The sequence below is a fragment of the Pinus tabuliformis genome, chromosome J, assembly GCF_031772625.1.
Source record: "Pinus tabuliformis cultivar Carrire ecotype Pingquan chromosome J, CPIR1, whole genome shotgun sequence".
Classification (NCBI taxonomy): Eukaryota; Viridiplantae; Streptophyta; class Pinopsida; order Pinales; family Pinaceae; genus Pinus; species Pinus tabuliformis.
This window is the reverse complement of record NC_142295.1, coordinates 1,232,837,344-1,232,909,432: the sequence shown is the minus strand read 5'-3', so window position 1 is coordinate 1,232,909,432 and position 72,089 is coordinate 1,232,837,344.

Below are 72,089 nucleotides of genomic sequence, written 5' to 3'. Positions count from 1 at the left end.
ATCAAGATGAAAATCACTAATGTTTTAAAAAAAATATTCATACTTGATACATAAGAAAATTAAAAGTGCTAAAAATATGGTAAAAGAAAGTGTATTCTGACATCACCACTTTTCAAAATCGGGTGATTTATTGTTACCTCAAAAAAAGAGTACCAATTCATTTTCTTGTTTGATCCATAACTATGTTATTTGTTATTGAATTTATTGATCAATTTATCATTACAAGATTTGGTTTGCCTTCTACACTTATATTTGATAATGCATCTTGTATTTTGAGTAACATTATGATTAAATTTGCAATTAGGATATGTTTTAAACTCAAATATTTTGTTAATTACTATACCCAGGGAAATAGTTTGGTAGAATCGACTAAAAAAAATCTCCTTAGAATAATCAAAAGAATTGTAGATCAAAATCAAAGAAAGTGGCACAAAGTTTTAATATTTTCTCTATGGGCCAATATGATAACTTAGAAGGCCTCTATTGGCACTTCTCCATTCAACTTAGTATATGGAAAGGAAGCCATCATTCCATCACATTTAGCTCTTCCTTCATTAGACCTAGTTCAATTTATTGAAGAAACACCTTCTTCTTCCTTGCAATTAGGAAATTCACAAATCCTAAAACTATAAGAAGAAAGGGAAAAGGCTAAACTCACACACACCAAACATCAATAGATGGTGAAAGGTTCTTTTGATACAAGTTCAGTCACACAAAGATCCTTCCAAGTTGGAGATCTAGTTCTCAAGTGGGACAAAGCACACGATGAAAAAGGGAAACATGCCAAATTTAAAAAATTATAGCTTGGCCCATTTCAGATTGTTGAACAGATAAACCTATCTACATTTATACTTAAATATTTATCAAGAAAGAGAGATTATCTTCCTGTAAATGGGCTCATCTTAAATAAATCATTTTCTTAGGAAATAATAATAATAATATTAATAATAAAATTTGTAAAATCACTTCCATTGTACATCCTGCTGCAATTTATTTTTCTTTTACAATTTTTGTTAATAAAATGTTAAGTAGTACTTTATTGAATTTTCAAACATCTCTTGAAGTTATTTTATTTTTCTTTTAATTTGAAGGTAGGAATTTTTTAAGAAGTGGTTACGAAAATTGAAAATTAGATAAAAATTATAGAACTCTAAAAATCTTTTCCATTAAGTTGTAAAATCTTTAAAAAACCTCAAAAAATTATATCCTTTTACTCGAGTTTTAGTCAAAAGAGGTTATCCTTAAAAAGTAAAGACCGTCTTACGACTAAAATACTTTCAACTCAGATTTGTCATCCAAAACTCTTAAGGAGTCAATGATCCTCCTTGTCTATTCAAAAGATAATTTTTTAGAGTGTAACTCTAAAATATAATAAATCTACAAAGATAAGAGGTCTCATCACTATCTTGCTTACCATGTTCATAGGGAACCAATTAAACTAACATTACCACATTGAACACCAATTTAGGGTAATGGTTTATGTTTTTTAATTGTAAGACGAGGGGTCTCATTACGAGCCAACTTGTTCAATTTTAATTATTACCGGTGAATGACATTGTCGTTATCTGGCCACCAAACCGGGATAATGGATTTTTAGTATAAAATAAAATAAAATTACCTCTAATTATTGCACGACTAAATGGATGTGATACTCAATTGTTGTTGGTTAAAAGGTAACCTAATCGAGGCTATGAATGCTTGCTAGCAGCAGTGGCTCTACTTGTGACAAACGAGTATACTACAAACTATGTTGTAAAAGGCCCCCTACTTTATTTTTCTAAACCGATTAATAATTGATACAAGTAAACAAGAGTTTTTCATTCACGAAAGGATTTTAAAAGAAATTGCAATTTAATGAGTTTTATAATCAGAGTAATTTTATTTATCTATTTTTTCCAAAAAATAGTTTCCTCTTCCTCAACTATTTTTACTAAATTTTTGATGAAATTCATCATTTATCAAAGATAACTGGTTCTTCCAGTGAATCTCCGATTTGTTGTACTATTCAACAACCCCTATTTTAGTATATTATAAATTTCCAATGAAATTTATTATATTTTTTTTTCTCTGTAATGGACTAATTCTATTAATAAAAAATATGGTACAAGAAGAAACAAACAAGAGAGACAGAAAACCAGCAACCGGAAATGATAGGACTATTAATCTCGGTTCTGGAGAAGGAGTGAAACAAGCAAGAAGCTACAACAAATGGCTGGAAGCGAAAAGACTGACTTCTACCCAAAATGGGCAGAAGCCTCAACACGAAGCTTTTTCCCTTTCCTTTTTTTGACTTCGACCCAACCCTCATGGGGTGAATGAGCAATAACAACTTGAATATTGGGGATCTCCACTACGGGGCCCTCCTTTTCTGAATTAGAGGAGGAGGTCAAATGGACGTGTTTCTGGGCTGTGGCTGAATCGGAGAAATGCATCGGACCATCAGTGGAGGGGGCCACGAAACGAGGGGCTTGATACGAATCTACATCACTACCTTCATCTTCAGAGCTAGAGGATTCATAATCCACAACTGGAGGTGGAGAGCAAGAAGCCCATCATTTGGACTTAGGCTTGGAGAGGTTATCCATTTTCGTTTTTGCCAGGAGAGATGGGCAGGTGTTCTGCAGATGCCCTCAATGGTGGCAATGGCGGCAATGGAATGTAGTATTTTCGTAATCCACTGTCTGGGTCCAGACAAAGTCGTTTATCTTGAGATTGATTTGGTATGGAAGTCCTTTTTTCAAATCTAACTCCGCACATATTCTAGCCTATGTGTAGAGACCTTTGTTTTCCTGCCAGAAATCTCCCATAATGAAACTGCCCAAGGTGTATCCTATAGCTTTATAGACTGCAACATGCCATAAGTGGGCAGGTAAGTTTGGAAGCTTGATCCATACAGTTGTCCTGGTAATGACTGCAGTTGCTAGATCAAAATCTGGGAACTAGGGAGTCAGGAAGATCCCTACAGTTCCCATGAACCAAGCGCCTTCTTCTAAAGATTTTTCATAATGCTTACTGTTATCAAATAGAACAATGAAGTATCCTTTTGAACAGAAACTTATCTTACAATGACGAGTCCAGTTTGCATGGATCCATGCATAGAGATCCTGAGAATGCGGCCATAGTTCGTTAAATATGAAAATGATGGCTTTTTCTGCAAATTCTTGAAGTTGGTTTGCAAGACCTTCATGGGTGATTTCAACAGAGGGAACTTCCTCTATCGTGTCAACCAAAAAAGGCTTAGGTTTAGGGCCTTCTGGGGGTTTGGGGGTCTCAGAGTGTATTGCATCTTTGTAATAGAAAGGAGGCACAGAGGAAGACTGTCCCACTACCCCTCCTCTCAATCGAAGGGATACTACCAAAGAGATATTTCTGGTAATGCTGTAAGAAGAGAGTGGAAGAAGGTCTTCAAGTTGTTTACCTTGAAAGAGAAGTCTCTGAAGGCCTGAAGGGATCCCAATCTATCGAACTAGATCCAGTTTGAGATCCAACACCAAATCTGAAGAACTGACCCATTGCAGGATGGTTCTGCCTGTAGGTTGAGAAATTTGGATCTGAAAGTAGTTGTTGGAGGCTTCTTTCCTTTGCACATGTGAAAAACCCACAGGTCCTGTGCGAAACAGGGGAATCCTGTCAGCTGGACGAAAGGAATATTTGAAGGCGATGGACCAAGGCTTTGGTTCCTTCACAGCCATGTAAACATGCTCCCACATCTGTTCGGAGGTGTACAGGGGCGTATCCAAATACTTAAACCACGATCCGAATCTCTCGCCCCTTCCTTGTTTATCTATTTTCCTTGGAGAGAGGGTTACCCACGCGACAACGACTTCTCCATTTCTCTTCGCCCACAACAGTAGAAAAAAAACTTCCGCAACAATGGGTTTAGATATTTGTGCAACAGAAAGTATGCCCATCACGGTCTTTAGTCTGTTCAGCAAGCAAGAAGTAGCTATAAGAATGCGCTCCCTTGTTTGGTGAGGAACCTTAAAAAAAAATGCCATAAATCCAAAAGGGTCTCTGTCTGGGAAGTCTTAGAGCCCAGAAACCCCCGGCCGCCACAGTATCCAACAATGGAAAGAGCCCAGGCGAAGGGGCCGAACTGCAGAGGGGAGGGGCACGAAAACCTAACGAGAGCGAGCACCATTTTTCTTTGCATATATATATTACTTATGAAATTTATTATATTAAAATAGGGACACTTTAGTTTTAGAAAATCAACATAAAAATTGGTAATAAAGAACTATGATCAAAGTTTAATACTTAAGCTTTTTAATTAAAACCCAAGTATTAAACGTTGATTATCCAAACAAAGCAAATTTTAATAGCCCTCGAGACCAAAACTATACTTAGGCTTAAAAAACCTTAAGTATTAAAAAATATGGGTTATTTAATCAAAAACAAAATAGTCATAGTTTTTAATTCCCAAAGGTTTTAAATTTATAAAATCCGACTCATTCAAATCTCGCATTGCAAATAAACAAAGTTTCATAAGGAAATGACCCCTCTACCAAGTCCATTGTGATTGTGATATAAACACGATCCATGGGGATTATTGAATAAAATTCATAAAATCTCGCATCCGTGACTATTGTAAAAGTTCCAAAAGACTTAAGTCTTAACCTTAACTAACTGCGATTGCAATTATGCCTGCATTCGATGGGAAAATCAACTATGATTCATAAAACATCTCGTGTCCGCAGCTATCATAGTTACCAAAGGATCCTTCCTCATTCCTTAATTGATTGCAATATGCGATATAGTCAGACCCACGGGGATTGTTCCATAAAATTTGAAAAAACCCTGCATCCGCATAATCGTAAGAGTCTAAAGGTTATACCCCGCTCCACACCATCAATTGCAATTGCGATCAATGACGTTATATCCACATCACATATGATGAAAATTTTAAAATCAACTATCAAATTTCCATAATGGGATCAGGTTGTTAGATGAGCATCAACACAAACCCTATAGAAAAAAAGAAAATAAAAACCAAAATAAAAAATTAAATGTATAAAGAAATAAAAATGAAAAATACAAAAGAAAACAAAAATTCAGATATTGAATTTTTTTTAAAAAAATACAAAAAAATAATACTCTCTCTCTCTCTCTCTCTCTATATATATATATATATATATATATATATATATATATAAAGAAAAAGCAATGAAAAAAACAAAAAAGATAATAAAAAGAAAGCAAATTCTAAATATTGAAAAAAAAATTAAAACAATAAAAGAACATAAAAACAATAAAAAAGAAATCAAAAATTCAAATATTGAAAAAAAAACACAATGAAAAAAGACAAAAATACAAAATAAAAAATTTAAAAAGAACAAAAAACACAAAAAATAATACAAAAACACCAAAAATTCAAATATAGAAAAGCAACAACAATAATTTTTTAGAGTGTAACTCTAAAATATAATAAATCTAAAAAGATAAGAAGTCTCATCACTATCTTGCTTACCATGTTCATAGGGAACCAATTAAACTAACATTACCACATTGAACACCAAATCAAGGTAATGGCTTATGATTTTTAATTGTAAGACAAGGGCTCTCATCACGAGCCAACTTGTTCAATTTTAATTATTACCAGTGAATGGCATTGTCGTTATCTGGCCACCAAACCAGGATAATTGATTTTTAGTATAAAATAAAATAAAATTACCTCTAGTTATTTCACTATTAAATAGATGGGATACTCAATTGTTGTTGGTTAAAAGGTAACCCAATCAAGGCTATGAACACTTGCTAGCAGCCTTGGCTCTACCTGTGACAAATGAGTATACTACAAACTAAGTCGTAAAAGACCCCCTACTTTATTTTTCTAAACCGATTAATAACTGATACAAGTAAACGAGAGTTTTTCATCCACGAAAGGATTTTAAAAGAAATTGCAATTTAATGAGTTTTATAATCAAAGTAATTTTATTTATCTAATTTTTCCAAAAAATTGTTTCCTCTTCCTCAACTATTTTTACTAAATCTTTGATGAAATTCATCATGTATCAAAGATAACTGGTTCTTCCAGTGGATCGCCAATTTGTTGTACTATTCGACAACCCCTATTTTAATATATTATAAATTTCCTATGAATGTTATTATATTAAAATAGGGACACTTTAGTTTTAAAAATCAACATAAAAATTGTTAATAAAGAACTATGACCAAAGTTTAATACTTAGGCTTTTTAATTAAAACCCAAGTATTAAACTTTGATTATCAAAACAAACCAAATTTTAATAGCCTCCGAGACCAAAACTATACTTAGGCTTTAAAAACCTTAAGTATTAAAAAATATGGGTTATTTAATAAAAAACAAAATAGTCATAGTTTTTAGTTCCCAAAGGTTTTAAATTTATAAAATCCGACTCATTCAAATCCCGCATCGCAAATAAACAAAGTTTCATAAGGAAAATACCCCTCTACCAACTCCATTGTGATTGTGATATAAACCGGATCCATGGGGATTATTGAATACAATTCATAAAATCTCACATCCGTGGCTATCATAAAAGTTCCAAAAGGCTTAAGTCTTAACCTTAATTAACTGCGATTGCAATTACGCTTGCATTCGATGGGAAAATCAACTATGATTCAGAAAACATCTCGTGTCCGCAACTACCGTAGTTACCAAAGGATCCTTCCTCATTCCTTAATCGATTGTGATATGCAATATAGTCGGACCAGCGGGGATCAACGAAAAATAAGATTTTGGACCCCCCTACTCTCAATTTTAAGTTTCTCGAAGGGGGGCTCTGAAAAGTGGATTTTCCATCCAAGCCCCATATCTACATGTCACTCCTCCATTCTTTCAGACTCCCCTCTTCACAAACCATTTACCACTTCAAACCCCCTCTGAAAAAAAAACTACTAAGCCATGCCGCTTGTTCCAAAGATTCCTGCTCATGCCAATTTTTATATGCGATAAGACCCTTTCCACCACTATGTCATATGCCACATCACTGCAATATTTCACGATCACAAGTTTTAAATGGACAGAATTTATAACAAGCCATCCACCTTTCAGATGTTCCAATTGCGATATGTTTTAAGAAAGCCCACTTTGGATTTTGTTTAGAGTAGTCCAGGTCTTAAAGTAGTTGTGATTATTCAAAGTTATACCCTGGTCTACTCTAAAAGTGTTTGCTATTTTTGCGATAAGACTGTAACGTCTGAATTGTCTTACCATAAACCTCACTTTGCATTATTCTCCATGATGGTCATGTTCAGAGTTATTATGCTCTACAATTTTTCCTAATTTCCTGCAAAATGCGATTTGTTTCAAATAAAACTTGCTTATTAGTGTCATTAATTTTTACTTATCAATTCCTTTTTCAACAACTTAAAAATTAGCGTCTTTGAGGGGTCAACCTCGTTTACATTACACAAATGAACAATTCTTGGATGCTACAAATGACTAAACCTCCTTTCTATAATAGGAGTCTAAGAGGTCACAATATAATCAAATCCCACATAACAATAATAATTTAAGGGCACATCAATAACAATAGTGGGCTTCTATGGGGTACACTAATAACAATATGGGGACAATAGAGGCACAATAATAACAATAAAAGCTACAATGACAATAGTAATGGGGGAATCACTAGTATTATAGGGACCTAACATGCCCCTCTCCTTCAAAATAGTGTTGTCCTCAACGCTTGAGTAGTTTTGGATGCTTCTGTATAAAATTATCTTCCTCCCATGTGGAATCTTCAGCGGGTAAGTTCTTCTAGTTGTTGAGATACCCCAAAAAATTATCAATTTCGTAGCTGTCGAGTTCTTGTTTACGTGACTATTTCAGGTTCTAATATGGCTTTTGCTTTCTCGTCAAGTTCTCCAAATATTATTTGAACTCGGAGCTTATCATTTATAACCTTCTTTAAACATGAAACATGGAAAACTGGGTGCACTCGAGAAGCTGTAGGAAGATCCAATTTGTATGCCATAGTACCAATCTTTTACAACACCTTATATGGACCATCATACTTTGGTGATAATTTATTGTCCTTCTTAGCTTTCTTGAAGGACATTTGTTTATATGGTTATAGCCGTAGGAATACCCAGTCACATACATCAAAAATTCTTTTGCTACGATGTTGATATGCTTGTTGTTTCATTCTATTCTGTGCCAAAATGAGGTTATCCTTTAAGAGTTGGAGAACTTGTTGTTGATGCTTGATGTGATCTTCCTCTAGTTGAACCTTATAGTTTTCTCTTAAATATGATTTGATGGATGGTGGATGTATCCATAAAGATTCATAAATGGGGTCATTTTTGCTGCAGTATGGAAGGAAGTGTTATACCACCTTTTAGCCAGAGGCAACCATTTGACCCATTGTGTATGTTAATCAAAGACAAAGTGATGAAAATATCCTTCCAAACATTTGTTTAATATCTTGGTTTTCCCATTAGATTTAGGATTTAAGATGAGCTATGAGCTAACCGAGTATAGAGATAAGAAAATAATTATGTCCAAAAATTTCCAGTGAAATTGGGATCTCTGTCACTTACAATAATCTTTGGGTTTCCATGTAGCTTTTGAATTGTTTCTGTAAATGCAGTAGAAACTGTACTTGCTTTAAATGGATGAGATAATGAAAAAAAGTGTGCATACTTGGCAAGTCTGTCAACTACCATCATGATGACGCTCTATCCTTTGTACTTGGGTAAACCTGTGATAAAATCCATTGGAACCTCCTCCCAACGTTGGCTTGGAATGGATAAAGGTTGTAATAGACCCGAGGTCTTAATTGTTTCAAATTTATTTTGTTGGAAAACCAAACATTTCGCCACAAACTTTTGAATATTTGATTTAAGGCCATCCAAAAAAATCCTTCTTAACCCTGTAGTAAGTTTTTAAAAATCCCGAGTGCCCTCCTAAGGGAGAAGTTTGCAATTCCATAAGAATATTTTGTTTGAGTTGGGAATTCTTACATAGGTATAAGCGATCTTTGTACCATAACGAATCATTTTACAGCTAAATGTGTTAGATGTACTGGGATCTTGTTATAGCTTTTGAATGAGTGCCCACACTTCTTCATTATTCTTCCATTCATTCCTTGCTTCGTTTATCCATTATGGTTGGATAATAGAAATGACACAAAGAAATGCTTCCAAATCCTCATCCTTTCTTGAGAGTGCATCTGCCACAACATTTTGCTTCCCTTTTTTGTAGATGATTTCAAAGTCATAACCCAACATCTTTGTGACCTATTTTTTCTACTCTTCTGAAGATAGTCTTTGTTCTAAAAAGTATTTAATACTATCATGGTCCGTTTTTACCTTTAAGTGACTTCCCATTAGGTAGGGTCTCCATTTCTTAAGTTCATGTAGTATTTCCAACATTTACTTCTCATAAATAGCTTTGCGTAAATACTTTCCTTTAATTCGACGACTTTAGAAAGCAATGGGTTTTTCTTCTTTCATTAAAACAACACTAATTCCATTTGCTAAGGCATCACATTCCACAATAAAGGTTTTTGTGAAGTTTGGTGTAGCTAAGACCAGTGCTTGACACATTGCCTCTTTAAGATGTTCAAAGGCATTTCCTGCTTCTGGAATCCATGAAAATGCATCTTTCTTCAATAATGTTGTTATAGGTGTTGCTATTCTCCCATAATTCTTAACAAACTTGCGATAATACCCTGTCAACCTGAGAAATCCTCGCTGATGCTTTATGGATGTGGGGATTTTCCATTCCTTAATGGCTTTAATTTTGCTAGAGTCTACCTTAACACCTTCATGAGATACAATATGACCCATATATTCCACCTCTTTTACTCCAAAGAAACATTTGGAGATTTTTCATATAATTATTTCTCCTCAAATAGTTTGACTACCTTGGCAACATCTTGAACATGATCATTCCAAGACTTGTTGTAGATTAGTATATCATCAAAAAATACTAGCAAAAATTTTCTAAGGAAGGCTTTGAAAATTGAATTCATCAAAATTTGAAATGTAGAAGGTGCATTGGTAAGGCCAAAAGGCATGAACAAAAATTTATAATGACCCTCATGAGTTCTAAATGTTGTTTTCAGAATGTCTTCAACCTTCATTCTGATTTGATGATATCCTGAATGAAAATCTGACTTCGTGAAGTAAATTGATCCATGCAATTCATCTAATAATTCATCAATGATAGGAATGGGAAATTTATTTTTAATAATGAGCTTGTTGAGCTCCCTATAGTCCGGAAACATGTGCCACGATCCATAATTCTTGTGCACCAATACTACTGGAGCAGAGAAAGAACTTTGAATGGGTTGAATTATACCAACCTCTAGCATTTCTGCAACCATATGTTCAATTTCACTCTTTTGGGCATAGGGATATTTTTAAGGCTTAATGTTTGGAGGAACACTTCCTGGAATTAAATGAATAGCATGATCATGATCACGAATATGTGGGAGGCCTTTGGGAGTCTCAATTGCATTGGAATGGTTGCCCAAGTCCTTTTGGAGATTTGGAGAAATAGATGATTTCAATGTGGGAATCTCCAGCGAACAAAATTGTGCAATTACGCCTCGTTGTTATTTTTTTAGAAGCTTCGTCATTCCATTAGAACTTATTATCTTTCCCGGTTTCCTTGTGATACCCCTTAATTCAACTTCCTTTCCTCCCAAACAAAATTTCATGAAAATTTCTTGAAAATTAAAATCTATTGTACCCAAGCATTGTAGCCATCGGAATTCTAGTACAACATCAACATCACCCATTGGAATAGAAAGCATTGGGCTATTTAATACATATTCTCCCATGGATAGCTTGATATTATGGAACTTTCCAGAGAGATTTATGGTTCCTCCACTTGCAACCATCACTTTACATCCTGGTGCTAGATATACGAAGCAATTCAATTCCTTGGCTATATTACAATGAATAAAATTGTGGATACTACCCGAATCAATCAACACTATTACCTTTTTTTTCTTGATATGTCTTTCTATCTTGATAGTTTGAGGAGTGGTAATTCCAGATAATTCATTAAAAGATATGGTTAGATTCATTTCTTCTTTCTCTAGGGTTGTTCCTGATGTATATCCTCTTCTTTTGATGTTTCTTGTTCCTTTTCTTCCTCTTGTTCACAATCTATGTAAACTAGTTTTTTCTCAGCACACTTATGACCTTTACTGTATTTTCTATCACAACTATAACAAAGCCCTTTTGCTCTTTTTTCTTCCAATTTTTGTGGTGTCAACCCTTAGGTTGTGGAAGGCTAGGAACAACAACACTTCCATCTTTATAGTTGTGAGTGGTAGGCTTCCTTGTTGCCATACTTTTTCTTTCCATTTTTCTTGCCAATCCTATGCTCCTTTGGAATATCTTTTATCCTAATATTCAATTTTTGGAAGTTCTCAATGTGCTCCATCATTGAACCCTTTTGTTTGAGATTTATCAATTGGCTAAAAAAGGTGTTTCTTTTTGTATCCTCATAATGTGCTATCATTACTTCCGTAAAAATTTCAGAAGTGAAATTTTTTTTACAAGAGAAAAGCCATCGATACCATACACACTGATTTGGTTCCAAATATAAAGTTGAAATGCATACCTTTTGTGTGTTTTGCACATTATGGGGATTGAAATATTGCTCCATTTGTAGTATCCATGTTACGGGATCCTTTCCATCAAACTTCCTCATCTTGATCTTTGTAACATGGTGGGTCTTCAGTCCAATGTTAGAGTCTATGAAATCATGATTAATGATTTTTTTTTTCTCGTCATGAGTTTCCTTTACTACCCTTTCCCCATTAGTAAACATTTCTTGTAGCAACTTTGTCAAATAAGTCTTCAAATCTTCCATTTTAGCTTCCACGTAATTCATCTTAGCTTCCACGCATTTCTTTAAACCATACATCTTAGATTCCACGTCATTCATCTTAGCTTCCATGCCTTTATTTAAACCATCCATCTTAGCTTCCATGTCTTTCCTTAAACCATCCATCTTAGCTTCTGTTACTTTTTGTGAGAGTGAATTTTGTTTCATTTGGTCTCGTAATTTTGATATATCATGTTGCATTTCTTCTTCTTATTCATGAGTCATGCTAGAGTTTTTAGGTTGCTTACTAAGTGTTTCCATTTTCTTTCTTTGGGGCATAAATTGATGATAATTATGATTCACTATGCCGTTTGAATTTATTCAAACTAATTTTTCAAACTAAACTTGTGTAAAATCAAAAGAAAAAACTACACACCTTTTTTCACTTTGTAGGAGCTCGATATTGAATTTGATGTATCTATGAAATTTCGGATCTCCAAGGTCTTAAATTGTGCACTGTGGTAGCCCTTTGAGTCCTCTTTCCAATGCCACCAGTCTGATCGAAATTGGATTCTCCAAGAATGCATTATGCCCAATCTCCCAAGATGACCTGATTATTTAGTTTTTTAGTAGAGTGAACTTGTACGAAGTGCCATGTCACTATTTCAACCTTTGGACCTGAAAATGATGCATATAAAACTACCATATGTCATCTTTCTGAAACTTGTTATGAAATTTCAATCTGATACACAGAGATAAGGTTATGACGATTTTCCCAAGGTCACCTGTTTGGGATTTAACTCAAGAGCCCACAAAAACCCTGAATTCATTATATCATGTCTTTGAAAATATAGAGAGACAAGATTTGAAATTTGGATCCGAGGATCATAGAAATTGTGGCTCAAATGGGTTTTGTTTTTAGCTTCTAAAACATCATAGTAAAAAAATTATAGCGAAAATTCCAAGATGACTTGTTTGGAGCAACAAAACCCTAGAATCCAAACCTTTGATACCAAAAGTTATGAAACCAGCTCACAAAAATATAGAAAATATAGATCAATGACTTAATCAACCTCTTCGATAGGGAAACCTCCTTTATATTACACAAATGAAAAATTCTTGGATGCTACAAATGACTAAACCTCCTTTCTATATGTAGGAGTCTAAGGGGTCACAATATAATCAAAGTCGACATAAAAATGATAATATAAGGGCACACCAATAACAATAGTGGGTTTCTATGGGGAACACTAATAACAATATGGGGACAATAGGGGCACAATAATAACAATAAGGGATACAATGACAATAATAATGGGGGAATCACTAGTATTATAAGGACCTAACATCAGATACGTGACAGAAGAGGACAATTGTGTTGATAAGTGGTAGTTTAGTTCAATCAGACAAAAAAATCCAGGTAATCCGATGGAACAAACAAATCCTATGAAGACAACAAATCACTTTCAGAAAATTGCTACCATTTTTTTTTCTTTAAGCATATTGAAAGGATCTGTTTAATTGACCCCAACGCTCTGCACAATAGATTTAGTTTCTTTTATTCTATTTAAGCTTACCTATTGTACAAAATTAAGGTCCTGAATTTTATGAAGAAAGGCTTACAAAAGCTCACCTTATTGTACTTTCATACTTTTCTCAATAGAACAACTGGAACATTGTTGAGGAATTTTCATAATTTTTTTTGAGAAGTTGCATTACTATACTTCTGGAATCATCTTTATGGGAATGAATAAACTACAACTATTTCTTTTATGAGCTAAGAAACGTACATATGGTATTTATATCTTTGTACCTATGTTTTGTTCATAAATAAATAGTGAATTTATATTTCTAGATTGCTTATTACATGTCATTTAAAGAACAATGTTACATGTATTCATTTCTGATCATGTTGCCATTGATATTTTTAAATACATGTTAAGCAAGTTTCTTTGATATTCTAAATGTGATATGAGTTATACACATTATTTTGATTAACTATTTAATCAAAATAATCATCTTGGAATATATTCATTTCCATTGGTGTTTGAGCAATCTATATTTTCATTTACTAAGGAAAATCATTGTAGATCACATCTAGATAAATGTTAAACAATCCCCATTTATAGATTAAATTAATGCATATGTTTTCCATTTGATTCGTTGCTACAAATCCATATATTCCATTCCACTATAAGCATTAAACATTCACTCAATCATCTTTCATTGGGAAACTAGTCCCATTATCCCCAGTCGGAGTCACTACCTAAACGAAAAAGGATATGTCTTAAGGTCCAGACTTAGTGGTCTCTCTCGTGTTGAAGCAATGATTTTCAAGGCCTCAATACCTCCCAATTTAGCTCTTCCCTCATTGGCCCTAGTTCAATTCATTGAAGAAAAAGCTTCTTCTGCTCTACAATTGCGAATGTCTGAAATCCTTTAATGTGAAGAAGGAAAAAATAGCCAAATAGGTCCATGCCCACCATCAACAATTGGTCAAAGCTTCATTTGATATAAATTTGGTCAAATATAACAATTTTGAAATTGGAGACTTGGTTTTGAAATGGGATAAAATGCATGAGGATAAATGAAAACATACTAAATTTCAAAAAAATTGGCTTAGTCCCTTTCAGCTTTTTGAGAAGATAGGTCAATCAAATTTTATATTGCAATATTTACAAGGGAAGAAGGAAACTACCCGGATGCGGGTGCCATGCAGGAGAAGGACGGCGCGCCACCTGGTAAGCATGGGCGGCCTCAAGCTTGAACGGGTCATTAACTGCCCTCCGCCGCCCTGGATGGCAAGCGTGAGAGCAAAGGAGCGAGAGGACGGCAATTCATTGCCGAGGCTGTGCTCCATTAACTGTTGCAGAGGGGAGTTATGGCTTACCAGGATCGAGGCAAGCCAGAGCAGCATAAGTATGCCAAGAATTGGGAATGTTATGCATCGGATCAGGTTCGAATTGTGGAATTGGGTTTCTGGGCGTCAGGTCTCAGAGCACAAGCTCAAGAACTACCTCTGGCAATTGGAGGTGGATACAGGGCATCAAGAGTGGGTGAAGGCGGTCTCACACCCTCATCGGACTTCAAGGAAAACATGGTGCCGCCGAGACAGAGGCTCATTAGCCGTCGAGGCACGGGACGAGGCGGAACTTCACGCCCCCCGGTTGCCAATCCATCTTCAAATTGCTGCCGTTGTCTGTGCCACAGGGTGGCTGAAGCAAACCCCATTCAGTCGCAACAATTCATGGACGCCAGGACGCCGGATTCGAGCGCTGCCCCGCTACCTGCGTTTGGTACAACGGTGTTGTCCTTCAGCAGCGCCCAGGGCAATTCCAACATTCAAGCTCACGTCTCAGTCCTATTCTTGGAGGAACCGAAAGAGGAGGTTGGGGAGCAACCCAGTGCCCAAATTCATCTTGCTGAAAGCTCCAGAGCAGCTGAGGAAAAGGCAGAGGCACAACCTGAGCCAGGGGTCGCTCCACCATCATCTCAACCAGCGCCCGCTTCAGGCAAGGCCAAGTATGATTGGGGACCTCCCCCGGAAGGCGAGTACTGGATTTATCCGGAAGACTCGGATGAATAGACGCCGGCTCAACCAAGCTCCTGCCCTCAGACAATGCTCAAGTTTTTTTGTGAATTGTTACTCTTATCACAAGTGCTCAATGTATGTCGTGAATGTCTATGTTTGGCTTGATAATTACGTAGTTCTGTGCATGACCATGCCCTCGCGAGGGATTTTGATGAAAAACTTCCTTTTCTCTCTCTTGCCCCTGCGTGGGATAGATAATTTTGCTTTTTCTGGTCTCCAAAGCTCTACAGCCCCTGCGTGGGTTACCAGTCTCAGTCACGGTGCCCTTGCATGGGTATTTGGTCTCAATGGTGTTGCCCCTGCGTGGGTGTTCAGTAACGATGAGGATGCCCCTGCGCGGGTAGTTTTTTGTGAATACCATCAATCCAGAGCGCCACCCCTGGCCTCCGGCGACATGTACTCCTGGCTGTAATTGTTCTCTCCTGTTAATGTAAATAATAGAAATAGCATAGTTTTAACGATAAAAAAAAAAAAGGGAAGAAGGAAACTCTTCCTATTAATGGACTTATTCTCAAAAAACATTTTATTTAAAAAAATAAAATAAAAAAATTCTCTTATAAAATATGTAAATAATCTTACATGTAAAATAATGTTTTTTTTATATAGTGTTAAGTAGTACACTTTTGAAGTATACATTGGAAGTTTCTCTTCATTATTAAGATATTAACTTACTTAAGAAAGAATTAAGAATCAAAAACTATAAATTGAAATCTAGTATTGTATCTATTTCGAAACTTTGAAATGTGATAACCATTTAATTGTGAAATATTTTGGCTTGAAACTCTTAAAAAATCTATTTGTTTTTAAATTAGTTTTGAAAAGTTATTTTTATGAAAGCATAAATTATTATGAAGCTTTAGCATATTTTACTTAAATAGTCATCCAAAAATTCTTAAGGAGTAAATGAAACCTCCCCATCCACTAATTTTAATTTTTTTATAGTGTAATTCAAAAATATAAAAAATGTTAAAAGTTAAGAGGTCTCATAATGAGTCTTTTTATCATTATCATAAGAAACTAATGACATTGACATTATCACTATTGGAAACCAAACCAAGATAATGGCTTATAGTCACAAGAATATAAGACAGTAGGTCTCATTACAAGCCAACTTGTTCAATTTTATTATAACTTGTGAATGAAATTATCATCATCTCGCCACCAAACCAAGATAATGACTTTTAAGTAAAATAAAATAAAATAAAAATATAAAAGAAGAAAAAGAGATTCATTACCTCTAAAAATATTATTAGGACATGGATGGGACACTGGTTCATTTTAGTTAAATGGTAACCCCGTCGAGGCTATGAACGCCTTCTGGCAGAAATGACTCTACCAATCACGAACAGGTTTATTCAGTACACTGAGCTTGTAATAGTTTTTACTTTACTTTTTCAACCTATTAATAACTGATTTGCACAATGAAGATTTTCATGTTTACGAGATATTTTTCATCGTAAATCACACGATATTTCATTTGTCGACGTGTTTCGAACCAACCAGTGTGATTCATTGTCAAGACAAGTTGAAGAATCAAATCAAGCTTTGCATGTTAAATAGTCAGAGCAGAACCTCCAACGGCTATAATTCTTGACCAGGCAACCGCTATATTGACCAATGGCTAAATTTGACTGGGGATCAGTTAGCAAGACTAGGGGCAAAAAAATAAGATAATTTAATATATAAAATTGGAAGAGGGACACATGACTTCACCTTAAAAATATATATATATATATATATATATATATATATATATATATATATAAAAGATAAAGTAGATTTTAAATGGTTATTAAGTTAATAGTTAGTTATAAAAGGCATTAACTATTTAAAAATATAAATAATAGAATAAGTCAAGAGATAGAAAGAATAAGATTATAATATTTTAAATATTCATATTAAATTAATTGTTAAATAGATTATCCAGATTTAATTAATTGTTTATATGAATATACCTAAAGGTTTTAACTACTTTATAAAATTTTATTTATATATATAATAAATTAATTCTATTGAGATAAAAGTTAGTTATAAAAGGTATTAATAGTTTAAAAATAATAATATTAGAATAAGTCAAGGGTTGGAAAGAATAAAAATAATAAAAATATTCAGATATAATTAACCGTATATCTAATTGTTAAACTAACTTATTATTATACAAGTAATTATATTTTCTATCAGTTAAATTATTAGCATAAGCCAAAAAATGAGGGAGGGGGGAAAAGGAAAGAAAACGACTAGGAAGAGAGTGTTGGGACCCAACAACTACTGATCTTCCAGCCATCCTCTCTATTGAGATTGCTCGACCTCTTTTCAATCTCAAGGGCTTCCCTAAATTTTCGATGATGGAACTGCGAAACTCTAGCAATAACATTAGCCTCCTCAATACAAACATGATGTTTGGTTTTTTCTGCATGCTCTGCTAAAGTAGAAGACTTGGTTCTCCTATGCTTAAGGTCAGCTGCATGCTCACTAATCCTTTGATTAATGGAGCGACCAGTCTCACCAATATAGGGGGTCCCACAGGAACAAGAGATAATATAAACTCCGTTCATAGCCTTAGGGTCGATAGGATCCTTCAATGATCTGAGGGACTTACGAATGGTGTTAAGGGGCCTAAAGGTCACGGGGACATTATGTGTCTTAAGAATCCTTGCAATCTTATCAGTGGTCCCCTAAACAAATGAAAGATGGGCACCTGGAATCCGCACCTTCAGTTCTTTTTTAGTTAGAGAATTCTTGGCAACTTTGAGGAAAGCTTTCTGACCCATGAATCTACTATAACCATTCTCAACAAAGACATCAAGGAGATGGGATTTTTCCTTCTCAAAGATCTTTTTATCTGAGATCCTTAGGGCATGAGTAGCAAGGGTATTGAGAACACCCATCTTTTGAGCTGGGAAATGGTGGGAAATAGCATGAAGATACTGCTCCATATGTGTTTTCTTTCGAAACACCTGGTGGGAGAGGGAACCATCACTATTATTAGAAATAAGAATATCAAGGAAAGGGAGGAAACCATCGACTTCTTGTTCCTTAGTGAACTCAATGGCCTAGGATTGATTGTTGAGATGATCGAAGAAGAGATCTAACTCCTCTTGGCCATGAGATCAGATGACATTGGTGTCATCTAAATACCTTTTCCAAAGCTTGGGTAGGAGGCGGGCTGAGTTTAGAGCCTTGGATTCAAAATCTTCCATAAAAATATTAGCAATGACAGGGGATAGGGGTGAGCCCATGGCAACCCCACAGGTTTTCTCAAAGAATTCACCCTCAAAATTGAAAAAGGTGGAAGTAAGGCAGATCTCAACTAACCGAGCGGTGTCAGGATCTGTTAGGCAGTTGATTACCTCCATGGCCTCATTTATAGGGATGCAAGTGTACAGGGAAACTACATCAAAACTAACAAGAATGTCCCAGAGTCAAGCTTAATGTCCTTGAGCTCATTAATAAAGGAAGTAGTCTTTTACGAAGGACTCCGTACGACCAACTAAGGGCTTAAGCCTTAACGCAAGGAACTTTGCAAGAAGGTAGGTAGGACCTCTAATAATGTTGACAATGGGCCTTAAGGGAGCTCCTCCCTTATGAATTTTAGGGAGTCCATAGATCCTAGGAGTGATAGGGTTGCTCTCAATGAGTTTATGGTGCAGGGAACTCACTAAGCTACTAGATTTAATGGCAAGAGCCAAATTCCTAGAAATATTCTTTAACGCGTTTTTGGGAAGTTTTTTATAACTTCCACTATTATGAAGATGATCCAACAACTTATTGCAATAATCTACCTTATTAAGAATGACGGAAACGCCACCTTTGTCAGCGTTTATAACAACTATATCTTTGTTCTGGTTTAAGGATCTGAGGGCTACCGATTCTTCCTTGCTAAGGTTGCTCTTAGGGGGCTTTGCCCTTCTCAAGACAACAACACAATCTTGCCTAATAGTGTTCTTAACTCTATCAGGTAAACCTCTGATCCCAAACTCTATATCACAAATGATATCATCTACAGGGATCTTCTTGGGGGCTAAGGAAAAATTTAATCCTTTACCCAAAACTTTAAAAACTGAAGGGGGGAAGGAGAAACTAGATAAATTGATAACTTTGTTATTAATATGAGATGGAGGGGGAAGATTACTAATATTATTGGTACTATGAATTAAATTATTATTATCAATATTCTTATTCTCATTAATAAAGTTATTTTTCATAGAACTATAATTGTTTGTATTAATAAATAATGCATCCTTTTTATTATTATCATCATTATTCTTATTATTATTAATATCAACCTTAATATTATTACTATTAATTCTATTAATAATAATAATAATAATATTATTATTATTAATATTGTTATAATTAATAATAATAATATTATTATTATTATAATTATTAATATTAATAATATTATCATTATTATTAATATAATTATTAAAGAAATTATTCTTAATGTTATTATTATTAGTACACGTTACATTATTATCATAAAACTCCAAGCGCTGAGTAAGGTTGGTATCTGCATTGTCTACGCGACTTCGGCCGGATAAACACGCTAACAACATGGGGTCACTGCTCTGCATTGAAGAGGTGGAGCTTTCCTCACTCGTTAGCATCGATGAAACCACCGAACTTGAAACAATACGGGCTGGACCAGAACCAGAAGCTGGTAACCCATCTTCCTGCAATGAGAGAGAGCCACCCACAGCAAAGGTTCTATCTTGCAAATCATTAAGCTGATCCACGTAAATATTAGCTTCGTGTCCTGGTACAACGATAATAGGAGAAGAACACACCTTATTGCTGGGCTCCAGGGCAGCATGATCACCCTCTACAAGGAAGATTAGCTCTGTGATCTGGTACAACAAGAAAGGGAGAAGCACATGTCATATTGTAGGGCACAAGCCCTTAGAAGCTTCACGATAAAATAAGTTGTTTCACTTCAAAATTGATCTATATCGATCTAAATTTCAATCATTCTTAGCTTTCTAAAAAATTTTCTTGATAAAGATTAAGATCTTATTTATTATTTTAGAGATTAATTGTTTCATCCAGTGTATCACCAATTGTTGTAGTACTCAACAAACCCCATTGTTATTAGACTTAAAATAAGAAATAATGGGGACCCTTTAAATTTATAGGAATAAATCCTTTCCTATTTTAATAAAATAGGACAAGTTTTATATTTTTCCCTTTTTTATAAATAAAACAAGAAAATCCTTAAAAAAGGTATATTGCAAAATAAAAGCCTTTTTAGGCTTAGGATCCTTTCCATAGTTCTTAGGAAATAAAATGCAAATCTAAGAAATCTCGTTAAAATATGTTTCCATTAAAAAACCTTAAGAAAAACTTAAAAAAACATCACCAAAGTTTCTTTTAGAAAATAAATGGAAATATCATAAAGGTTGTTCCCAGTAAAAAACTGCACATGAAGCGTTAATCGGCTTATCGACATCAACAAGTTCAAACTGAGTACCGATAGAAAATCACCAATAAAGAATTCTCCAATAGCGATATTGTTGATAGCGAAACAATGATTGTAAATTTCCGATTGTGATATCGCATTCCATCAATTACTGGTATCGTGTTTTGTCAATTAAGAAGTGTTGATATCACATTCTGGTAACTCCTGACATTCTGATAATGGACATCCCGCATCCTGATTCACGATCAATCAACGTGTAATATCGGAAATCGCATGTCGCAAGGTTGTGATCATATCATCTGATACCAAAATGCTCATAAAATAATTTCCCGATATAATGTCAGATGTCAACATCACATGAACAAACATTCTAAAATTAAATGGCCACTCTGTGTGTTTATAGTTTCTAGGTTTTTAAATGATTTGTAATAATTTGATGTAATGTAGAAGGATTTCTCATCAAAACTCCCATTCAATTGGTAAGACCCTTTGCATTTTATGAATTCTTGCCACTCATCTCGGTTTATTTCTTATAGGTGAATTCTGATAAACAACAGTTAAAGGAAATGTCAAGGATAATAAAAGCGAAGAGAAAGTTAGTAATTCAGCCACAACAAGTTTTTCCTCCTAAAGAAGTTCTCGAAATGTCTCCAGTTTATGAATACTACATGCACTACATGCGAAAGTTCCTCCTCCTAGGAGGTCATGTAAAAACTGTTCAAGGATGAAAGCCCAAGGGTAATTGAGAATCAAAGTGCTACTGATGATGCTCCAACTTTCGATGTTAGCACTGAATGGAATGATGTGGCTAATTCATTTCTGCATAGAATTTCTACCCGTCCCAAAATTCTACCCTACGCAGATATGGTAAGATGGGTCATTAACCATTTGGATGTTACAGATAGAGTTTTTTGATTTCGAAGAAGACAATTAATTGATCATTCAAGGTTGAGGATTTAAGGAAAATGTACCAGTTTCCACTACCACAAAAAAGTATGATACTCAATCTTCCAGAATTTCATGTAGGAGAATTTGAACCCAGTAGAGATTATTAGATAATGGAGAAGAGACCCAAGCAAACACAAGTGTGAAGACAAGGGTATGTATTCATTAGCCTCTATTGTTGGCCCTTTCTCTCATATTGTTGCTATAACGTGTCATCTCTACGGTTACCCCAATACATAGAAATTCTCAAAGAAATGGGTGTTGCTAATAGAGGTCACTTTTGATGGTTATATCATCGATTGGCAAATATTTTGTGCAATAATTTATCTACTCAAATCCGCTATTACAGATAGAAGCACAATTTTATTAAAAGAGCTACCCACCATTTCTTTATGAGTGCCTATATCATGGATGTTATTTTTGTTGTTGTTGATGATTTCACATCTATAGGATGGAAGTGGAAAATTCAATAACCGAGCTCTATTCATGTTTACCTTGATATCCTGTGGGAAACCAAGTATCATCCTCACTTTTATAAAACCTGTCATGAAATTATACTCCCCATTCACCAAGAGGTCTTTGGTAGCAAAACACCTAGACTCTCCACTGAAGAAAATAGAGACTTAAAACCATTAAGAAAGTGGTTTGGGGAAGAATCAATTACTTTTATTCAAGTTTTTGGCAGCCTTCCCATCCTCATGTTTTTCCACTTTTTGTCTCGGATAAATTATTGGCCAAAGAAATTGCCTACCAAACAATTGGTAATGGTTTAACTAAAGTGCTCAAGGATGCCAAGAAAACTGCTTGGCCTCCTTTCCTTATTTCTTGTGGTACCTATATGTTGGACAATTTCAAGCATGCTTAACTTGAAATTAACCAAATAAAAGTGTTTAGTTTTAAAAGCATTCCAAACAGGCAATATGATCCCAATGGGGTCTCGAAAGATGTCACAACACAAGCCAGAATCAGGCAACTTTCAAGTGAGCCTGAAAATTTTGATAATTTATTTGATATGCTTCCAGAGTATTCTTTGGTTGAAAAGTTAGTGGCAGAGCGACTAACTCCTGAAGAATTGATTAAATTCAATCAATATCAAAATCAGAGAATAGCCCATCTGCCAAATTTTTGTTAAGACAATCTCGACAGAATCCTAAAGTTTCAAATACATCAACCTCCTCTTTGAAGAATCCAATTATATCCCAGGTTTCAAAAATATCTACTATAGTTGTTGAGAAAATGATCAAAGTCAAAGAAGAAAACAAATTGGATGAAGTGTGGGAGGAGTTTAATAGTGTCTTATCAACTAAAGAAACTGAGGATGTGAATACTACAGTCAACAAAGAAATAGAGAAAGATCTAGAAACTTAAGGGACAACCTCGTTCGGTGCTGAGGCTCCCAAAAATATTAGTGTTCCTGAGACTCCAGAAAAGACTATAGTTATTGAGGTTTCTGATAACACTATTATTGACGAGGATATGGAAATTATCTTGACATTTCCTACTTCAGAGATAGTAATAAAAATTGAAGAAATCCCTCCTTTGGATGCATTTTATAGTCCAAAACATGAAGAAATAATGAGCAGGTTAAGAAAGAAGATAAATCTAGAACAAGCACAAAAATTAGTTTCAAATGATACTCCTTTTCAAGATCTCTCGAAAGGAGCCCAAACAACCCCTGAAGAAGAGTTAAACAGACTTTCACAATTTGTAGGAGCTTATGCTATTGCTACTATTGATAAAGTTATGAAAATTCAACTACTTCTGAAGGGAAAATACCAGAGGATTATTCAGTTAGAACAAGATCTCCAAAATGAAAGGCACATGATTGAGAAAAAATGGCAAGCAAACCTTGCCAAATTATAGAAAAATTTTAATGACTTAAAAATAAAATTTGAATTTGAAATTAAAAAAGATGTATAGGTACAACAATTGCAACAAAAGATTAACCAGTTGAAGGAAAATAAAGAAGTAAATGAAGTCTAAAAGGGAGCAGGTGAACTGGATACACTCCTTACAAAGCAACAGGTTGTCTTTTGTCACAAATTACCTTTAATTCATGATTTATGTAAGACTAGTGATTCTTTAGTTAACCAGTATTCTGATTTGCGGACATTCTATGAAGAAATTGATAAGAAAATCTCTTAGCATATAGATTGGAAAGAAAATACTGAAGGAATATCAACTGGTCTTCCTCGAATTGCAGAATATCAAAGGATATAATTTTCAGTGACTGGGACATCAAAATGTGACAAGAAGAAATGGCTATTATCAGAGCTAGAAATCTTGCTTCAAACTTCACTAAATATATTAGCAATACCTTATTGCAAGAAAATCTAATACAGGAATGCCCAAAGGACACCTTGCCAGATATCAAAGCCTTGAAATAGTCATGGCAGGAAACGTCCAAGAACAAGGTTGAAGACATCCAATTTTTTTCAAAAGTAAACCTTGAAGGTTATTGGCATTTCTTGGTGAAGCCACATAGTCAATGGCTAGTGTTGAGGTGTCTCTCCAACATAATGACTCAACTTCTTTGAGCACTTAGTGATGCGCATGCAACCGATTCATCCCCCCAATTGAATCCAATGATGAACATATGTGGAGTTGGATAATGAATGAAGAATCAACTTGAAGCACAGTCATGAATTTCTTGTTGCAACATGTTGTTATCTTTATCTTTACTTTATTGGTTGAAGCTTTTTTGAAGATTTTTATTTAGTTTACTATTTTTGTAATATTAATAGGCTATTTAAACCCGTTTCATGCATTTAGAAAGGGGATCTGAATTTTTTATAGAGAACCTTGAACTTGCACTATTGTTTAAATACAAAGTTATTTAATTTAGAATTTGAACCGAAAGCTATCTTTTCTATAAGCAGACTACTGGTGTATCAGGTACTATTATATTTATATTGTTGCTATGTTTCATTGAGATAGATAGTGAATTCCTTAAATGTTATTTCATTATGTGAATGCTTTAAGAATAATTAGATATTTTGATCCAAAATGGATTTTGGATATACTTCTAAGTCTAAGTGTTCCTCACAGAGGAAAATGAAAGTCCTAGGGCTACTCATGGAAATAGTCCCATTGCATAGATCTGTTCATTCTGAATCTGACACAATTTGAATGGACCAAAATAGACTCCAGATGGAGTTACTGTAAGATGAAAATTTCTTAATGTCCTTAGAAAAGGAGGCAATTTCATTAAATTTTGAACTATATTAAAAATTTTGATTTTTAGTATAGGATCATGGGCCAATCCACAACTGACACATGGCAGGTCGGGATTGGGCCATGTGATCCTGTTTGATTGGTCAAAGAGGAAATATCACATCGCAAATGTGCCAAAGGGAAGGACTTAACCATAGGCCTTAAATCATTGCGATATGCGATTATCGCTTTATCGCAATGCAAAAAGCCAAAGGGAGGACTTACCAAAAGTTTGAGGCCAATGTGACATGCAATCGTCAGTGGATCGGCGTCAGCGTATGCCATAAGGGATGACCCCAAGGCCGTTGCAACAATGATATTGCGATATGCGATAAAGTGATGGGCTGATGTGTGATTACGCATGGATCGTTGGATCGGGTGCGGAGATCAACGGTTAGGATTTGATCGGGGTGATCGATGATCGATGATTGAAGAACCCCTGATATAGAGAGCCATATGCACAAGCAACTTGCAACCTGCCGATAAAGCGACTTGCCAATGTTGCGAAGAGCGATAATGTGATCGCATCTGGACTATTAGATCGTGAGTCTGATCGGATGGTGGAGATTTAACGGGGAATATCGCATCACTATTTGCGTTAAGACCATGGATTGGGGCTCCTGCCTATTGCGATTGCGATATACAATCAAAGGCAGACCTGTTAAGTTTATAGGTGCAATTGTATGTATTTTGAAGTCCAGCTGAACAACTCATGATGTGTTTTTCACGTGTTTGCCTGTATATTGCTGTTATATGGCTATTTTTAGACTTTATGCAAAGGGAGGCCAAACGACTAGGTTTCCTGTGCCCGTCGGTTCATTTTCATTTGTGAACTAATTCTTGACATGAAACAGTCAATTCCACGCTTATGAGGAACTGTAACTACTATGTATTAAATACACAGAGAACAGAATTGATAGGGGATTTTTTTTTTCTTGGAGGTTGAGCGAAACATAGATGAGAGAATGACTGAGCAAAATAGAGAAAGCATAGAGAGCATTGGATTCTCAAAGGCCGAGACATGGGAAGGCTTAGGGGAAGCTACAAAAGCTTAGAGAGGCTTGGATCCTAAGAATCTTCTAGGAGGGTAGTCCACAGCGTGAAGTGAATGTGTGGGTAGAGTTGGAGTGCTGAGGAACCCATTGGGAAGCTTGGTGTGCCAGAGCGCTTAATAGAGCGAAGCCACCAGAGGTTGGAGGCAGTGCATAAATGCTTTAGTTAAGTATCAGACAATCAAACTATTGCTGGTGTTGTTTGAGTTGAAGAGAAAAGAAGGAGTCTAGAGATAGTAAACAATTCTGCGGGAGTTAGAGAAGCCAGAAGCTCAAAGGAGCTCAGAGCACTGACTAAAAGAATTAGTCCAGAGAAGCCTAGATCTATTTACAGCTAAAGGATAGCTAGGGGTAAGATGGCATTCTAAGCCCGTTGGTTCGGTTGTAGACCAATGGAGTTGAGTGTAAACTTGTAAAAGAATTCAGCCATAATTCCAGAGAGCCTAGCCGAGTTGACTAGAGCTCAAGGAGACGTAGCCCAAGAGTTTTGGGTGAACTCAAAATTAATATTGCTATGCATGTATTGCTTATTGTTGCTTTACTTACTGTCATTTGTATTTAAAGATCTGTTTAAGCAATAGAATTTACAACACTAAACAGTTTTAAAACAACCATAAGCATACACCTATATTTTCAAGCATATTATTAATTCCGCAATTGGTTAATCACTAGATCATGGGAATATTTAAGCTTTGGAATTTGGAGAGGTTCTTGTAAGTTTGACAAGAAGCCTTTAGTGCCCCATTTGTATATCAGGTGGTATCGGAGCCTGAGATTGGTTAACAACACCTTCGAATAAGGTTATGTCAGAATGCTTGATTGAAAAAGCAAAAACTGTTTGTCTGAAAGGTGTTTGAATAAGAGGCTGATTGTATGCTTGTTTTCCAGACTAACTATTTGCTGAGTTTGCAGAGGTAAAGGGAAAGCTATTGATAGCTCAGTCTAGGAAGGGCAAGAAGGAAGAAGGGCTGAAGGCATTCTTCTATCCCAAAAGACCTCAAAGCAATCCTTGGAGAACCAGAGGTTTTTTGCAAAAGGTTGCTGAATAAGATCTTTATTAATCTTGTTTGAAGTTCTTTGTTCATTTGCATAATGACAACTTCTACAAGTGAGCCCTCAGATCCCCCCTTCATCACAAGATCCTTTGATGAAGAAATGAAGGAATATTTGTTCACCATGATGGATATGGTGAGGGAAATGTATGGGGATGGAAGGAAGAGCACCATACTTAGGAGAGCAGTTGAATTCCGTGGAGGAAGAGAAGCAATTGCTTTTTGAAAAATTGCAGGAAATGGAGAGGCAACTTCATATTTCAGATATGAACATGAAAAGGATGCATGAGTTGGAGTCACAACTCTTTGTTGCCAAAGAAGCCTTGGTTAAGTATCAGCTTGAAGAAGTGGTAAACCATTACAGTCTGTCTTCAAATTCTTCTAAGAATGCTTATATTGATTCTTTTGAAAAACATACCAAAGGCATATGATCCAAGCTAATGTCCAAGATGGGTTATGAAGGAAAAGGGTTGGGTAAGCATGCACAAGGTATTGTTGAACCAATAATGGTTTAGGAAAGGCCTAAGTATTTGGGTCTTGGCTATGGACAGTCTTGTGGAGAGAGTTCCAAAGCTGCCGTGAAGGCCATTGAAACAATCCCAAGAAGGAGTTTGATTGCAAGTCATCTACCTCAGAAGTGTGAGGATTGTATTCGTGGAGAATGCAATTGCTTGAAACATCATTTGTAGGATGCAGGTGTACAAAAGCACACACTTGAACCAGAGAGTTGTGGAAACTCTAGCAGCCTTGAAGAGATTGATGGTGTTCCAAAGGGAGCCACTCTTGCACTTACTTCACCTCCGCATGAAGGCAATAAAGGTGAAAGAGGCAGGTATAAATCTAGTTCTAATCATATTCCTTTTGATTTTGCAAAGCATGGTAAATTTCCACATAGATATGGGAAAAGAATTGCTTGTCCCTTTTGTGGTTTGGATAACCATAATGTTTCTAGATGTTGGAAGAGAATGGCCACATACAAGAAACTTTTGAAGGAAGAGAATCAAGCAACCAAAGGTCCATTGGACAAGGCAAATCATGTTGTCAAGAGGATGCACATGTGTTGCACTTACTGCCATAAGCAAGGGCATCTTGTTGAAAGGTGTTGGACTTTCAATCCAGCAATTCTTCCACAAAAGATGAAGAAGAAGGTGGAAAGAGAAGATGACAGAAAGGGAAGGGAAGATTCCATGAATGATGTGTCTCAAGATGATTGACATGTTGATGCTGATGTGTAGACAAAGGAAAGACCTTTGAAATGGATTGTTAAGAAATGGTTAGAATTCTTATCCAATTAAAAATTGCATGTCTATTGATGCATCTGTTTGCATTTGTTTGTTAATGAGATGCAAGTTGTAGGTTTTTACCAAGAAGTTGAATGGAAAAAGTTTAGTAGGGGACTCACTTTGTTGCTGCAACAATGTATTTCATTTCAGTTTCAAAAGTACAGTGTGCTTAAGCGAAAGTTGAAGGATGAAATGCATGCATGAGCATGATATGCATGAACACAGGGATGTTGATGATTTCCTTGTAGTTGAACATATATGTGTAATTAACTTGCAGGGTTGATTTCTTTAACATGCATGTGATGTTGAATTGGGAGAAGTTAACTTGGTCTCCAAGATGGAGATAATGATGAAGTGTTTCATCTTTTGAAAAAGAGTCCTAATGATCTTTTTCTACATGTTTGACTTGAAGGGTCATTTGTTTTAAAGGCATGTTTTGTTGGCTTGCTATCTAGTTAATCATTTGTATGCAGATGTAAGGGCATGGAGGTGTTCACAAGATGTGAAATCTGTTTCTTTTGTTGAAACAACTGTGTAGGCCATCCAGTTGTTGTCTATATTTCTATTGTTGTTAACATTTATTATTGACATATTTTCAAATAGGTACAAATGAAAATTTTGTGGAGCAGGTGTACTTCACATTGGTTTGAGCCACCTTGGATCAATGATAAAGGAGGAGAAGTTCAAACTACCTTCTATGACTATTTTAGCAAGAGTTCTGCAGGAAGGCAAGGAGGAAAGCAGTTCTTCCTAGGAATACTAGCACATTTAGAAAGGAGAGTGATCAAAGGCTTTGGTTCGGAGGCACTATGCAAAGCAAGTGTAGGGAGGCTGAAAGAAGAGGGTGTTGTTACTCTTATTTACTGTTCAGATTAGTATATCAGTATTTTGGAGACCCAAAGTTCTTTTATTGGAAAGGCGTGATTCAAAATGGATTTTGGATATACTTCTAAGTCTAAGTGTTCCTCACAGAGGAAAATGAAAGTCATAGGGCTGCTCCTAGAAATAGTCCCATTGCATAGATCTGTTCATTCTGACTTTGACGCAATTTGAATGGACCAAAACAAACTCTGGATGAAGGAGTTATTGTAAAATGAAAATTGCCTAATGTCCTTAGAAAAGGAGGCAATTTCATTAAATTTTGAACTATATTGAAAATTTTGATTTTTAGTATAGGCTCACAGGCCAATCCACAACTAACACATGGCAGGCTAGGATTGGGCCACGTGGCCCTGTTTGATTGGTCAAAGAGGAAATATCGCATCGCAAATGTGCCAAAGGGAAGGACTTAACCATAGGCCTTAAAGCATTGTGATATGCGATTACCACTTTATCGCATCACAAAAAGCCAAAGGGAGGACTCAACAAAAGGCCGAGGCCAATGCAACATGCGATCATCGGCAGATTGGCATTGGCTTATGCCATAAGGGAAGACCCCAGGGCTGTTGTGACAACGACATTGCAATATGCAATAAAGTGATGGGCCAATGTGCGATTGCGCATGGATCGCTGGATCAGGTGTGATGATCAACGGTTAGGATTCGATCGGGGTGATCAGCGATCGGTGATTGGAGAACGCTGATCGGTGATTGGAGAATCCCCGATACAGAGAGCCATATGCATAAGCAACTCGCGACCTGCTGATAAAGCAACTTTCCGATGTTGCAATGATCGATAATGCGATCGCATCTGGACTGTTGGATTGCGAGTCTGATCGGACGATGGAGATTTAATGGGGAATATTGCATCACTACTTGCGTTAAGACCATGGATTGGGGCTCTTGCTTGTTGTGATTGTGATATGTGATCAAAGGCAGACTCAATAAGTTTGTAGGTGCGATTGTATATATTTTGAAGTCTGGTTGAATGGCTCACAATGTGTTTTTCGCGCATTTGCCTGTGTATTTCCGTTATATGGCTATTTTCGGATTTTATGCAGAGGGAGGCCAAATGACTGGGTTTCCTATGCCCGCCAGTTCATTTTCATTTGTGAACTGATTCTTGACATGAAACAGTCGATTCCACACTTCAAAGGAACTATAACTGTTGTGTATTAAATACACAGAGAACATAATTGACAGGGGCTTTTTTTTTGCTTGGAGGTTTAGCGAAACACAGATGAGAAAATCACTGAGCAAAACACAGAAATCATAGAGAGCAGTGCATTCTCGAAGGCCGAGATGGAGGAAGGTGCAGGGGAAGCTCCAAAAGCTCATAGAGGCTTGGACGCTCAGAATTTTCCAGGAGGGTAGTGCACAATGTGAAGTGAATGCGTGGGCTAAGTTGGAGTGCTGAGGAACCCATTGAGAAGCTTGGTGTGCCAGAGCACATAATAGAGTGAAGCCACCAAAGGTTGGAGGCAGTGCATAAATGCTTCAGTGAAGTATCAGAGAACAAAGAGACCAAATGATTTATCTATTTTTGGTGTTGTTTGAGTTGAAGACAGAAAAAGGAGTCCAGAGACAGTAAACAATTCTGAGTGAGTTAGAGAAGCCAGAAGTTCAAAGGAATTAGTCCAGAGAAGAATAGATTTTTTTGCAGCTAAAGGACAGCCAGGGGTAAGATAGCATTCTGAGCCCGTTGGTTTGGTTGTAGACCAATGGAGTTGAGTGTAAACTTGTAAAAGAATTCAGCCATAGTTCCAGAGAGCCTAGTCGAGTTGACTAGAGCTTAAGGAGATGTAGCCCAAGAGTTTTGGGTGAACTCCAAATTAATATTGCTATGCGTGTATTGCTTATTGTTGCTTTAATTACTGTCATGTGTATTTAAATATCAGTATAAGCAATAGAATTTACAACACTAAATAATTTTAAAACAAACATAAGCATAAACCTATATTTTCAAGCATATTATTAATTCCGCAATTGGTTAATCACTAGATCATGGGAATATTTAAGCTTTGGAAGTGGGAGAGGTTCTTGTAAATTTGAGAAGAAGCCTTTAGTGCCCCATTTTTAGATCACATTGTCACTATTGACGTGTAGGGTTGTATCATTTGTGATTGTATACGAGATAACGAGATCTTATATGTGATTATGTTTTAATCAACTAAATTGATTAACTATTTAATTAATTTAGTTTATCTTCCTTTCATAAAGTGTTTAATGATGTATATTGTTGCATGCTTTGTGAAATATTTTTATAAATCACATATAAAGAGATATATATATTTTTTCTTTTTTTCTAAAGCAAGAGACGGTCCTTCTATTATCTTAGGAAAAAGAATGATTTACACATGATACATCAAATGCCCAGAGGCGCAGACTCCCACAAAGGGAGAGAGAAAATACTCAAAGTACCCAAACAAACCTCCAAAAAAAACAGAAACAATGACAAGACAACCCTGGAACCGAAAGCGGGCAATGGAATCAAAGTCTACTTCCCGAACCCACCATTGATTTGACTCCTAACAAACTGGTAGTCAAAAATCAACCCACGTGGAGGCGAAGCTACACGAACAACGCTGACCGTCAATCTCTTCATTTTGATCCAATGGCTGGTGTCCATATCGCATGGCTTAAAAGCCCGCTGTTTACTGCTTGATGAAGGCGGTTTGCTTTTCCGTTCCTCTGCCATGTGGTGGCTTTTAATAAAAACCGCCTTTGGTTTGGATGGCGCCCGATAAAGGTGGTAAACCATTAGTGGTTTTATCCTTTTGGACCCACCAACTAACACGTCAAATGTTGGCCGTTGATCTTCCTCCTCCGGATCTGACAGCCACAGAACCAATCGGACCACACATCTGCTCACTGCTTACCCAACGATGAAGGTGGTTATCCTTGTTCATCCCCTTCCCCGCACCACTAGCTGAATGACATCTCTTGTCATCCGAGGACATCTCGAGCAGTGTTTGCCTCCGGTAATTTCTTCCTATGGCCTTCCTCACATTGCATGAGGAAGACATAGATGGAAGGGTGGCCTCCTGCCTGGAATGCATTATGAGTGGAGTTTGTGTGCATGTAATCCCTTCTCCTGTGTAAAAAATTCTATTGTCTCGATTGCTACCTTTGTTTCTAGAAGCACCCTTAGAGAACCATCCGTGTCTTTCCTCTAATAAACTTCCTGAGGTGAACTTATTCATCGTTGACATGAAGTAAGATTATGATACTGCTGTCTATCACTGAGGGCCCAGGAAGAGCATTCCTCCTTCATCCTTCCATCTGTTACCTCCTCCCACATGCAGCATAAGTCAATATGCTTGTTTCGAACTCCCTCATTAGCAAGCGAGTCCGCCACTTTGTTGGCTTCCCTACAAACATGCACCAACCTAAGAGTTCTCAGAACTCTTAGGTGTGATTGGATTCTTTGGTAGACTTGTAGAAGTCGCCAGTGTCCTGAGATTTTCTCAGGTGCAGCACCAGCATTTATCCTCTCCACCGAATTAATGACTAATTTCGAGTCGGCCTCAATGATGACATTGTGAGTGTTTTACTTGAGCAGTATTTCCAAGCCCAATTCCATTGCCATGAGCTCAGCCATATTGTTGGTTGCTTTTCCTAGATAACTGTGGAAGATGACCTGTATATTTCCTTCCTCATCCCTACCGACGCCTCCATAACCTGCTTCTCCCTGGTTTCCTTTTGAAGTCCCACGATATTAAATTTTAAAAAACCATGAGGAGGGGGTTGCTAGAAAGCCTTATCTATTGAGTTCTTCTTGTTGATCTGCTTAGAACACTGAGGGAGACGAATCTTGAGCTCTAACTTTTCCAGGGTTCTGCCCTCTCTTTGTCCAATGGGTTTTTTGGTATCAACACCTCCGATGATATGAACAATCTCTTTGAGTTACTTAAAGATTAGCTTTAGGATGCTGCTCATGAGGCTCCCCTTGTCCTTAAAAATCCCGTTGTTGCGCTCCTTCCAGACATCTAGATTAAGAACCCTAGGGTCAGCTCCCAGGCGGAGGTTATTGTCTCATTATTCAAAAATATTTTCCGCCAGTTTTTCAATGTAGCAATGATGTCATTTACCTATCTGTCTGTCTGCTTGAAGACATCTCCAACCCAGTTCCAAAGTGTTGTAGTGAAAGAGCAGTTATTCAGTAGATGATTAGAGGTTTCTTCCTGTTGCCCACATAGGTGACATATTGAGGGGCCAACAAAGCCTCTTTTTCTTAGGTTATCCCATGTCAGAATCTTGCCCTATTGAACCAGCCACTTGAACAGTTTGACTTTCAACCAATGAGGATTATCCCAGAGTTCTTTCCACATCTTATCAATGTTTGGAAAGTTAAACCCTGTGTCTATCCTTTTGGCCTCCTTAAGGGTGAAGATACCAGCCTTGTTCTTTCACCATCTTAATTGGTCTTCCAAGGCTGAGGTTAAGATTTGCCTCTTTTCCAAAAGACCATTAAGGGCTATAGCTTGAGTATGCATCATGCCCCTTTCACTGTAATATTGAAGTTTCTGAATTATCCATTTCCCATTGTTCCTTGTTTGATCCCAATAGTCACTTACCCTTCTTAATCCGTTGTTGATGGTGTCTGTGTGAATGTCTGCTAATTCTTCACTATGGAGATTGTCCTCATGCTACGAATTATCCTCCCAAAACCAGGCTAGTTTTCCATTTCTTATCTCCCAGAAACTATGATTTTGGACTAGGGCCCTGTTCTCCCAAGCCCTATTCCAAATTGAAGATCCTTTTACTTGTCCTGTCATTCTTATGAGGTTCTTTTCCTACTAATCTTTTGCATACTTTTGCTTCCAAAGCTTTGCCCAGGGGGCTTGAATTTCCTTTATCCATCTCCACCAGTTTTTGGCTCCTAGAACTCTGTTAAGTACTCCTGGGTCATGGAGACCTAAGCCATCATGGGCTTTAGGTTTGCATACCCTCTCCCATGCCACTAGGGCTCATTTCTTCTTTTCTTCACCTTTCCCCCAGAGAAAGTCTCTTTGAATGTTTCTTATAGTGGTAATTACATAATTTTGTGCCTAAATGGCTGGCAACATATAGATAGGGATACTTTGGAGGATAGCCTTAGTTAGGATTAGTCCCCCTACGATATTTAGAGCTCTATTTGTCCATTTTCTAATCGTATCTTTTAGCTTATTTAGAACAGGCTCCCAAATTTCTTTGTGTAATGGTTTGTTAGTAAGGGGAACTCCCAGGTACTTTGCAAGCAAAGACTCTCTTTGAAAGCCCAAAATTATGGACAGATTTCTTTGTATCAAAATATCCATATTGAAAAAGAAAATCTTTGATTTAGTAAGACTTACCTCTGTGCCTGCTGCCATGGCAAAGTCCCTCAGAATCTGCTTAAATGCTTTGGCTTCCTTGACTGTGGGTGTACCTTGCAGCATAGTATCATCCACAAATTGTTGATGTGTCACCGTGTCCCCATCTTGAGTGAGTCTCAAACCCTAAATTCTCCCTTCCTCCTTAGCAGCCCTGATTTCTCTCCCTAACCCTTCCATCATTAGAATGAAAAGGAAAGGAGAAACAGGATCACCTTTGCTTGAGACCTCTAGTAGGCTTGAAGGTTTTGGAGGGAGAGACATTGAGAAGAATTGAACAGATGGCAGTGGTAACTAGTGCCATGACCCACTTAATCCAAATGTAATCAAAGCCATAGGCTTTTAGAACTGCTCTTATGTATGACTAGATGAGTTTGTCATAGGCCTTAGCTATGTCCAGCTGAATTATCATCCCTGCCTATTTATTGGTACTGAGTGAGTGAACCATTTCATGTGCTTGAATTATGTTATTAAGAATCTGTATTCCTTCCACATAGCTCGTTTGATCCTCTCACACTAGGGTAGGGAGGAGTGGTTTGAGACGATTGGCAATTACTTTGGATATTATTTTGTATACGACATTGCATAATGCTATATGTCTAAATCTGTCTGGAGAGGTAGCCTTTTCCTGTTTGGGGATTAAGGCTATGAAGGATTCATTAATCACCCTCAAGATTATCTTAAATCTTGGAGAGTCTTCCACTACCTCCAGAATAGCCTGTTTTACTATCCTCCAACATGTTTTGAAAAAGTCCACATCAAAGCCATCCGGGCCTGGTGCTTTCCCATTCTGCATGTCTGTAATGAATTCCTCAATTCCTTCCTTTGTTACTGGTCTATTGAGATTGTGATTGTCTTCTCTAGAAACCAATTTTGGAATGTATTGAGTAAATATTTTCATAAAATGATATCTATCTTCCGAGGTTTCCTCAGCAATTCTCTAAAAATGTTGGACGAGAACCTCTTCCATCTCTTCATGAGTGTTTCTTTCTATTCCATGATGATCTGTAAGTTTCATAATTTTGTTGTTGTTTCTGTGAGCTATGGTGGATCTGTGAAAGAATTTGGTATTTCTCTCCCCTTCCTTAATCCATTGTACTCTAGATTTCTGTCTACAGAATATTTCCTCTTGTAGACATCTGTTTTCCCATTCATACTGGAGTGACTTTGCCATCACTTTCCTTTCATCTGTAAAGCCTTCCATGATAAGAATTTGGTTTATCTCCTTAAGTTTCTTTTCCACATTTCCTTTAGCTTTGAATATATTTCCAAATTCCTTTTTTTTCCACTCTTTGAGTTTGCCTTTAATGTGTTTGAGCCAGCTATGTAGAAGGAACATCTTTGTACCTTGAAGGTGTAGCTCTTCCTTCCACCATTTTTCAATGTTAGTGAGGAACTCTGAATGTGTGAGCCAAGCATTCTCAAACCTGAAGGGGGAGTTCCTCGGCTTACCAAAAAGAGAATCTTCCAATTGAATGGGCCAGTGATATGAACCTCCAAAAGGTAGGATGAGCGCATTCAGGCTACTTCCCATGAGAAGAAGTTCCTCTGAAATAAGAAACCTGTCTAATTTTGAGGCTACTTGGGTAGGGCCACCCCTTTTGTTATTCCAAGTGAAGATTCCATTGCTGGTTTCCATATCAACCAATTTCATATTGGTGATGAAGTTCTAGAAGGCTACTAAATCCTTGCCAAGTGTTCTAGTTCCTCCTTTCTTCTCCATGAGTGATTTAGTCATGTTAAAATCACCTCCTAGAATCTAGGGTAGAGCTGGGTATCTCTTCTTCATATCCTCCAGTGTTGTGAGTAGTCAAAATTTGTCCTCCATTGACTGACCATAGAAATTTTTGATCATGTAACACTGCCTATCCTCCACTGGTTGGAAAATCAAAGAGAGGTGATGTCTGGATGCCTCCACATCAATCACACCAAATTTCTGTGGATCCTATATCGTGAGAATTCCACCAGTAGATTTGTTTGCCTTAACTTCAAGGTATTCATATCTATTTAACCATATACTATGTTTTTATTTGATCTTCTCCACTGAGTATTTTGTTTCTTGTATGAATACTATGGTAGGTTTTTCCTCTTTGATCCTGTTACCTAGATTCCTCCATTTTCTTCTACTCCCTGGTCCTCTAATGTTCCAGGTTGTGATCTTCATTAAGGTGGGGTTTTAAAGGAGTAAATGGATAGGTTTTTCATCCTTCCTGAGTCAATCATGAGTTTTCCACACTCCAACAATAGTTATTTCTGTCTTTTTCTTCCCCTCCTTTTGCCTGGGTCTTTTGTTAAATTTCCTGTTATTAATCTTATTAAGGAAATCCCTTTAGTATCCTGGTTATCATGTCCTCTTTTGACTCTTGCAGCTGTTTGATATGACCTGTAAAGGAATATTTTTTGTACCTTGTCAACATCCTCCTGAGGCATGGAGTTTATTCGTAGGTTTCCTCCTTGTTCTAGAAACTTTTCCAGCTCTAGGTTCTCCCTTTCCAGTATCTCCTGTAAGTCTTGGTCCTCTGTGCCACTTTCACCTTGAGTCATTTCCTGGTATTTTTATATTTCCATGTTACTCAAAGGGTCTTTCGCTTGATCATTCTGTTCATGTGTGAACTCCATGTTGGTCTCTTTTTCTTTCCCCCTTGCTGTTTGATTTTTTGTTCTCTTTTGATCACCTCCCTAGACATCTTCTTCTTCTAAAATCTCAAAACTATTGTGACTTCTTGTTCTGTTATCTTTCTCAGTAGGGTTATTTTTTTTCTTCCTTCCCCCTCCTTTTCCTTTTCCTCCTACTTTGGCGAAACCTGTCTGATCTCTCCCTTTGCTGGTGTTTAGGTGTTCTTCCCTTCTATTAAGAGGACAATCTTTAGATAGATGCCCATGATCATGACATTTGTGACATCTGAACGGGATATGTTCATAGTCAAATGTTTGAACCCATTCCTCGTCATAGACTTCTAGAATGACCTCATCTGGAAGGGCTCCTGATAGGTCCATCTCTACACAGATACGAGCATAGGAGGTATATTTTCCTTGTAGAGTTGCCTTTGAAATCTTTAAGAAATGACCTAATTTATTGCCTATAGCTTATAAAGAATCTGACATCCAATAATCTAAAGGTAAGGTGTAGAGTCTAATCCATTCCGGAACCGAAGTGAAGGTTTCACATTTTAGAACAAAGTTCATCGTCCATGGCTGCATATAGAGGCTGGTAGTTGGAAAGAAGTATGGTCCTCCTCCAAAAATCCTGTCTCTATCCTCCATATTCGTGAATACCACTGTAAAAAACCTTTGGATCCAAGATGTATTTTTAACTCCCTTTTTGGCTTCTAGTTGTATTTTATCCAGGTGTACAACACTTTCTCTAACGACAAGATTCCCATAAATTTACATATAATCGCATAGTTTTCCATGTGATCCATGTGCTCTTGCAGAGCTGGATCATTCAAAATAACTTGCGGTTTAGTAATGGTCTTAGGCTTATAGGGTACCATCTTGTTTCTGTTCTCTGTTCCCTGACCCCTGTCTTCCTCTATCTTCTCGTATCGGTATTCTTCGTGGGTGCCTTGTTCTGCATGGGTTTTTCTGCCTTCCGCCTTCTGAGTTTTAGTGTTTTTTGTCTTGACCTCCAAGGGTTGTGGAGTCTGATTTTTATTCCCTTCTCTTCCTCTATTTGAAACCACATTGCTATGGGAGGGAGTGGAGCTCCCTCCTCCCTGTTCCTCCATGGGTTCCTGTTACCCTCTGTTGATCTCTATGTTGAATCCTAAACCTTGATCACTAGTCCCGCCTCACAACATCGCCTTCAAGTGCACACTTCAATCAAGGATAGTACATATAAAGAGATATTACTCCCGAGAAGTAAGTAGAATAAGTTTATCTAGTAATATCATCTTTAGCTTTTAAATCATTCCATTAGTGTCGTTTTTTTTTATTATTATATTATATTTCTTTAAACAGGAAACTAGTCATTTTATCCCTAGTTAGACCCACCAATTCCAACTAAAAAGGCGTTGCCTTAAGTTATCGACCAGGTTGTATTCCCCAATGTTGGAGCAAGTATTTTTCATCCTTTAACATGAATATGGCCTATAACATGCCAATATTTTGGATATTGGCCCATCTATAACACTAAATATCAACCCCTCTCCTTTTGCTGAGTAGGAAGAACATTTATGTAATGTGTTGAGGCAACACCTGAATTATTTTGCTTAGGATTATAAGGAAATGAAAGCTGTTAATCCGTCAATCTATACTAATCATATTTACATCAAAGAGGATGAAAGACTATGCGCCAACACTAGAGAAGGATGAACCCAACTCTTAAGGGATTTTTGAAAGAAGAATTGCATAAGTTACTAGATGCACGATTTATATACCCCATTTCATATAGTGAGTGGGTTTCACCTCTTGTTTTAGTCCACAAGAATAATGGGAAGTAAAGGATCTATATTGATTACCGATAACTTAACAAGGCTACAAAGAAGGACCATTTTCCTTTGCCATTCATTGACCAAGTCCTAGATGGCCTTGTAGGAAACAAATGTTTCTCCTTCCTGGATGGATTTAGTGGATACAACCAAATACATATCATCCCTAAATACCAAGATAAGACCACATTTACATGTTGGTGGGGTACCTTTTCCTATAAAGTCCTTCCATTAGATCTGTGGAATGCCCCTGCTACTTTCCAAAGGGATGCTCTAAGTATATTTTCCGAACTTGTTCATGACTCTGTTGAGATATACATGGATGATTTCACTCCTTATCTATGTGACTTACAGGAAGCTCTTTCAAATCTGTCCAATTCTTAAATAAATCTGTTAAAATGAATCTTTCATTGAGTCCTGAGAAATGTGATTTTTTTATGAATGCAGGGATTGTCCTTGGCCATTCTATATCCAAGAAGGAATACAGGTTGTCCCAAAAAAAAATTCCATCATCAAAAGGATCCCTATCACTAAAAATCAAAGAGATGTGAGGAGTTCCTTGGGTTAGCTAGGTATTATAGAAGGTTCATTAGATATTTTAGTAAACTAGCTTCACCCTCACTTAGATTTCTAGATAAAGATTCAATTTTTTTTGGACAAACAACTATCAAGAAGCCTTTAAAGTATTGAAAGAAAATTTGACCACTGCACCCATCCTTAGGGGTCCCAACTAGGCATTAAATTTCCATATACACACAGATGCCTCAAACAAAGTTGTAGGGGATGCCTTAGGACACATGGAAGATAAATTTCCTTATGCTATCTATTTAATCAGTAAGAACCTTTCTAAAGCTAAGTTAAATTATACTGTCACTGTAAAGGAACTCTTGGTTGTGGTACATCTTTGAACAAGTTTAGGAATTATATCACTAGTTATCAAACTTTTGTTCACACTGATGATGTTGCATTAGATGGTTGTTCTTATTGCAGAAAATTGATTTTACTATTATTGATAAACTGGGGAAAGAGAATGTGGTTGTAGATTTATTTTCAAGACTAAACCTTCCTTTAGAAAAGGAAGAAATGATATATGATCAACTTCCAAATGAACATCTCTTTTCCATCTTAGTGCTTTCTCCTTGGTTCCCTGATATAGCCAAATACTTTGTTATTGGGAGGTTTCCTCCTAACCTATCCTCCAAGGAGAAATGAAATATTATCAGGAAGAGTGCCCCATTCACTTGGATTGGGGGAATATTTTAATATTGGGGAAAAATCAGATCCTGAGGAGATGTGTGAGGGAATATGAGATCTTTGAAATCCTCTCAGCATGCCATGATGGAACTTGTGGGGGAACTTTGTTGCTAAGACGACAACCTTCAAGTTTCTATAAGCAGGTTACTATTGGCCCACTTTACATCAAGATGCAAGAAGGTACACCAGCAGGTGTGATTAGTGCCAAAGGATGGGTAAGTCAACACCCATGGATGAAAGGGCCTTACAACCTCAAGTGACTATAGAGACATTTGAAAAGTAGGGCATGTATTTCATTGGACCTATTGATCCCCCATCAGGAAAGAAAAACTATATCATTGTGTGCATTGGTTACTTGACTAAATGGGTTGAAACAAAGGTAGTAAAGGAAACAATTGAGAAAACGGTGGCTAAATTTATGAGGGAGAGCATCTTCTACAAGTTTTTTTTTTCTAAGGGAGTTAGTTACATCAATTATAATTGAAGATCTCATGAAGTTGCACCACATCAAGCATAGGACATCCACTGCCTATCACCCTCAAGAAAATGGGTAGGTGGAAGTCACAAATAGAGCCCTGGAGAACATTCTATCCAAGGTTGTTAGCAACAACAAAAGAGATTGCGTAGACAAACTCGTGGAAGCCACTTGGTCCTACAACACCACTTGGAAGACCACCACTCGATTCACTCCATTTAAACTAGTCTATGGGAAGAAGAATCTGTTGTCTATTGAATTTGAATATAAAATATTGAGGATGTGTTGTAGCCACTACAACAACACCTAAAAAATTTGGCATATTCAATTTTTTTGGTCCCCCTTTCTACTTGCCTAGTCCATTAGGGTTTTGATTAGGGTTTCAAATTGTTACTCTCCCCGTGACCCTTCCTATCAAACCCTTTTGATGCACCCACTCACGCATTTCATATTACATAGACATGTCACGTTTTATCCCAACGATCTTGACTTCGTGACTTCATTAAGGTTTTACGAAATTTGTTATTTTAGCAATGCATTAGAAGCACTATGCACCCTCACAAATTTATCCCTCTACCATTCTCATCATAACTAGGAAGGAGAATTTTGTATTACTAGCGATGGCATCACCCCATTACATTAGGGGTTTATAAAGACATTATGTTCTTGATGCATCCTTGAAACCCTGGGTGGCTAGAATGAGAATCACCTTCATGTTTTAACTTCATCCATATGTTGCCATGTGTGCACTCTTATTATCATCACATTCTAGTATATTTGCATCATTACATGAATCCCTTGACATGTTAACACCACCTCAGAAATTAGGTTAATACGTGTGTTTGGAACTAAACAAACTTGTATAAAAGGACATAAAGCTAGAGCATGACAATTTCGAAAGAGCATTGAGCACTTATGCACACATTGATGCACGCTAGGCTTTGGTTTTTGTCAAGTTGTAAAGATATATATATATCTATATATATATATATATATATATATATATATATATATATATATATATCTATATATATATATATATATATATATATATATATATCATGTATATATCATGCAACTAAAACATGTATTATTGTGGTATGTAGGGAAAGTGAGGCAACACCTTCTATTTTGTACCAAATCATAGTCAAAGCGTCACAACTCCTATATGCACTAAGATTATATCTTAATGACCGATATATGAAGAAATCATTTGATAGTCAAAACTAATGTCTTCCATTATAGATATGTTAGAGATGTTATGAGAATAAAGAAATTTATTTAAGAATATCTATAAAAGAGTACAAAGGAGTGGTACCCTTTGGCAATCACACTATGGAGACATGACCTTTTATTTTTTATTGAAGTCTCATGCTGAAGACATTACCTTTATCCAAATCCCTCTTAAAACACATATGGTTCCATCGTAATGACCAACCCACACTCAAATTATGCACAACACATGAATGGCACCATGAAGGGTTTAATGTCGGAATGATATGAGGTCACATCAATATTTAAACAAGGCTTCCTTGGATACATAATGGTGAATCATGTAAGGCCTATATAATACAAATAGCGAATTCATGAAGTCCTTTCACAAATAGTGGCGCTATATATACACCATTTAATCTTGTAAAAGAAAGTGCCATACAAAGAGCTTTGTAAATGTGTATGTCCACATCACAAAAACGATGTGGAAAACCAATTCACCAATGGTCATATAATAAGTTTGTGGAGCCCATTGAATTGATTCACATTCATTCCATCCTAGTGGTATAGTATAATTTTATGCAATTGTCATGGATGCAAAACGTCGAGACATAAAGCCTTTTGCTACACTAATTTTAAAAGGAAGAACTCTTGTGACAATATCAAACTATTTATAGCACTAGAAACATCATTGAAGTGTATGCTAATCCAACCAACGCATCCTACACAAGTATCATTTCTTGCATTTGTCAAGAAGACAAGATAAGGTAATTGTTTAAGCTTGTTGGAAATCCAAAAGGCTATATGTAATCACATCAAATCAAGGAGTGTCAGAACTTCACCCATGTGGAACAACTTAGACAACACATTGCACCAACACAGATTGTGACTAAGATCATTAAAGGAGAAACAAATAAAATGTTTAAATGCCTCTTAGTCATGAATCGACGTTGCAAAGGTTGTTGGTAGAATCCTAGTCACAAAAATAACACAATCATCACTCCTCAGGCCGCATTCATGATCCCTAAGTCACATTGCTGGTAAGCAGTTGTTTTGGTCGCATTACAAAGTAGTGAATTCCCATCCTTTTTCCTGTAGGATGGATAATATAGAAAGCCACCTGTAGAATCGGAAGTAAGTGGACATTTCTACCAACTTGGTTCTCATGAAGGGGATATATTGGTTCATCAAATAATGAGGAGGAATGGTGGCTTCTATTTGAATATTGAGATCGTTGGAGGCTCTCTTGTTGTGCTAGTTCAAGCACAATGCCAGGAAGTGGTGAGCAAGGTTGTGGACTAGTTCATGGTTAGAATGAAAGGGTTGTGGTCTACAAAACACCCACACCTCTATATGATTGTAGTTATGCTAAAGATACATCTGGAGATGTTGCATATTGTGAGGTTTACAAGGTTAGAATATTGAAAATATGTGGGACGCAAAAGGAGCTCCCTGGAAATAGAAATCCTATCCTCATATATGGGGTCAGCGGCCAAGATCATCATCCACGCGAGGGGTAGACAAGACAAGATGAATAATTTCAAAGTCACATCGATGGTTTCAATTTACACATGGGAAGTGCAACCATCATTAGGATGTGATCATGCAACCTCTCTTAAGATCGCACCATCGTGTTACAAAGATTTATAAAATCTCTAGGATACAACCCTCCTTCGATTGTGACTTTGTGACTTGCCCGGTGACTAATAGAAAGCACGACTCTCACCTCTCAAGTTTGTGGTAGTGGTGGGTGTCGAGTTTCATTACATACTATGGTGGGAATATTTGTAAGAGCACATGTTCCCATGCAATAACACCTTGAAACAACACCATGCGTTATGGACCATGGGAGTGCATTGAACATCCAACTAATTTGGCAAGGCATGCAAATATGGGCCAAGTGCACCAGAAATAAAGATTTGACACACGTAGGTTCTAAAGGAGTTATAACCAAATGTAAAAGTGCATGAAGCCAAATAATGTTGGGCTATGCGAGTGTTGGGTTGTTAGGTAACAATTGGAGAATGAGCAAAATTGACATTAACACATACATGGAGTAGTACTCGATAGAGTCAAGTCGCAATTTTCGCAAATCAAGACCCACAAACTTTGAAATCAGTGCAATCTAGCCTCCTTTGTGATTATGTGACTCTTCTGAGGGTTGCTAAGTCACAAAATATCTCTCGGAAGAGTTAGTGGCTAGTGTAACCTGTCATCTTTTGCTACTCTGTGATCCCTACAAATTACGCTCCTCGTGGAGGTCCCCATGCGACACGTTTTCTTCCATGAGACTGTGTTTAAAAGGTGTCGATCACATGAACATGAGGTGGAAGGTCATATGGAGGGATGCCAAATTAGGTTCCTAGAAAGTGAAATTTTCTTTTAATTTTCTTCATGATCTTTATTGATGTGATGCTTCCCAAGAGCTTGAAAGCAGAAAGACAATGCATAATACACATATTTCCTTTAGTTTCCTTTCCAAGCCTTGATTTGTATATCCATCTTGTAATTGCCATAAGGAACATTTTCTACTGTGTACTAGCCAAGGGGACATGAAGCATTGGAATGCAATACTGATTTTGGAAGAGAGATGAATCCAAGGACAACTAATCATGTTCTCCTAAGACCCTTGTCTATAACATCAATTGTGAGAAGTTGATCTGTGAAAGCAAGAAGTTAGGGTTTGGATTCAACATGATTAAACTCATGAAGAATGCTATGGAAGACAAGATACCATTGAAAGAATTACGACACAGAGGAGTGGGCTATTCCATTATGGATCTCCTAGAGAAAACTACATCAATGCATTCCTTTGAATCAAATATGTCGGTGCAAGTTAGGGAAACGAAACTACATTTAACACTTGCCCTATAGATGAGAACAAGCCCATAGATGAAAACATTCTTGAATAAGCTTAAGGGGACCCTACGAAATCCACTCTCTTTGACAACACAATTTCACCAAAGGGGACCGTATAAGGGGTTCAAGTAATGCTTTATATTTCATTTGATTGTATTTTAATGTTTGCTTTGTTGGAAACTAGGCATAACTATTGACATTTTCTTATAGGTGGAAGAAAAGGAACAATGATGGTTAGCTAGGTGAAGGGATTAGGACTTCCCATAGAAGCTGAAACTAGGGTTTTGAAAAGAAGGAAACTAGATCCACTCAATCTCCTAAAATTTGTTAGCAACAACAAAGGATGATTGGGTGCAAACAGGGCACAGTAGCAAAAAAATCAACATCCAACAGAGAAATGCATCGCAACCCTGTGTAGTAGCTTATCATGAATACACCACAGTATTGGGGTTTCTGGCAAATGTTTTTTCACTCTCCTCACCTTTTATCTTCTATCTATATGTAAATGTTCTCATCATGGTGTCAATAATTGTGTTAAGATCATTTGGGCATTTATTACGTAGTATGCAAGAGAGAGCGGTGAGGAAACTTAAGAGTCATGAGGGTAGGTCAAAGGTCATGGTAGGTGAATAGTTACCTCATCTCTATAAGTATACCCTCATAACTAATTGCAATGGACCTTTTGATGCAGGAGCATCCAAGTGCTCATAATTAAAGGAGGAATCCAAAGCGGAGAAAGGAGGACAAGGTGGACCATCAGAGCAAAACAGGGGAAATTCTGGTATAAACAGAGGTAGTTTGATGGAATGAATAAGTCTCTCGAAGACTTAATTTAATGTAATCTGCCACATGTATGCATCTAGAATGATTAAGAAGTTGTTAGTGATTTGTTAGAGGGGTATATATATCTATATATATATATATATATATATATATATATATATATATATATATATATATATATATATATATATATATATATATATATATATATATATATATATATATATATATATATATATATATATGAGCCTGCATGTTCAAGATACAGAAGGACAGAGAGCGAATAGATAGAATTTGTGTAACCAGAGTGTGGGATATAATGTAGTCGAAGGAGAGCTTGTCCTAAGGCTGAAATGCCTTAGCTTGTAATCGTACTGTGTATAATATAATACATGTGTGTGATGTGGAAATTGTGTAATTATGCCTTTCTTCAGTTATGTTGTATATATGCATGAATATCTTAAATCCAGTCTTAAAGTGTGCTTATCGTCCATCGATCACTGTAATATTGATGACAATCCAAATATGTTGAGTCGATTGTAATATGGGCGTCGTAACAAAGTATGGCATAGAATTGTGTTCTAATGTAGAAATCCATCAAAAGGCAAGTGAGATTAAGTTGAGGAAGTGGGCGAAAATGTACAACGATTGTTGTATCTCAGAGATCAATGGTTGAGATTATATCACCGTGGCTGAAGATCTCATATCGCGTCGGCAGAAACCTTTTGGTGAGATCAGAACCAACCCTTTTAAAATTCTAGTTTACACTAAGAAGCAGCGGAAAACATAGAACATATTCGAAATTTGGACTTGAAATCTTTTAAAGGGTGGCTTGTATCCATATTGGGTCTGTAAGACTGATTGGAATGGGACTTTGAATCAGTGTGATTGCGATCACGTGATTAAGTGTGGACCATCAGATTGAGATTGGGATCGATGGTCATGATCTTAATCGCTGATTGCTAATCACATAGGTCAAGCACAAAGGTAGTGGATATGTGATATGCCGATACGCCGACAGTGATAAAGCGCCGATCGACGATCAGAGATCAGAGCGATCTCTTATCAGAGATCGGAGGAGCGTAGCGATAAATCTTTGAAGTGAGAACCGACTCGACGATAATTATAGTGCGGGTTTTAATAGTATTTGAGATCCATCTTATGTGTTTGGCCACATTATTTCCTGTGTATTGCGTTAAAGTAATGTGTTTCCGGGTTATTAAAGGGAAACCTGATAAATGTGTGGTCCATTGTTTTCAAAGGCTTAAATCCTAAATAAATGCTTTCGATAGACTTTGTGGGCCATAACCCACAGGCCTCAGGAGCGATTATTTATAAAGAAAAGGGAAACTGGTTGTACCCCTATTTCTCTTTTCATCACCTTTACCACTTGAGTTGAAGCTAGGATTAGATAGCGGATTTGTTCTTGAGAGCTAGAGGCACTCAGCTCTTGGAAGCTAGTAGAGGGAGCTATGGTGAGGCTAGGGTTTTGTATTAGGCAATGGTCCGAGTAAACCATGTTCCACTATTAGGATTTAAAAAATTACAATATATGTACTTGTATTTTCAGCAACGATAACAAGATTTTCATTATTTATGGCATTGATTCCCATGCTTATTCATAGTGGTTGTATTGGTTGTCTAGTATTTTCGTTGCATTTGTATGTGTGCATTCATATATAAAATACGGTAAGGATTGCTTCATAGTTGTTGCATGCATGTTTGTTTTTGAATCTATGCTTACCTATTTCTTGACATGGCGGTGATCTATTGTGAACTAATTTGCAATTAACATATGCCATATTCTTGTTTATGTATGTCTAATTTAGTTTTGGATCACCAATCCTTCTCTTGAACACAATGACGACATTGAATGGAGTTGGCAGAATTGACCCAAAATCGAAAGAAGAGGCTTTGATATGGTATGATGAACCAAAAAGGAAAGCAAATTTCCCAAAAAAACAGCCACAGAGATGAAGTGGAAGAGTGTCATGTTCAAGAGTAACTCACTGCCATTAATAGGTGGAATATCCCATTTTCCCAATTTCCCCAACCATTGCTGGTCAATACCTCTTTATTTTTTGACAAGCTTAAGGAGGATAACATATGCTTGATTTATATGTTCATTCTTAGGATGAATCCCTCTTAGTACTTTTAACAAACCATAAGAAGAAGTGGTTTGTTCATGTCATGTTCGATGACTCCATCGTTGTTTGATGTGTTTTACATGTCCAACAAAGTTTTAACTCGACTCCTTTTTCATGTTTAGAGAGTTTTAAAAAGAGTGAAAAAGAAAAATCCAAAGGTTCCTTTTCATAAATAGCCTCTTGAGTCTGAAAAGACAGAAAATAATACTTCAGAGAACCTCTTTGTCATGTTCGACTAAGGTATTCCTTTTTCGTAGATAGTGTAGCTCAGTCCAGCGTTAAACTTATATTGAGTAGGCATATTTTAATTTACCTTAATTGGTTCAAAAATACAAGTGTTATACAATATTTTCATATTTAGGGAGTCTGAAAAGAGCTGAAAGATGACTCTTCTTGGTGGAATGAGTGGTATAAAGGGTAGAAACTAGTTCTGATCATGATGGAACTACTCAAAACACGTAAATATCAAGAGGTTGGCTAATAAAATGACTCATCACAGTGGTTCCTCAAGAAAGGGTAAAACAACCATTGGAAGTGTATGAACAACCAAGTAGATGGGGACGATGGAATGAGAAAACCAAGGCTCATTTGATAGAAATAGGCTGATAAAAATTGCAATCACGATAGACAAGATGATAATGGTTTCATTTTTACACAAGCTTGAAATATGGGAAATTATGCTTGAAATTGGTTTCATCTTTATATAATATTGAAACATAGAAAAACTATGCTTGAAATAAGTTTTCATTCCCCCAACATAATGACTCAATTCTAGGCACATGCCCCCCAAGCATCATTTTACTCACCCAAGCACACTACTAGTTACTAACAGGTGTATGGAATGAAGGTTTATTTACGAGATCAAGTGAAAGAATCGACTGGGAATTTATGAGATATAATAAAGACTCAAATTGGAAGGGATTTGTTGCATTTTTTAATGGGCTTGACATAGGAAAATAACTATACTCATGACCTGTTGTTTCATTTTTTAATGAGTTTGACACAAGAAAATGAACTCTACTCATGGGACCTTGTTTCATTTTTTTAATGACCTTGACACAAGTAAAAAAACTCTTGTTATGATACGTTGATCATGACCTCCAAAGGGCCATGGATTCCAAGAGGTTCTCATTAGATGGAAGAACAATGCTTTGGAAAGTATCATAGGATCCAATGAAAATATTAGACTCCATTGCCCCTAGTAAATGATGTACTACATCACCAACTAGATCATGAGTAGATGTAGACATGGAACAGGTTTCCACATAATTAATATATGGAGAGGGAGATACAACTTGCATATAAGGATCATTTATGGATGTTGGTTGATTTGGAGTCAAATTAGGACTAACTAATGAAAGCTGGTCAATGGTCATGATTCTTCCTTCATGCGGGAAAAACATCACATGAAAGAGTGAAGAGACAAGAGATCCCATGTCATAAAAATAGTCATGCCTAGTAAATAAAAATCCAAAGGGTATTGGAATACCATTACATCTTTATAGATAGTATTTCCTCCCAAATTAATAGGAAATTAAGGAAGGATCCCTAATGGTTGACTAGTTCGTCTATTCAAAATCAATAGATTCTGGGTAATAGGCATAAGATGCAGAGAACCTAAATCTTTCCAAGCAATTGAGGATATAATACTAATAGATGAACCTTCATTTATGACTATGCTAGGTACGGGCATATTATAAGCCTATATATACTATGATCGGGAAAGGAACATAAGGAGGAAGACGATATCTTTCTAGTCAACTCCAATCAAAGATGACCATACTACTTGGAAGGGGTGTTGTGGGAACGGGAGAACTACCTACTTGAACCATTGGAACGCGAGAAATTCTCCACTCTACTATGCAAATAGGAGGATTACCTCCCTGCGCCATGGGAGGATTGTCCCCAAGTTCACTAGAACCTCAAGAAAGGAGAAGAACTTGAGCGATATGAATTCCACTCTCTACGGGAAAGGTACAATCAACTAAAGGTGGAGTCAAGTAAACCATTTTATCAATTGATGGTTGGTTGGGAAAGGACTCATTGGATTCACGTTCAAAGAGATTAGGATTGACTAGAGACAAATTTTTATCAATCACATCATCAACTAGTGGAGGACTAGGGGAAAAATTTCATTAACTAGTTGGATGACAGGGTCGAGAAGATGTAAGGATTTCAAACACATTTGAGGCTTCATCTATATAAGGACAAAGGTGAATATGATGATTCCCTTCACATATATTACAAGGAAACTTAACTTTACCCTTCTTTCTGTGAACCTTATAAATGTTAGTCAATGGTTTTTCACCAACATGATCTCCAAAAGTTGATGGAAAAGGTTAACGTGAGCCTATGGATCACACTTCTAATATCTTGGGAATACCAGGACAATATCTAAGAAGGTGGTCACCCTTACATAACATGCAAGGAAATTTCACTTTGCGGCGCTAATTAGAAGGTTTCTCAACATTAGTTGCATCGGTAGCAATGGTTGCTTGGTTTCGCCTTGCTTATTTTTCTTCTTCTTAATCTTCCTTTTCTTATTCTTCTTATCCACCTCGTTACTAAATTTTAGCCTTTCAACAGACGAAGAGGAAGAAGATCGAAAAGGAAAAGAAGACAAACAATCATTGTTAGGATCAACTTGTTTAGGTGGAGGACTACTTCGCTGAGAAGCAATTTGGACATTTAGAACCAAAGAGGTCAAAAACAACCAAACTGGAAAACAATTGGTAAATTCAGGAAGGGAAAACGTTGCCATATAAGGAGCACCAATATTTCCAAAAGGAGGAAAAGGACTAGGATTCTTTTCATAGGGGTTTCCTTGGTTGGTGGACTTGGGAATTGTTGTCATTAGTTTTAGCCTAAGATACATGAAGGAGTTGTCCCATGGGGATGATGCTATTCTATGGTGAATTAATTGATTTTATAAATTAAAGACAAAAAATAAAGATAAAAAGAGGTAAACTAGGCAAAATGGATTACTAGGTCACAGTGAACTGCAATATACCACCTTGGTAAACCAAGTATTTACATATGCGCAGTAAATATCCCCAAATATTGTGCTCAGTGTATCATAGTATACACTATGTCCGACATGGTTAGCTAAGGTGGGATAACAACCTAGTGGGGACTTCCATAATATACCCGGAGGTATGTGGAAGAATAATCCGTAGTAGTGTTGTCTAATGCGTAACCGCATGATGAGAGTGTTCCCATCTAATTTTCATGCAAAGAGAATCATCCAATATACCCACAGGTACATGGAGTACAGTTTGATACACTTACGTATGTGAAATTAGATATCACCCCCAGAATGCAACGCCAGAAAAAAATGATTTCTCCTATGTTTATAGACGTCGAAACATGTTTCTAGCCTAGACTTCTAGATGTTTGCGTTAATGTTACAAATTCTCCTTTGGTTGATTCAATAAATTTTAAAGCTATCTTGAGTTAGGTTTCGGTTTTGAAGGGTCACCACGAATTTAACCTGAATATCCTAAAATGCAAGCTAACATGATAAAAAAAAGCTTTTCTTTTCAATGAAAATCTATATATGGGGGGGAAGAGAATAAATAATATGCAACACATAAGATGAAACAAACAAGATTGTTAAGAAATTCCCCTAATGCAATTGTTTCTAATTACAATTTCACTCACAAAATCCTAAATGCAATGCATTATGGATAAGATTTTTCCTTTCAATTCCACTTACTTTTCAGATGAAAACCAAGCTATTTACTTAATCACTGATAAAAAACACTTTTCAGAACGATGACTGAAATACCAATTCCTTCAAGCAACCCAATGATCAAGCAATCAATTTTCCAATAACCTAATGATAAGAACAAATAAAAATCTAAACACATTCTTATCAAATGCACTCAAAACCAAAATAAAATAAGATGAAGGCTTCTAAGAGAGCTAAACACACTCAAGGACATAAGAAGGACCAATTGGAATCAAGTTAATTAGAGAGAAAAACATGAAAATGATTTTTTCTGAATGAAACAGGGGTCAGTGCAGGTGAAAAGATGCTACTAGTGCTCTGCAATGTAAGTACAAAGAAGGGAAAGTTGCTTTGCAACGATTTTTCAGCAAATCAAAGGGTTTGCTGATTAGGGGAAATGGTGTTTCCTACATAAAAAATTAAATGCAGCTCAATGAATGGTCTTCCTAGGGTCAATTCAAACCGAGTGAGGCACTAGAGGTATGTTCAAGAGGTGTAATTAGGGATAAAGTAAAGGAAAACACTAAGGGAATCAACCAATCACCAATGGAGTCACCAATTTGTAATACAAAATGTACGTTTGTGGACATAAGTATCTTCCCTAGACCTAGTGGGCTAGTCTAGAAAAACATAAATTAAAGACTATAAAGTTTTCCTTAGAGAAATTGGATAATGGAAAGATGCTTGCTTGTGATCTGTCATAAGATCTTCTCCGCTATTGGCTTGTAAGATCCAACCATAGCTTTGATTGCTATAATTAAAGCTTACACAAACAATCAACACAATCCAAATATCTACGACATCTTTGTAGCATTATCTAATAACTCTATTTAATGGATCAACATAACATTGAAATATATAAAATTAAACATAACATAACACATATAGGAAAACAATATATTCTTTGTATTAATATGAAAGGGAGAAAGTTTACAGCCAAAAGTGGAATTTTATATTCCAGAGATCTCCCAAGTTGACTTTTCCTTCATTGCCACAATGTACACCTCAAGGTCACCATAATGCATGGGAATGATAACTCTCTTATGATCAAAGCAACAACTTAAGGGTATGATTAGTCTCCCAAAAGCCAACTCTTAGCTTGTGAATGAAAATATATATATAGGAGAGGATGGCAGTTTAGGAATTCTTATCGATTTACCAATGTAGGCTTGAGATCCACTCTTGATGGGAGGACGAACTCAAGGGATAAGAGGTGAAATGTATAAGGTAGGATGAGATAGGATTCAAAGTTCTTATCCAAGGTAAATGGTTGTAACAACTCCTAGAAGCTTTTGGAAGAGGAAGCTTCAGGATCCTTTTTATTTTTCCCGAATTTCTAGAATCAACATGCCCCCAACAAGGGAAAACCTGCTCTGATCAAAGCAGGTGCAGAACTGAGCAATATGTTTTTGAACGTAGGTCCCTAAATGGGTAGGGTGTGCTCAACCTTAAAATCACTACGATGAAGTAGTCGAGGTAAAGGACTCAAGGATTTGAGAGAATCATGCTTAAGGCTTTGTATGGGGATGATGACAACATGTTCATGGACGTTGACTGATCCAATTTGTAAGCCTATTGACCAAATGTGACAAAATGGCCTATGAAAAATGTTCATATAATGTTCCTCGGATGGGGTGACAAACGTAGAAGAGGAGGGGTGGGAGGAGGAGGGAGTAGGAAACTACCACCACACCTGGCAAATGTGTTGGGGCATGTGGCACCCACCCCCATTGGAGTTTAATGCACACACTACATGTTATTAGTGGACATTGTGCAAGACTTAATGTTATCATTAACGACGAGAAGACAACAAGTCACAGGTAGAGATAAATGACAATGCATTCATGTGATGTAAGGATGGAAAATAATGGAAACCAATTTGATCAATTTGTAGCATGGGAGTGTTGGAGGTATGGTTTTAGAAAGAAGGAAATCTGTGGTGGAGTTCATGCCTTCCTTACCAGTGTTCAGAGTTAGTGTACTAGGTAAAGGAATATAAGAAGTTTGCAAGGTGAAACTACCTTTCCCCTAGCTATCTTTCATTCTACATGGTTTTGGTATTCTCGTCCAGCCAATCAAACACAACTTTGTTGGTTACCTACCAACCATTTCTCCAACATAAATGGAAAATTTTTTGCCTCCATAATTAGAAAAAAGAAATAATATGAGGGTAAATTTCACATATTTCTAGAATTTGGTATTAGTATTCCATTTTTCCCAAATTGCAAGATCGTTAGTGACTAAATCATGTAATGATGGATAATAGTATTTCCCTTGTTTCAAGGTGTGGGTTGTATCTAGTTACAGGCCTTTTACTCTAGCATTGAGGGTGAAGTTGTTGGCCTTCGAGGTTGTTTCTACTCTTATGCTTGCAATTCTCAATTGTTTCCCCTTCGTGTGAATTTGGTTTTCTTGGCCTTTGGCTTGGATAGTTATTTGGATAGAATTTGTGTAATATTATTATGGTCTTGTGCTACAGGATCTCTGGAAGATTGGGAAGGAATGATTGTTGGGTTCTTTTGTCCCTTTCTTCCACGGTCTAGTCTATGCAGTTTCTTGTTTGAGATGTCCCTCTCTTCCACTCTCTTCTAAATATATTTACCATTTTCCTAATATACTCTAATGAAAAAATCCTTATGGGAACAAACTTAGGAAATGTATATGGGGGAAACTCATATCCATACACTCTCGTCATAGTGTAGTTTTGATATAGGTACTAGTCACCTGCCGTTGTCTATTCATTAAGGTGTAGAATTCTCTTAATCTCAGGTCTAATTCTAGCTTCAGCATCACTGTTAAGTAGGAAAAAAACTCTTTATAAAAACTAATCCATATAATCATTGAATGTGAATTCATTAGTATTCTTCCTTACCTAGGATGTCCAATGGAACACAGACTATGCATTTCCCTATTCGTCTAGTTTCTGTAGTGGAAATTGAAATTTATATGCTTGATGAAAAGACTGAAGCATGCTTGAGAACTCCTTCAGTACGAAATTTAAGAAATTGTTCATGGATGATCTCTGCCAAGAACTCACTATAATGAAAAATAACTAAAGGCTTTTCTCCTGCTGAGAACACTGATAGAAAACTTATAATTTCTTCATCAATCCATTGATCGGTTTGATAGACCAACAAGCAAGAAACTATAGAAATAATTTGTTTTGTCATTTCTGGAAACATTGAGGATGGGTAAGGTGGGTTTTTTTTTGAAATTGGACATTTTCAGGAAGAAATGTCTCAGGATTTTTGGCTTTGTGGGGAAAAGTTAGGTTTTTGAAGAGTTCTATGAGAGAGTCTATAGAGAAGGGGTGTAGAGAGGATGATTTTTTAATTTGGAGCATTTGACATGTGGATTCAAGGGTAATTTTGAAGAGGATGTCATTGTTTGGGAAACAATAGCTCTTTGATTGGGTATGTACCTAAAATGGCACCATGAGACAAATTCTGGGAAATGATGGGTTCGCGGAAAAACAAATTGATTTAGGAACGAGTCCCACAAACTCAATTCATCACTGAGATTGACAAATTTTTGTTTTAACCAATTGTGGAGTTTGTAAAGATAAAACTCACAATTGGTTTCAGATATTTTATAACATTGATCTACCAAGGGCTGGTGATCTAGGTCAATTACAAGGAAGGGTTTTCCACTACAACTTTAAATTTAACCTTTGAAGACATTTTGAAAATAAATGAAAAAGATGGTTGAAAACGTTTTGGCTTGATTCTTGGTTGCAGTAACAGACTCAGTCACTTAGCATCGTAGAACAGTAGAGAAAAGGATATTTGAACAATATTTTATTTTATTTTATGGGCGAGAGCACTGACTGTTAAAAAATGTCCATTAATGGAGCGAGTTCATTAATTTTGGAAAAGATTATATCATTGGAACATATATTTAACATAATATAATAGTTGAAATAGGAACATGACACTTGGCAAAGGAGGATTGGATTGGTGGGAACAAGATTGAGAGTTGTTATTTACGCAAGAATGAGGAAAGGTGGATTTCGGAGGGGGGTGAGCAGTAAATGGTTTAGGCAGAGGAGGGTCCAAAATCTATGAGGGAGTGACACATACACAAAGAGGGATGGGAAAAATATGCTTTTAGGACCACCCCCCCACCCCCCCTTTGATTAACTGTTGAGCCGCAAAGGGGGTCCGAAGTTGTTGAGGGCCATCAATATTGGTGGATTAGATCATGGAACTTTATTTTAGCATGATTGATATCACATATGGAAAACAAGTCATGTCAACCAAAAATTTATTAAAAATTAACTAATCGTGGTTACATTTGCGATTTAAACTAATTAAATTAAATTTATTTAATATCTAATGTGACATTTGAGGTAGCTCACACATTTCGATTTTCTAAGGGTTTTCATCACTCTCTTTTTTGTTTGTTTGTTTTTTTTAATATATATCTATTTTTTATTTAAATACCTTTTCATTTTTTCTTTTCTTTTTGTTTATATATATCTTTTATTTTTTCAGTTTTTGATAATAAAAGTAAAATGTAGAATAATGTTACAAAATCGGCTCCATCTGGGTACTGTGTTTCCTTGTGAGATGCAAATAACTTGCAGATCCATGTGCCTTCTCCTCGGGATATGGAGTTTTTGCAGTGAAAATAACACTTGCCATGAAAAGTATATAAAACTAGAAATGTACAATGATTTGTGGTTGTAACATCTTTCAGTACTGAATATAGTGCTTGAGATACTGTCCATTGACAGGCAATGTAGAGTACCTTCCTTCCAAGTTCTATAAAATGAAAATATTATTTCCTTTGACCTCTGCAATGTTGAATGGCCCAAGCCAAAGGTTATCAAACTTTCCATGTTTACCCTTTTGTTCTCTTGGGGCATCCCATTTCAAAACCAGATCTCCTTCCTTGAAATATCCTTCTCTAGATTTCCTATCAAACAAAAGTTTTCATCTTGTTTTGATATTGACAAAGATTATACTAAACTTCATCTCTATTTTCATTCAATTCTATAATATGATTAATTCTCCTAGAAAAATCATCAAGCTATTCATTTAATTCTTGTAAAAAAATCATAATAAGAAAAGCTATCTATAAAGGGAGAATGGCCTCAGTGCCATATACAAGTTGAAAAGGGGATTGACCTATTGACCTTTTGGGTGAAACTTGGTTGGCCCAAACTACATATTTAAGATGTATGTCCCAATTTATCTTATAGTATGAAATTACCCTTTTGATTACCTTTACCGAGATTTATTTGATGATTCATCTAGTCCATTCCTTTGAGGGTAGTATGGAGTAGAATGATGCAATAGAATTTGATATTTTTGGAAAATTTCTATCATTTTAATACTACTAAATACCTGTGCATTATTTCTAACTATTTTCTGAGGACAACCAGATCTAGATAATATATTTTTCTCAATAAATTTATTGACAACAATATTCGTAGCGTTTTTGACTGGGATAGCTTCTACCCATTTTGTAAAATAATCTGTGGTAGTTAAACTCCATCTGTGCTGATTACTGGATGCTGGATGTATCTGTCAAATGAAATCAAGTCCCCACTTTAAAAAAGGTTCTTGAATCAAAACTGAAACAAGGAGTGATGGAAATCTTTACTTACCAGCAAAAATATGACATGGAATGTAGCTTCTAACTTTTACTCCAACCTATGAAAACAACTTTGGGGAGTAGAATCCTTCTCTCAAAATCTTATGTGTTGTTGGTTTCCAAGCATAATGACCTCCACATATTCCTTCATGAAACTGATCAATAACACCTTATATTTCACTCTTAGTCAAGAATAAAAGTAGGATATTTAATGGATCTTTCCAATAAAGGTGGGTATTGATAATACAATACTTCATAGCTTTCAATTTAAGAGTTCTGCATTGATTTTTGGTCAAATCAAAAGGGTATTCAAAATCACGAAGAAAATTACAATATTAGAAAATAATGTAAACTTTGAAACGATAACTATAAACTCAAAACAGGAACTCCAGCAAAAAAACCCCCAAAAAACATGAAAAACAGTGCTAAAAATGAAAAGTGTTGATGCTGAAATAACATTTTTTTTCTAGGGTAAATTTTCAACATGATTTAAAAATGGTAGTGAAAACCAATTTTTTGTGTAAAAGTTGTGCAAAACACACCTTGAAAATGAAAAGTATAAATGGTGGAATAACACTTTTTTTTCTAGGGTAAATTTTCAAGATGTGTACCCTGAAAATGAAAAGTGTTGACGCTGGAATAACACCTTTTTTTCTATGGTAAATTTTCAACATGTGTTGATGAAATAAAGTCTATTTTTATTTTATTTTATTTATTTATTTTTTCAGGATAAATTTTCAAAAAACATTAAAATTTCAAAAGAATAATGAAAACATAAATTTGAAAATACAAACAAAAATTAAAACAATGAAAAAAAAATAAAAAATAACAAACCGTAAGTGAAAATGTATATTACAAACAAAACATAGATAAAAACCGACAAAAAGATCAAATATATAAAAAAGACAAAAAAAAAATCAATCGTACAAATGTTGAAAAAGAAAAAAAAAATTAACCTATAAAAGATGATAATTAAAAAACTATATATATATATATCAAAACATATTTAAAAAAAAACATAAAAAATGTAACAAAAAAAAATTATTTGGTCAACGATAAAAAAAATTGGAAAAAAAACTAAAAAAAATAAATTTAAAAATCTATAAAATTAAGTAAATAAGAATACAAAAATTTAAAAACCATTAACAAAAACTAAAAAAAAATAAAAAACAAAAAACAAATTAGATTTAAAAAAAATTATGCTTCTTAAATAGTTTATAAACAAAATAAAAAAGAAAACAAAAGTTTAAAAAAACTACTAAAATAAATTAAAAACATTTTAGAAAACACAAAAAAGTCTTAAAAACACTGAAAAAACAATTAAATTCCAAAAAAAAAAGAAAAAAAAAAGAAAAATGGTGCCCCAACGGGCCCCAGGCGGCTAAGGGCCGATTCTGAGAATCAGCCCTCAACCGCCCTGGGCCTGTGGGGTGCCAAATTACTTTTTTTTAATAGTATTTTATGATTTTATGATTTTTTTTTTTGTGCTTTTAAAAATGTTTTTAATTTATTTTAGTAGTTCTTTTATTTCGTATTTATTTATTTTTAATAAATTATTTAAGAAGTTTAATTTTTTTTTAATCTAGTTTGCTTTTCATTTTTTTTTTTTTTTGGTTAATGGTTTTTAAATTTTTTGTATTTTTATTTAATTTAATTTATAGATTTTTTAAAATTTTGTTTTTTTTTCTTTCCATTTTTTTTATTGTTTACAAGATAATATTTATTTATTTATTTATTTTTTATTTTTGATTTGTCTTTTTTTTTAATATATATTTTTATATTCGCTTTTTAAGTAATCAACATTTAGAAAACGAGAAATAAAACAACTAAAAAATCTCTTAAGTAATCATGATTAAAAAAAAAAAATTGGACATAAAAAAATTAAAGTGTCAAAAAATGTAACCTTGAAAAAAAATATCCACAGTTAATACATTAGAAAATTTAAAGTGTAAAAAATAAGGCCTCTAAAAAAAAGGTTTGATGCTGCATCAACACGTTTCAAAATCAACATGAAAATCAGTAACATTTAAAAACAAATATTTATATTTGATACATAGGAAAATTTAAAGTGTCAAAAATATGCTTCGAAAAAAAGGGTGTAATTTGCATCACCACTTTTCAAAATTGGTCGACTTTTTTGCTACCTCAAAGAAACAGTTAATCGTACCAGTTCCCGTTTCAAACTTTACATTATTAGCATACCATTTGGATAACAAGAAATTTTCCTCAATGTGAAGTGGAAGAGGAGCTTAATCTATAGAAGAGGAAGGTTCTTGTGGATTCTTCTCTACTGAACTAGAGGAAGGTTCTTGTGGATTCTTCTATGGTGAAATATAGGAAGGTTCTTATGGATTCTTATCTCATGATCTGCATAATAGTGTTTATTCCGAGAACTCTGTAGTTAGATTCAACCAAGAGCTTGGCTAAACCCTGTCCTTTTACCAGCGTAGTAGATTTGATGTATAGGTCAAATTTAGGAACTTTAGCTATCCATCTCCCTCTTCTACCATCTGTATCAGGTTTGGTCAAAATGGTTTTGACAAAATTGTTTGGGACATAGGCAGTAATAGGGGAATGAAGAGCATAAGTTGTGAAAGCTTTAGGGCTTGTACAAGTGCATAAGATTGTTTTCCAATGATATCATATTTAATCTCTGCATCTCTCATAACTTTAATAAAGAATGAAATTGGTTTTTCATCTTGGTTATCATTATTTTGTAATAAAACAACAACTAAAGTGGTGCCAGAGGAAAAATATAAAATGTTGAAGGGATTTGAGTAATTAGGGTTGGCTAGTACTGGGGTTTTAGAAATAACCTTTTTGATTTGTGTAAATGCATATCTAGCCCACACTGTCCATTCAAAATTATGATCTTTCCTGAACATGTCAGTAATATCTTTAACAATTTCACCATAGTTTGGTATAAATCTCCTTAGATTTTTGTTTTTCCTAAAAAGGCTTGAACTTCCTTTTTATTTCTAGGAAGACCAATTACCTCAATAGTTGAAACTCGTTTTGGATCAATTACCACTCCTTCTTTTGAGATGATGTGGCCTAGTAACTTTCCTCCTTTATGGAGAACAAATATTTCTTTGGGTTGGGGGAAATTCTAGATTTTCTGCACCTATCAAAGACCTTTCTCAAGTAATTTAAGTGCTTTTCATGAGAACTGAAAACTCTGTCAGATAATCCAGATAAATAACAATGAACTTATTAATCTTTATAGTAAAAGTTAGATCCATAACTCTTTTAAATGTTGCCCCTGCATTGGTTAAACCGAGTGGCATTTTGTCATACATAAAAGTACCCCAGGGAGTTGTAAATGTTGTTTTCTCTCTGTCTTCTGGAGCTAACAAAATTTGGTTATATCTAGAGAAACCATCTAGCATGGAAACTCTATTAGAACTTGAAACTATTTGTAATAATTGGTCCATTTTAGGTAATGGATAATTATCCCTTAAGGATTATTTGTTCAGATTCCTAAAATCCACACACAATCTAATTTCACCATTATTTTTTCTTATGGGAACTAAATTTGCAATCAATTCAGAAAATCTAAGAGGAACAATAATTTTGGCATCCAAAATTTTCTTTAATTCTTTCTCTATGGTTGGAAGCAAAATTGGATTAATTCTTCTTAATTTCTGCTAAAATGGTTTGGCTTCTAGTTTTAAATGGATCTTATGCTCAATAAGATTTGTATCATATGTTTTGAGCTCATCATAAGACCAAAAAAATACATCTTTATAATTTTTCAAGAGATTGATATATACTTGTCTTTTACATCCTTTAGTAAGGATGCTGAAATTTTCACATTCTTAATGTCTTGATCAGTTCGAATGTTACAGTGTTCTACATCCTTTTGTGGTGTGTTTAATAATGAGGTTCTAAAAACATCATTATGATAAAAAACCTTTCAAGAGGGATTAGACCCTTGGGAATAAAATTACTTGGTAATTGAAGGATATTATGATCAACTACCTTGTTATGTAATTGTGAGGATTCATCTTTGTGAGTTGATTTTTGATCAAGAATTTTTTCTTCATCAATTTGCAAGGTTAAGAAATTATCAATTACATGTAGGAAACTCTTCAAATGTTTATCATCTTCAAACACCTGCCAGTGTTTAATATTATCAGGGATTGAAGCCCTATACTTTACCTAAATTTGTTATTGGAGTTGCATTGGATCAGTAATTTTAAAGGAGCTTGCAGAAACTGCTAAAGAATTTGCATATATGTTTTCATTTCTTGAGATTGTTGTGATGTTAAAAGATTGGAAATAGTTTTCTATGGAATCCCATACCTCATTTTGGTAAGGTCTAAGCCTAGGATGATTTTCTTGGCACATATTTCTTACTTGATTGACAATTAATTCTGAGTCACTGAAAACACGTAAGTTTTGAACTTTCAGAGTTTTAGCAAACTCAAGGCTGAAAAGTAGGGCTCCATATTCTACTACATTATTAGTAACATTGAAGTATAACTTAAAGGATTGAGTTATGTTTTCTCTATTTGAAGAAATTAATATAATTCCTACTCCATCTTCATCTTTAGAACATATTTGATGACAATGTGAAGCATCCAAAATCCTGATCAACAACATAAATTGAGTGATTTATTTCTTGATCAACTCTACAAACAATGTTAATGAGTCTTATCTCTCTGTATAACCTAAGGTGTTCACCCCCATATATAGGAATAGTAGCATAGGACATGTCCATATGCAGATTTCCCCCTAATTTGGAACAACATGATCTTGATAAAAAAATTCCAAATTTGGGAGGGATATATGTGACTACAATGTCTAGTACTACACTTTTTATAGGGATTTGTGCTAAAGTTACAACTAAGTCTTTCATGAGTCAAAGACAAGGAGCTTTCTTGGAGTCAAAGTTGTACAAATCATGGTAAGGTTTAGTAATTTCAAATTGTAATTAATCAATGATCTTACTTTGGGCATAAAATTTTGAGAGGCTCCAGAGCCTAACATGAAATTATACAGAAGAAAATCATGAATTTTTAGAGTAAGATAGAAGGGAGGAACGTTCTCATCAATCATGTCAGAACTAGGACAAAAAACCATTGTAGGTTTTTCATCTTGTAAATTGATCATATCCCCCTCAACATCTATACTTGAAGGTTGGATCCACTTTGATAGTTGGTTTTTATATCCTAGATTTTTGGAGAGTTCAGATAGTGGAATAGTGATTTTTACTTTCTCTAAGTCTTTTTCTACATTGAAAACTATTGAAACATTTTTTCAAAAGTATTATTTTCATTGGGTTGAGCTAATGGATGAATTACAGTTTTTTGAGTTTGAGAAAATGGAGGCTCACTGACTGTAACATTCTTGTCTAGCCTACCAGGGCCTGGTCTAGGCCTTAAGTCACATCTTCTATTTATTTCAGCTATTAGAAATTATGAGAAGGCTTGATATTTAAAAACATGTGAATTTTATTGATTTTGAATTAAAGTTGGATCATTGGAAACTAGAATAACAACATTTTACTGTGATTCATCATCGAAATAATTTATGTCATTAGAAACTAGTGGTGCATCTTCTTCGGGTTGCTGATCATCAATCATCAATGGTGGTTGATTTTTTTTTTATCAAGGTTGCGTCTTTGTAAGATTTGGGGTTGGAAAGGTATTTCGAACTAGGCTTGAGGTATATTTGATTCTTTATGAAAATTTCTAGGTTGAGTTTCAATCTTTGAAATCATATTTGAAAGATTTCTTTGTAAGGAAGTGATTTCATCGATTTTGTAATCCTCATTTTTTCTTTTAGAAAAAGAACCCCCTTCTTCCCTAGCTTTCATTTTTCTTTCAGCTTTCTCAGCCTTTTCTTTGAGTTAAGCTAAGGCTGGTATATTTGCCTCAACCTCAATAACATTAGTCTGCATGTATCCTAGGGTTACAAAAGTTCTTTCTCGAAGAATAACTTCAAAGTCATCATCAAATCCTTTAGAGAACCTAACTTTGGTAGCAGCTACTGGTGGCTTACAATGTGGTGGCATTTTATTATAAATTTTATTAAATCGTTTTATAAAGTCAGCCACAGGTTCACTAGGATTTCTTTTAAGGTCATCAAATTCAGTCAAATAGTATACTGGATCGTTTTTAACCCCCATTGGTTTTTAAAAATAGTAACTAGTTCATTCCAGAAAGGGATTGAATTAGCTATTAATTTTCTAAACCAAGCCCTAACATTTCCTTCAAGAGATTGAACAAATGATCTCATGTAGATATCTTCATGATCTATATTCATGTTATCAATAAAGTCTAAGAAAATTGCCAGATGATCTTCAATGGAAAAAATAGTTTCACCACTGGATCTAGGTAAGTGCTTCAGATATCCATCTGGGAAATCATTTAGTTGATTGGGAAGAACTAAGGATGCATAACGAGCCTAAATGATGGGTCGAATACTAGCCATTATATTTGATGAAGATGAATATGAAGATGAAGAGGATGAGGATGAAATTTTAAGATTTGTAGGGGGTGAATATGAACTGGAAGGGTTTCTAGAAGTTTTTTTATTTTTCTAGGTGTTTGTATGACTAATTTCTATTCCTATGGACTAAACTTTCCTTGATCATCAAACAAAGGATTTTTGTAAATAGAAAAGTTGTTCGCAAATATAACAAAAGTATATGGATAAGTGTGAACTATTAAAGAAATAAAATCACTAGGCTTTAATTATGGTAAATCTAGACCTAGTTTTGTTTCTAATTTAGGAGATTCTGAAATAGGTTCACAACATATAACTTTGAAAATCAATGCACTAAAATATAGAGATATCTAATTACATGTATCTAAGCCACTCATAATAACGACATTGCATAAACATGTAAACTAATTACAATACCAACGCCATGGAGTGGACAACACAATTACAGTTCTATATTAATGATAGAAAAGGGTGATTACAACCATTGGTTGTATCAGCCTGCCCTTACTCCTCGAGCTCCTTTCTCTCTCTCCCCTCGTAACCTCTTGCAGTGCCTTTGTTGAATACTAGCTTCGACAGTCAAATAGGAAATTCTTTCAAATGTTTCAACCTCTTCCACAATGGCCCTAGCCTCACATATATAGCATGAGAGGATAAGCCTTATCAAATCCTTCATGAGTTCCTTTGGGTAAAAGTAGAGTTGTTTCCATGCTTTTGTGCTCTTTCCCTATTTGTAGACTTCGTTAGGAATAGTAATTCCTCCAAACAGGTCGAATCTTGATGTTTCCTTGCTTTTATGAGCTGACATAGGAGTGAATATCAGGATATTTCTCAGTCAACTTGTTCCTTTGACCCATGGAAACTCACTTATGTTGATTAACGCTCTTCCTGAGGAAACAAACAAAGTTACCCTAGGCACTAACGCACCTGATGCATTGCTAGGAAGCTTTATAAAGCAGGTTGCTAGTTCCTAGAGAGTGTTAGCTTGAAAAATAGGCCTGTGAACTTGGTCAGTCTTTTAGTCATCCTTCCTTTCTCCTCCAAGCTGGTGAGGAGGTCATTTTCCTATGTAATAGATGCCCCCTAAAGTGTGATATCAGAGGTAGAGATGATGGTAGAAATACTTTATATAACTGTCGCTTGATTTTTGGAAAAAAGAGGGAGAGGATCGAAGCTTCAGGAATAAGGGAAACTTGATACAATGCACGCACGCACACACACACACACACACACACATATAAAATCTAAAATTATGTCCTGAGTCAGGCATTCCCACGCTCAGTAGCTATGTTAGAGTGATTTCTCAACAAAGATATATGACGATCGTGTCCGCCGATAAGCACAATGCGGAACTTGTGTCATAATAAGATCATTCTGATGAGTTGTCTCCAAAAAATAATATACACAACTTGGGAGAGGAAACAAGGCTGAGTGATGTAAGCCTCTACCCAAGGTCTTGATTTCCGCTTCACCTTAACAACATAGTTTGATACATGTGAATAAAGGCGTTGAGATCGAACATGTATGAAATTGTCTGATTACCAGTCAATAATTGAGAATGTTAATAGCCATGGGGATGGCCACCGATAATGGTGATGGTCTCCAAGATGCACAATACAATCTAGCAAGTGTGAATAATGTTTTTGTCATCGAACACTCGTAGAATCATTTAACTAAGAGACAATAATGAAAACCCTTGACCAAACACAAGGTAACCTTCAACTGATGTCTGCAAGTTCCAAGGCACTAAAGTGTTTCTAGGTCCGCTTCCTATATAGAGTGTTGAAGTCGATAGGAAGAGACCTGTCGAAAGGTAGGCAATAATGTGTCCTACATCAATCAACATGAAATAGGACAAGAATGATTGTTTTTGAATATAAGTTTGAGCATTAGGTCAAAACGAAAGAGGACATGATGGAAGAATACAATTTATGGTTTGATGGAGGATAGGAGATAAAGGTTTTACCTTGAACAATAGAAGGCATGACACAAAGGTTTTAACCACGGAGCACTAGAATCATGAACACCAAAGAGTGTTAGGATACAAAGATGCAAGAACATCGGGGTATATAGGCTAAACTCATAGGATGGTAAGGTTCATATTGAGAGGCTGTCACAAGGAAGGTTTTTTCTGAGGGAGTGCCATGTTTAAGGGAGCGACTGCTGCCAAAAATCTCTTTTCAAATCACTGACATAAAGCATTTGTATTTTCCTCTTTCCCCATCTGATTAATTTACTAAGTCCAGACGGGTAAACTCATTGGTCTTTTCATATTTCAAGACTCTGAAAAGATCATAAAGAGCGGCTCCATTCCTCATCTGTTTAATTTAATGAGTTTAGACGGGTAAACTCGGTGGTATTTTGATATTTTGAGAGTCTAGAAAGATTGTAATTAATGACTCTTGGGTGGTCCCTTTGTCATAGTTTTTAACCAGGTGCGACAAAGGTTTAATAGTATACCGAAACAGGTTCCTTTTTCGTAAGTTAATCTACTGAGTATGGATAAATAGATAAACCTACGCTCAATAGATGTTTTCCTCATTTTGTTAGGAGTACGAGGAGATGGATTAAATTCGATATTCGTCATGAAATTTTAATGAGTCACGCGACGACAAACTCAATTGATCTTCATCAAATTTTAACGAGTCAAATGAAGAAAAATCGAAGTATCTTTTTCAGTTTAATGAGTGAGGAAAAAGAGGTAAAATAACTTCTCATTCCTTCTTCGTAGATTTAACGAGCCTGAAGAAGGGAAAAACTTGGGTATTTTTCAATTTAAGAGCAAGAAAGAGTCCCAAAAAAGAAAGTGCTCATATTGTTGTTGTAAGAGTTCAATGAGCCCGACGACGATAAACTTGGGGTTTTTTCAATTTTACGAGCAAGAAAAAGTTTTAAAAAGGAATGCTTGGAGCTTCTTCATAAGTTTTTAATGAGCCTGAAAAAGTAATTCAAGTTTTTTTCGATTTTACGAGTGAGAAAAAGTCCCTAAAAAGAATGCTCATACCATATTTTTCAGTTTAATGAGCTACAAAAAGAGAGAAAAAGAGTTGCTCAGGTCTTCTTCATAATATTTTAATGAGCCAAAAGAAGTATCTAGGGGACTTTTTAGTTCAAGAGCAAGAAAAAGTCCCAAAAAAGAACAAGCTCATATCTTATTTGTAGTATTTTAAAAAGCCCAAAGAATTAGACTCAAGTTTTTTTAGGTTAACGAGAAAGAAGAATACCATAAAAAGAACGCTCAACTTTCTTCACGGTAGTTTAACGAGCCCTAAGAAGGAGACTCAAGGATTTTTCAGATTAACAAGAAATAAAAATATTATAAAAGGAATGCTCGATACTTCTTGATCTCATGCTTTACAATAGAAGGGTCTGTGCCATGTATTTCCTCATAAGGCCAAGGGAAAACATCGTGGAAATCCTTAAAAGGGTAGGTGAAGTTTACAATTTCCTCGGGATTGTAGTTGGCTCCAATCTGAATATTTTTCATGATGTCTGTCTTGACTGAGATATCAATGAGTATTATCTTTGAAATATTTCACATGTTCCCTTCCAAATCCAAAGTTTGGACAGTTGTGTAACTCGAGGGAATGATATCATGTGGATCAAAGAACAGGGTTTGAATAGGCATCGCGTTTGAATCAGATATCAAAACACAACGGTGAGAATCCTCCCAAGGTCGCTTCTGTAAACACATGATCTCTCGAATAACTTCATCCAAAGGTAGGTGTTACACTAAAACTTGTCACCATGACTATTTGCAGTCAGTATGGCTCCATCAATAACCATACTGTCCTCCTTGGTAAGTCTTATACGTCTGCTCCTCATGTCAAACTCCAAAAAAGAGAGAAAGCCTTTAAAACATCAATATAACTCTGGTTCCGCACTTTCTCTTACTCTTACCTGTGGGCCAGCACCTCAAGTACATAATACCTGCGTACTTGTACGCTCTTTCTGTAAAGGGGTGGGTGCGTACCCCTGTAAAAGTAAAAAGGCGCAAGTTTTACTTCAAAAAACTTACTTGCGGTCGATTCTAGAGCATTCTAGAAGATGGTTTGACGTGGATTGAGCGCCTCCAGATGGTTCATGCATCCCAATGAAAGAGGAACTTATCCCATGAAGAGGGGAGCTATCCCTTTTAAAGAGGGGCTTATCCCATTGATAGTGGACCTGTTTAACTTCCTCCAAAGTATTATAAATACAGGCATTGGGCCAGAGGCAAGAGAGGTTGAAAGCTGAACATTCCTAAGGGTAGATGTTGCTGAAATTAGGACTCCCTTATAGAGCTTGAGAGGAGAGATCACATTCCTTTCTTAGCTTCATTTGGAAGTGGCCTGAGCTGATCAAAGTAGAGGAGAACTCTTGCTGGACCCTGGGAGGGACCTGCACAACACCAAGGCATTGGTTGTAAGGTTTCCTTTGTTTCCAATTAATACAATTAAGTTCATTTTTCTCAACAAGTTGTTATATATAATTTGTTTCATAAACTCCTTGGTCTTTATGATGAATATTTTTTATTATATGAGTTATTCAGGTGCTATGTAATCGTTTGCTTGTTTGTGTATGCAGGCTTCAAGGAGAGGAGCTCATCTGGATCGAAGAGGCTTGGCCGCTACAAACAGCGTTGGACTAAAGGTAAGCCTTAAACACCTGGTTGCTCTTATTTTAAATACATATTTAGGGAAAGATAGTGCTTGATTGTTTTGTTTGTCACTAGAAAAGCCTTAGTTTCTACGGAGGTCGGTTTTGTCCGCAAAATTGACTCTTTCCGCATGACAGTAGGAATTGATTGAGGAGATTGTTAGAGGGAGCAGTTATGGGAGAGGAGGTGGTACTGTTGGTCAAGACCAAAGTGACTGGAGACTCAAATGCATATTAAATGGCTTGACAGGCCAATTTAGCTGGTGACAACGACATTTATTCTCCGTAAGTGTCAATGTATGAAGGGGCTGGGAGGATCCAAGGATTGGTCATTCATGAGGAATAGATGAGACCATAGAGACCGTCTATGGAACTGCAGGAAGCAAGAGAGGAACACAACCCATTAGGGAAGAAGCCTTCAAGAGACTGGTATCGATACTGACATAAGAGTCAGGTATGCCACCCACTCAGTTACAATGTTGCTAGGCAATGGGGAGTAATCTATGGTGTAGAAGGACAACTGGTCCACTGTGACAATTATCCTATCCAATGGAAAGAGGATGAGGCAAAATACCAAAGACACAATAGAATTCATGGCATAAGTCCAACTATGGCCCAAAAGTAGATTATAGTCAAGTTTACGATATATGACTTCAATGTCTACTATTACCATCTTCCCACTCAGAGTGATGGGGTAGTTAGCAAGGTAACCTTTTGGGATGGATTTATGGCCATCGAATGCATCAAGGGAATTTGATGGTGGAGAGAGGGTTGGAGAACCCAAGGTGAGCCAACATGAAGCTGACATGACGCAGGTTGAAGCACCTTCGTCAATGACAGTTCTATGTACCCCTCACCCTTTCAAAAAAATTTGCACCTCAAATGCAAGATGGTGTGAAAGGGGAGGTTTACATTTGTCCATGTCAGAAATTGCAAGAGTGGAATCCTAAGGGTTGACCCCACTAATTGCTAAAAGCAGATCTTTCCTTTGCGCTAGACAAGTTTGTAATACTTCAAACATCAACATAGATGATGGTGCTTGCACCAAATGTTCTACAATACTGTAGTTGTAGGTATCACGTGTAGATGTATTATGCATTGTGGGACGAAGTGCCCCTTTAGGGGGGTGAATCAAAAGATCAGAAATGGGCCTTTCGATACGGAGATCGTGAGGCGACTATGGATTTTTACCTGAGGAGGCTTCCTCAGCATTAGTGAGTTGATCTCCATAAGTTTTGTCTTTGGTTTGAAGATCGACCATTTCAAAGGTGCAAATGGTAGATGGTCCTTCACTAGATGAAGGATGATGCGAACTTCTATTTCCACCTTTCGGGGGTTGAGCCTGGTTTGCAATAATATGTTGCCGCTGCTGAGCAGGGAATGGGTTGTTTAGGACTACGGGGGTTTGACCAGTGTCCTTTTTATCAAGGAAACCTATGCATTCGTGGAGACGGGAACAATGATGTGTCATATGGTCTTCCACATATAATTTTCAAGGGAACTTGAGAGATTTGTCCTTTCCACTGTTAGGAGGCACAACAACCCTCTACTTTGGGTTGAACTTGTTGGTTGAATGCTCTTCAAAAGAAGCGATCGATTTCTTTTTCTTCTTGTTCTAACCGTTGGGTTTTTGTGTAGACTACACAGAGTTTATCGTGGCAGTAGGAAGAGTAGTCGATTGGGTAGCGGGGTCAATTGACAACTAGAAAATGTGACCGCTAAGTTGTTTTATAGCAGCCCTGGAGGTACCGCCAATGATACCATTGGTGTGTGCACCAGGTCGCTGAGTAGTGCAAGCATTGGAGTTTCTAGGGGCATTGAGAATGATGTCGCATAAAGTGATAGACTATTATGTATCAAATCTAAGTGTTGGGCATGACGAATGGATTGGTCTTCCATGATTGCACCACCTAAGGTGACATCTTTAGCAATTTGAGGGAGAAGAGATTTATAGAACCAATCCGCTAATAGATATTATGGGAGGGGAGCTTTAACTAGCCTCCATCTACGTCTCCATTCATGGATGTGATCAAAGATGTTGGTGGTAGTGTTCTAACATAAAGAAGTAAGGAGTTCCGCGCCAGTTTCATAGCAGATGGGTAGCTGAAAGTGCTTTAAAAATTCCATCACTAAAGCGCCAAAGGTATTGATTGACGTGTGTGGTAACTCAATATACTACATGGCTGCATGGCCACTAAGGGTGTGGGGAAAGAGCCAAAGCTAGATACTATCATCCACCATGGAGTTAGAAATGCACCATAAATGATAGGTGGTGATGTGCGTACCCAGATCCTCCCCTTGTTTCCCTTTGAACTTCAGGATGTCTGTGGGAATTTTGTGTGGGATTGGAGGCCAAAGTAAGTTGTGATAGATGGGGTCATTTGTGAGTTTGTACAAGTTGGGGATATCAAGAATTTCCAAGAAAGGCAAGGTGTTTGATGCCCTTGAATTGGACCAAGGTGATGACACGTGACATGAAGATCCTTGCGGTCCTCCCATCGTGTTGTTCCACATATTATACAGAGGATGCATGGAATAATAATTTCCTTGGGGCACAGTTATATATTGTCGTTGTCCATAGGGGTTGTTATGATGGGGGATATAAATGCCCCTGGGGTAAGGAGTGCCCCCTTGACTCATTTAAGGTTGAGAGTGGAGTGCCCATATGGATTGAGTGAGACCTTGTTGAGGGATCCCACTAGCCACATAACTAGTTGTATGCCCTTGACTGACATAAGGAGGGTTCATGTGAATCAATGACTATCCCTGTTCTCCTATAAATAGAAGGGGATCTGTAACGTTCCCAGCCGGTATTTTCATATTGGGAATGGTGCTCCCAGGCATCTGAACCTAGGGGTTGGAACTAAAGAATGGATTCCAACCAAAAGGGTTGTTGAAGGGACCCGTGCTAATTGTGCTATATGCAGCGTTATAAGGAGCACTATATGTAGCACTTGTTGAAGGTCTGGGAGCTGACACAAAAGGGGCAGAAACCAATATGTATTGCGTTCCACTCGTGTTGGTTGTCATGATAGGGTTCAAACTTGGGACAATTGGGATAATGAGGTTTGCTGTCAGAGGTGTGGTACTAACTACCGACTAGGGAGGTGGACATGGACCGAAATTGTCCACAAAAGCCCATGACCTGTTAGTTGTCAATGGGATGGTAGGTATAGGTCCAACATAAGAAATAGAAGGTAGAAATGCAACTGGAATCAAGAGTTATCCCAATGGATTCATGATAAGAGGATTGTATGGAGGAATGAAACCTTCAGTAAAGACTTGAGCCGTGGGATGTCCAAACTGATTCAGTGTTAGATCTTGTAGACTGATTTCCCGAAGATGGTAATCTAGTTCACTGGGGCTCAATGGATCCTCCACAATGAGAGGGGGAAGACCTAACAACCATCCGGATTGACGATGAGGGAAGGATGTAGCCATGGTGATCGATAAATTTTATCAATATATTTTACAGCACGATATTTATTAAAGTCTCAGTGATAACAAGATGGTAGCTAAAAAATAAAAAATAATATAAAGAAATCAATCAACAAGTAGAGGGTATAACCCTATCTTGTAACCACCGTTTGCTAGAGATGAAATCCAGTATCACAATTGATAAAAGAGAGAGTTGGCCAAATGTATAGTTACAATTACTCTTGAGCTTCGTCTGAACCTTAGGTTAAGGGGTCAAGTACTCTCGTGAAGACGAGCACCCTCCCAAAAGCCGAAGACAAAGTAGGTTAGTTTATGTTAGGTACCAGGGAAGCCCACCTGAGTCACCTTGTGTTTCTCCCTAAAAGTATGGCCACTATGGATACCTGAAATCACAGACACTACCAGGGGGGGACACAGTCGCAGATAGTACACTGTGTGGGCAAGATATTTGAGTCCTCAACTCAGCTCTGATATCCCCGAAGGGATCATTGATACATAGAATACCCAAAGGAGA